The sequence below is a fragment of the Coregonus clupeaformis genome, chromosome 10 (genome assembly GCF_020615455.1).
Source record: "Coregonus clupeaformis isolate EN_2021a chromosome 10, ASM2061545v1, whole genome shotgun sequence".
Classification (NCBI taxonomy): domain Eukaryota; kingdom Metazoa; phylum Chordata; class Actinopteri; order Salmoniformes; family Salmonidae; genus Coregonus; species Coregonus clupeaformis.
Window position 1 is genome coordinate 287,968 of NC_059201.1, and position 70,786 is coordinate 358,753.

Below are 70,786 nucleotides of genomic sequence, written 5' to 3' on the forward strand. Positions count from 1 at the left end.
GGGACTGGTGGCCATTGCAAGTGTAGACATAGGAGCAAAGCAGGAAGTAAAAGCAGGAATTGTACCCACAAGGCGTATGTGGCAGGGGCTCCTAACGATCACAGATTACAAAAAGAAAGCCAGCCACGTTGCGGACATCAACACCTTTTTCTCACGCTTAGAGCACAACGACGACGCTGAGCTGCCGAGGAGAGCCCCAAAGGACAACGAGGGCTATGTACTTACGGTCTCCAGGGAGGACGTATGGAAGTAATTCAAACGTGTTAACCCTCGCAAGGCTGCCGGCCCAGACGTCATCCCTAGCCACGCCCTCAGAGCATGTGCAGACCAGCTGGCTGTTGTGTTTTCTGACATTTTCTCTCTAACTCAGGCCACTACCCCCACATGCTTCAAGATGTCCACTATCATCCCCGTGCCCGAGAAAGGGAAAGTAGCTGAACTGAATGACTGTCGTCCCGTAGCACTCACCGCCGTCATCATGAAGTGCTTCGATAGGCTAGTCAAAGACCATATCACCTCCTCCCTGCCCAACACACTCGACCCTCTCCAATTCGCCTACCACCCTGACAGATCCACAGATGATGCAATGGCCATTGCACTGTACACTGCCCTCACCACACCTGGACAAAAGGAATGCATATGTTAGGATGTGTTCATCGACTACAGCTCAACCTTCAATACCATAGTGCCCTCTAAGATCACCACAAAGCTCACGGCCCTGGGACTGAACTCCTCCCTTTGCAATTGGGTCCTGGACTTCCTGACGGACCGCCCCCAGGTGGTGAAGGTAGGCAACATTACCTCCTCGACACTGATTCTCAACATGGGGGCCACACAAGGGTGCGTCCTCAGTCCCCTCCTGTACTCCTTGTATACCGACGACTGCGTGGCCTCACACAGTTCCAACTCCATCCTCAAGTTCGCTGACGACACAACCGTAGTAGGCCTGATTACCAACAACGACGAGATTGCCTACACGGAGAAGGAAGGCACTCTGACGGCGTGGTGCCAGGTAAACAACCTCTACCTCAATGTCAGCAAAACAAAGGAGCTGATTGTGGACTTCAGGAGGAACCAGGCTAGGCACGCCCCCATCCTCATCAACAGGGCTGCCGTATAGATGGTCAAAAAGGATAAGTTCCTTGGCGTGCACATCCTCGAGAAGCTGAAATGGTCAAACCACACGGACACCGTGGTGAAGAAGGCACGTCAGCGACTCTTCAACCTCAGGATGCTGAAGAAATTTGGGCCTGTCCCAGAGGGCCCTCGCAGTGTTCTACAGAAGCACCATCGAGAGCATACTGCCGGGCTGCATTACAGCCTGGTACGGCAACTCCACCGCTGCGGACCACAAGGCATTACAGAGGGTGGTTCGCTCAGCCGAATGCACCATTGGGTGCACACTGCCTGCCCTCCAGGACATCTACAACACCAGGTGTCACAGGAAGGCCAAGAAGATAATCAGGGACCCCAGCCACCCGAGCCACGGCCTGTTCTCCCTGCTTCCTTCACTCAGACGCGGGCAGTACAGGAGCATCAGGGCAATAACTGGAGGACTGGCCAATAGTTTCTACCCCCAGACCATCAGGCTGCTGAACAGTCACTAGGCAGCTACCTGCCCCCTCCTGTCTCCCTCCTGTCCTCCTCCTGTCTCCCTCATGTCCCCCTCCTGCCTCCCTCCTGTACCCCTCCTGCCTCCCTCCTGTCTCCCTCCTGTCCCCCTCCTGTCCCCCTACTTAATTAATCAATCAAGTACAAGGGAGGAGCGAAAACCCGCAGACACTCGGCCCTCCGTGGAATGAGTTTGACACGTGATCGAAATCTAAATAATCTAAATCAATCTTTGCTGTGCTTTGTTTAAACTGACATTATAAAATAAATATAATTGAATGAACCACATCAGTTAGCATCATTTAAATGAACATTAACACGAAAATCATTGCAAGTGTACCCATGCGTTTACCAGTCAATTTGCTAAGTTTAGAGGTTCCAGACCTATTATATTTCTATGTTCCCAACTCATAGGAATCCCCACCCAGTTGACTACTTTAAAATGGGAGAAGCCCTCAATGGCAATGTCCATGCTAAAATGGGTTAGCTATCTCTATGACAACAGTCACAACTTCCGATAGTTGTTGTTTTTAACCCCAAAGTTTGCGAGATGCCTTGTGTGTCCACTTATCAGTGCATTCGTAACAACCTACCCATTACAACACGTATATTCGGGCAAATAAGCCTAGCAAATTAACAATAACATGTTTTGTTGACCAAATTCGACACTCATTTCCTCCATACAAAATTCCTCACTCGTGCGTGGGCTTACTTTCGTGGACAGATTTTGGGCTGAGTAAAACGTCTCGCTTCGCCTCTTTCTCTGGTATTTATTGCAATTCACACTCCGAGCTGTGAAAGGCAGCAGTACGTAATAACGTGTCTAGTCTGCCGAAAAACCACACGAAGAAGAAACGGTATCTCTGGAAACAGCCAACACTTTCAACCATTCCGCCAGTAGCCTTCTCTCGCAGTCAGTTTTTTTTATTTTGTATCAACCATGTCTTTCGAACTAGCCTTTCGTTCTCGTGTTGCGTCCATTATGGAAACTTTGACAGCAACAGCCTTGCAAGACATCTGTCAATTTATGGGAGAAACGTATGCTGCTCTTCGAGTGGAAATGTTGCATGAACAAAACCAAAGTTCGAGGACAGAATTGCAGGCGATGGAGAATAGCATCGGGAAGGAGAAGCCAGCGAACAGGATGGAGATCGTTCAAAAAGACGGTGAGATTAAATATCTACAGGTAGTTATGCCTATTGGCGATTTGTCTGTAGGAAGCTGGGATACAAATAGATACGTCGGCTAGCTAGCAGTTGCCTGTCTGTGCAGCCCCAGAGGGCGCTGTTATTACTGAGGGAACAATAGCGTCCTCTGCTGGACCTTGGGGCTGCAGTCTGTGGGGGGCGCCCTACACCCCTAGTTGTGAAAAGGTGCTTTGCAAATACAGTCGTGGTCAAAGGTTTTGAGAATGACACAAGTATTGGTCCTCACAAAGTTCGCTGCTTCAGTGTTATGAGATTTTTGTCAGATGTTACTATGGTATACTGAAGTATAATTACAAGCATTCCATAAGTGTCAAAGGCTTTTATTGACAATTACATTAAGTTTATGCAAAGAGTCAATATTTGCAGTGTTGACCCTTCTTTTTCAAGACCTCTGCAATCCGCCCTGGCATGCTGTCAATTAACTTCTGGGCCACATCCTGACTGATGGCAGCCCATTCTTGCATAATCAATGCTTGGAGTTAGTCAGAATTTGTGGGTTTTTGTTTGTCCACCCGCCTCTTGAGGATCGACCACAGGTTCTCAATGGGATTAAGGTCTGGGGAGTTTCCTGGCCATGGACCCAAAATGTTGATGTTTTATTCCCCGAGCCACTTAGTTATCGCTTTTGCCTTATGTCAAGGTGCTCCATCATGTTGGAAAAGGCATTGGTCGCCACCAAACTGTTCTTGGATGGTTGGGAGAAGTTGCTCTCGGAGGATGTGTTGGTACCATTCTTTATTCATGGCTGTGCTCTTAGGCAAAATTGTGAGTGAGCCCACTCCCTTGGCTGAGAAGCAACCCCACACATGAATGGTCTCAGGATGCTTTACTGTTGGCATGACACAGGACTGATGGTAGCGCTCACCTTGTCTTCTCCGGACAAGGTGTTTTCCGGATGCCCCAAACAATCGCAAAGGGGATTCATCAGAGAAAATGACTTTACCCCAGTCCTCAGCAGTCCAATCCCTGTACCTCAGAATATCAGTCTGTCCCTGATGTTTTTCCTGGAGAGAAGTGGCTTCTTTGCTGCCCTTCTTGACACCAGGCCATCCTCCAAAAGTCTTCGCCTCACTGTTCGTGCAGATGCACTCACACCTGCCTGCTGCCATTTCTGAGCAAGCTCTGCACTGGTGGTGCCCCGATCCCGCAGCTGAATCAACTTTAGGAGACGGTCCTGGCGCTTGCTGGACTTTCTTGGGCGCCCTGACGCCTTCTTCACAACAATTGAACCTCTCTCCTTGAAGTTCTTGATGATCCGATAAATGGTTGATTTAGGTGCAATCTTACTAGCAGCAATCTCCTTGCCTGTGAAGCCCTTTTTGTGCAAAGCAATGATGACGGCACGCGTTTCCTTGCAGGTAACCATGGTTAACAGAGGAAGAACAATAATTTCAAGCACCACCCTCCTTTTAAAGCTTCCATTCTGTTATTCTAACTCAATCAGCATGACAGAGTGAACTCCAGCCTTGTCCTCGTCAACACTCCCACCTGTGTTAACGAGAGAATCACTGACATGATGGCAGCTGGTCCTTTTGTGGCAGGGCTGAAATGCAGTGGAAATGTTTTTTTGGGATTAAGTTCATTTTCATGGCAAAGAGGGACTTTGCAATTAATTGCAATTAATCTGATCACTCTTCATGACATTCTGGAGTACATGCAAATTGCCATCATCAAAACTGAGGCAGCAGACTTTGAAAATTAGTATTTGTGTCATTCTCAAAACTTTTGACCACGACTGTACTATGGTAAATGTATGCCATCATGATGAGTGGTGGCATATTTCCACTACATGTTTTGGTGAAATCTGAGCCTCATTATCCCTGTATGAACAACATTTTCAGACATTTTTATCTGTATTTGTATGTTAGCCCCCTCACCAGGTTTCAGAAACTTCCCAGTTGTGGAGCAAATCCTCAATGAACAAGAGGCCAATGGTCTTTGGCTAGAAGGTGACCCTACTGTGGAACACGAAGGTCCACAGTCACTGGTACCAGAGGAAGAACAGCCATCACAGGCTCTTAGTCAGATGACTGAAAAGGTGAGCGGAGCTTGTGCTCTGTCTGCCGATTTTGTAAGGGTAGATATGTCTCACAGAGACTACGCTCAGCCATATTTAATTGAAAACCATGTGAGCTCACGGCCAGCAAAAATGTCATGTCCTGTGTAGCAGGCCTGTAACTGTAAATAGTATGTTAAGGCTTTGAATGACCCTTAGATAAACTCAATATACCATCTAGGCTACAGATAAACCTTTTTAAGGGCTGGTTTCACAAGGATTCTCATTTAAGCATAAAACATGCCCTTCCAAGTATATTTATTTGTGTTAAATATATTCCATGATTTGTCTTCAACATATTCCATTATTTTAGTGTCATTCCCCTGCTGTATTATGTTTTGTAATGGAAAACCCCTACAACAAGATGTTTGTAACTGTTGCTGTATGATCCTACTGGCCTAAAGGCTGATAAGAGTTCATAACAGCATTGGTTGTCTTTTGGAAGGGGGTGGAGACATGGTCAGCACCACTGGTCATTAAACAGGAGGAAACGGATGATGATGATGACATGGAGTCTCAAGGTCAGTTGATAGTTATTATTGTCTATGTTCAAGCTCTGCAGCGTGAGCTACAGCGCCTTCAGAAAGTATTCAAACCCCTTGACTTATTCCACATTTTGTTGTTACAGCCTGAATTCGAAAATGGATTCAATCAATTTTGTTCTCACCCATCTACACACAATACCCCATAATGACAAAGTGAAAACATGTTTTAAGAAATGTTTACAATGTTATTGAGCATGAAATACAAAAATCTCATTTACATACACTACATGACCAAAAGTATGTGGACACCTGCTTGTCGAACATCTCATTCCAAAATCATGGGCATTAATATGTAGTTGGTCCCCCCCTTTGCTGCTATAACAGCCTCCACTCTCCTGGGAAGGCTTTCCACTAGATGTTGGAACATTGCTGTGGGGACTTGCTTCCATTCAGCCACAAGAGCATTAGTGATGTCGGGCACTGATGTTGGGCAATTAGGCCTGGTTCGCAGTCGGCATTCCAATTAATCCCAAAGGTGTTCGATGGGGATTGAGGTCAGGGTTCTGTGCAGGCCAGTCAAGTTCTCCCACACCGAGCTCGACAAACCATATCTGTATGGACCTCGCTTTGTGCACGGGGGCGTTGTCATGCTGAAACAGGAAAGGGCCTTCCCCAAACCGTTGCCACAAATTTGGAAGCACAGAATCGTCTAGAATGTAATTGTATGCTGTAGCGTTAAGATTTCCCTTCAATGGAACTAAGGGGCCTAGCCCAAACCATGAAAAACAGACCCAGACCATTATTCCTCCTCCACCAAACTTTACAGTTGGCACTATGCATTGGGGCAGGTAGCATTCTCTTGGCGTACGCCAAACCCAGATTCGTCCGTCGGACTGCCAGATGGTGAAGCGTGATTCATCACTCCAGAGAACACGTTTCCACTACTCCAGAGTCCAATGGCGGCGAGCTTTACAACACTCCAGCCAATGCTTGGCATTGCACATGGTGATCTTAGGCTTGTGTGCGGCTGCTCGGCCATGGAAACCCATTTCATGAAGCTCCCGACAAACAGTTATTGTGCTGACGTTGCTTCCAGAGGCAGTTTGGAACTCGGTAGTGAGTGTTGCAACCGAGGACAGGCAACTTTTATGCGCTACGCGCTTCAGCACTTGGCGGTCCCGTTCTGTGAGCTTGCGTGGCCTACCACTTCACGGCTGAGCCGTTGTTGCTCCTAGACGTTTCCACTTCACAATAACAGCACCTACAGTTGACCGGCGCAGCTCTAGCAGGGCAGAAATTTGACAAACTGACTTGTTGGAAAGGTGGCATTCTATGACGGTGCCACGTTGAAAGTCACCGAGCTCTTCAGTAAGGCCATTCTACTGACAATGTTTGTCTATGGAGATTGCATGGCTGTGTGCTGGATTTTATACACCTGTCAGCAACGGGTGTGGCTGAAATAGCCGATTCCACTAATTTGAAGGGGTGTCCACATACTTTTCTATATATAGTGTACCTGACCGGCCGGACCTACCTACCTACAGTAAGTATTCACACCCCTGAGTCAATAATTTGTTGAAGCACCTTTGGCAGCGATTACAGCTTTGGGTCGTCTTGGGTATATCTACCAGCTTTGTGCATCTGGATTTCGGTATTTTCTCTCATTCTTTAATGCAGAGTTTCTCAAGCTCTGTTAAATTAGATGGGGAGCGGTGGTGAACAGCAATCTTTAAGTATTTCCACAGATTGTCAATGGGATTCCAGTCTGGGCTTTGGCTGGGCCACTTAAGGACTTTTACATTCTTGTTCTGAAGCCATTCCAGCATTGCTTTGGCTGTATACTTGGGGTCATTGTCCTGTTGGATCGTAAATCTTCGCCCCCTGTCTGTCGTTTGCACTCTGAAGCAGGTTCTCATCAAGGATTTGTCTGTTATCATTGTTCCCTCTATCCTTTCCAGTCTCCCAGTCCCTGCCGCTGAAAAGTGTGCCCATAGCATGATGCTGCCACCACCATGCTTCACGGCAGGGATGGTGTTAGACGGGTGATGAGCTGTGCCTGGTTTTCTACAGACATAGCGCTTTGCATTCAGGCCAAAGAGTAAAATGTTGGTCTCATTAGACCACAGAATCTTTTGCCTTATGCTCTGTCTTTCACGTGCCCTTTTGTAAACTCCAGTCTTGCTGTCATTTGCCTTTTTCTCAGGAGTGGCTTCAATCAGGTCACTCTCCCATAAAGCCCAGATTGGTGAAGTGCTGTAGAGACTGTTGTCCTTCTGGCAGGTTCTCCCATCTCTTTGGGTTCTTGGTCACCTCCCTGGCCAAGGTCCTTCTTGCCCGGTTGCTCAGTTTGGTCTGACGGACAGTTCTAGGCAGAGTCTGGGTAGTTCCATATTTTTTCCATTGCGGAATGCTGGAGACCACTTTGCTCTTGGAAACGTTCAATACTCTAGAAATTGTTTTATACCCTTACCCAGATATACACTGTGTGCACAATTATTAGGCAAGTCAGTATTTTGACCATATCATTATTATGCATATTTCCCAACTCCAAGCTGTATAAACTGGAATGCTTATTGGATTTAAGCATATCAGGTGATGTTTATTTGTGTAATGAGGGAGGGTGTGGCCTAAGGAGATCAACACCCTATATCAAAGTGTGTATAATTATTAGGCAGCTTATTTTCCTCAGGCAAAATGGGCCAAGAAAGAGATTTAACTGACTCTGAAAAGTCAAAAATTGTAAAAAGTATTTCAGAGGGATGCAGAACCATCAAACATTTAGTTGCAAATACTCAACAGGGTCGCAAGAACCGTGTTGAGAAAAAAAAGACGCAAATTAACTGCCAGAGATTTGAGAAGAATCAAACATGAAGCTACCAGGAACCCATTATCCTCCAGTGCTGTCATATTCCAGAACTGCAACCTACCTGGAGTGCCCAGAAGTACAAGGTGTTCGGTGTTCAGTGCTCAGAGACATGGCCAAGGTAAGGAAGGCTGAAACCCGACCACCACTGAACAAGACACATAAGTTGAAATGTCAAGACTGGGCCAAGAAATATCTGAAGACAGATTTTTCAAAGGTTTTATGGACTGATGAGATGAGTGACTCTTGACGGACCAGATGGATGGGCCCGTGGCTGGATCAGTAACGGGCACGGAGCTCCACTTCGACTCAGACGCCAGCAAGGTGGAGGTGGGGTACTGGTATGGGCTGGTATTATTAAAGATGAGCTAGTTGGACCTTTTCGGGTTGAAGATGGACTCAAACTCAACTCCCAAACCTACTGCCAGTTTTTAGAAGACACTTTCTTCAAGCAGTGGTACAGGAAAAAGTCTGCATCTATCAAGAAGACCATGATTTTTATGCAGGACAATGCTCCATCGCATGCATCGAAGTACTCCACTGCGTGGCTAGCCAGTAAAGGCCTTAAAGATTAAAGAATAATGACATGGCCCCCTTCCTCACCTGACCTAAACCCTATTGAGAACTTGTGGTCCCTTCTTAAACGGTCGATTTACAGTGAAGGAAAACAGTACCCCTCTCTGACCAGTGTCTGGGAGGCTATGGTTGCTGCTGCACAAAAAGTTGATTGTCAACAGATCAAGAAACTGATAGACTCCATGGATGGAAAGCTTATGACTGTTATTGAAAAGAAGGGTGGCTATATTGGTCACAGATTTTTTTTTTTTTTGTTGAAATGTCAAATGTTTATTTGTAAATTTTGAGTTGTTTGTTTATTATTCTCACTTTAACAGATGAAAATAAACACGTGAGATGGGGAACTTTTCGTTTTTCATTTAGTTGCATAATAATTCTGCACACTAATAGTTGCCCAATAATTGTGCACACATAGATATTCTCCAAAGAAAGCCAAAACCTCACTTTTACTTTCTTAAATATTCAGGTTTGAGGTTTATTAACATTTTGGATTGACCGAGAGCACTGTAGTTGTTCAATAATAAAAGTAATCCTCAAACATACAACTTGCCTAAATTGTGCACACAGTGTATGCCATATCATAATTCTATCAGATCTACGGACAGTTCCTTGGACTTCATGGTATAGTTTCTGCTCTGACATGCACTGTCCACTGTGGTACCTTTATATAGACAGAGGTGAGTTCAGTTCGCTTGAACCTTTGCTACGTTGCGGAATGGTTTATACTGAACGACACGTTTCCCCCAAAACGTTCTTGAACAGACTTTTGAGGTATGTTTGCTCCTGTTTGGTGGGTGTGGCGAGGGCAGTGGCAATGCTGACAGCGTTCCACAACCAATTACATATGCCCACAATCCAACACCTCCCCGTTTTTCAACTGGTCGTTCAGTACAGCACCGTTTCCGTTCAATTGAATGTTCCAGAACATAAAAACGTACTGAACGCAGCCCAGGTGTGTTTCTTTATAATTCATGTCCAAACAATTGAATTGGCCAGAAGTGGACTCAATTAAGTTGTAGCAACGTCTCAAGGATGATTAAATGAAATTGGATGCACCTGAGCTCAATTTGGAGTGTCATAGCAAAGGGGTGTGAATACTTATGTAAATTAGATTTCTGTATTTCATTTTCAATAAATGTGCAAAAATGTATAAACATTTTTTTCACTTTTTCATTATGGGGTATTGTATGTAGATGGGTAAATATATATATATATATATATATTTAATCATTTTGAATTCAGGCAACAAAATGTGGAGTAAGGCAAGGGGTATGAATACTTTCTGAAGGCACTTACAGTGGGGGAAAAAAGTATTTAGTCAGCCACCAATTGTGCAAGTTCTCCCACTTAAAAAGATGAGAGGCCTGTAATTTTCATTATAGGTACACGTCAACTATGACAGACAAAATGAGGACATTTTTTTAGGATTTTTAATGAATTTATTTGCAAATTATGGTGGAAAATAAGTATTTGGTCACCTACAAACAAGCTAGATTTCTGGCTCTCACAGACCTGTAACTTCTTCTTTAAGAGGCTCCTCTGTCCTCCACTCGTTACCTGTATTAATGGCACCTGTTTGAACTTGTTGTCAGTATAAAAGACACCTGTCCACAACCTCAAACAGTCACACTCCAAACTCCACTATGGCCAAGACCAAAGAGCTGACAAAGGACACCAGAAACAAAATTGTAGACCTGCACCAGGCTGGGAAGACTGAATCTGCAATAGGTAAGCAGCTTGGTTTGAAGAAATCAACTGTGGGAGCAATTATTAGGAAATGGAAGACATACAAGACCACTGATAATCTCCCTCGATCTGGGGCTCCACGCAAAATCTCACCCCGTGGGGTCAAAATGATCAAAAGAATGGTGAGCAAAAATCCCAGAACCACACGGGGGGACCTAGTGAATGACCTGCAGAGAGCTGGGACCAAAGTAACAAAGCCTACCATCAGTAACACACTACGCCGCCAGGGACTCAAATCTTGCAGTGCCAGACGTGTCCCCCTGCTTAAGCCAGTACATGTCCAGGCCCGTCTGAAGTTTGCTAGAGTGCATTTGGATGACTGTGAAGCATGGGGGTGGAAACATCATGCTTTGGGGCTGTTTTTCTGCAAAGGGACCAGGACGACTGATCCGTGTAAAGGAAAGAATGAATGGGGCCATGTATCGTGAGATTTTGAGTGAAAACCTCCTTCCATCAGCAAGGGCATTGAAGATGAAACGTGGCTGGGTCTTTCAGCATGACAATGATCCCAAACACACCGCCCGAGCAGCGAAGGAGTGGCCGTAGAAGCATTTCAAGGTCCTGGAGTGGCCTAGCCAGTCTCCAGATCTCAACCCCATAGAACATCTTTGGAGGGAGTTGAAAGTCTGTGTTGCCCAGCGACAGCCCCAAAACATCACTGCTCTAGAGGAGATCTGCATGGAGGAATGGGCCAAAATACCAGCAACAGTGTGTGAATACCTTGTGAAGACTTACAGAAAACGTTTGACCTGTGTCATTGCCAACAAAGGGTATACAGTGGGGAAAAAAAGTATTTAGTCAGCCACCAGTTGTGCAAGTTCTCCCACTTAAAAAGATGAGAGAGGCCTGTAATTTTCATCATAGGTACACGTCAACTATGACAGACAAAATGAGAAAAAATAATCCAGAAAATCACATTGTAGGATTTTTAATGAATTTATTGGCAAATGATGGTGGAAAATAAGTATTTGGTCAATAACAAAAGTTTCTCAATACTTTGTTATATACCCTTTGTTGGAAATGACACAGGTCAAACGTTTTCTGTAAGTCTTCACAAGGTTTTCACACACTGTTTCTGGTATTTTGGCCCATTCCTCCATGCAGATTTCCTCTAGAGCAGTGATGTTTTGAGGCTGTCGCTGGGCAACACGGACTTTCAACTCCCTCCAAAGATTTTCTATGGGGTTGAGATCTGGAGACTGGCTAGGCCACTCCAGGACCTTGAAATGCTTCTTACGAAGCCACTCCTTCGTTGCCCGGGCGGTGTGTTTGGGATCATTGTCATGCTGAAAGACTCAGCCACGTTTCATCTTCAATGCCCTTGCTGATGGAAGGAGGTTTTCACTCAAAATCTCACGATACATGGCCCCATTCATTCTTTCCTTTACACGGATCAGTCGTCCTGGTCCCTTTGCAGAAAAACAGCCCCAAAGCATGATGTTTCCACCCCCATGCTTCACAGTCATCCAAATGCACTCTAGCAAACTTCAGACGGGCCTGGACATGTACTGGCTTAAGCAGGGGGACACGTCTGGCACTGCAAGATTTGAGTCCCTGGCGGCGTAGTGTGTTACTGATGGTAGGCTTTGTTACTTTGGTCCCAGCTCTCTGCAGGTCATTCACTAGGTCCCCCCGTGTGGTTCTGGGATTTTTGCTCACCATTCTTTTGATCATTTTGACCCCACGGGGTGAGATTTTGCGTGGAGCCCCAGATCGAGGGAGATTATCAGTGGTCTTGTATGTCTTCCATTTCCTAATAATTGCTCCCACAGTTGATTTCTTCAAACCAAGCTGCTTACCTATTGCAGATTCAGTCTTCCCAGCCTGGTGCAGGTCTACAATTTTGTTTCTGGTGTCCTTTGTCAGCTCTTTGGTCTTGGCCATAGTGGAGTTTGGAGTGTGACTGTTTGAGGTTGTGGACAGGTGTATTTTATACTGATAACAAGTTCAAACAGGTGCCATTAATACAGGTAACGAGTGGAGGACAGAGGAGCCTCTTAAAGAAGAAGTTACAGGTCTGTGAGAGCCAGAAATCTTGCTTGTTTGTAGGTGACCAAATACTTATTTTCCACCATAATTTGCAAATAAATTCATTAAAAATCCTACGATGTGATTTTCTGGATTTTTTTTCCTCAATTTGTCTGTCATAGTTGACGTGTACCTATGATGAAAATTACAGGCATCTCTCATCTTTTTAAGTGGGAGAACTTGCACAATTGGTGGCTGACTAAATACTTTTTTCCCCCACTGTATAACAAAGTATTGAGAAACTTTTGTTATTGACCAAATACTTATTTTCCACAATAATTTGCAAATAAATTCATTAAAAATCCTACAATGTGATTTTCTGGAAAAAAATGTCCTCATTTTGTCTGTCATAGTTGACGTGTACCTATGATGAAAATTACAGGCCTCTCTCATCTTTTTAAGTGGGAGAACTTGCACAATTGGTGGCTGACTAAATACTTTTTTCTCCCACTGTAGCTTCTGTAATGGCCAATATGATGAGTCACTGTGAAACATCCCTGTGAAATGTATTGTTGGTGACTTCCTTTCCAGGTTACAGTGAGTGGATTCCAGAAACTCACAAGGCCAACCAGAATATCACAGGAGAAAGTGATGAGGAAGAGAGAAGTCAAGCCTCTGGGGGATCCAAAGAACTTGGAGTCGAGGTCTTCAAGAGAGAACAGAGTCAGTTGCTGGTGTCAACTGAGGATCCTCCGGCACCCGTAAAGAAGAAGAAATATAAGACAAGGTACACCTGTAAAATATGTGGGAAGACTGGGACCAAGAAATGCATGACAAGTCACATGATAACACACCCAGGGACTTTTAGTTGTGATATCTGTGGTGAGAAATTCAAGCATCAGATCGGCTTGAACAAGCACAAGCGACTCAAACACAGTGTGAAAACCTACAGTTGCTCTGTGTGCGGAAAGATGTTTTTATATTCTAAACAGCGCGACAACCATGAGCGCAAACACATTGGAGAAGACTACTGGTGCTCAGGCTGTGACAAGACGTTCAAGGAGCGCCAGGATCGTGACAATCACGAGTGCATTGTTTACAAGGGAGGACGGCCCTTCAGCTGCTCCGAGTGTAACGAAGACTTTCAAAGGCAGTACCATCTCAAAAAACACCAGCTGGAAAAACACCCTCTATTGGTGGAGCAGACTGTCAGCTGTAAACCCACTTGTTCTGTGTGTGGAAAAGTGTTCATGTACATCAAATGGTTAATCAGGCATGAGCGCATTCACAGGGAAAAAAATGAGCGCAGGGATCGTGACGCGCACAAGTCCATTGTTGAAGATCCTATCAACGAACAACTTGAGTCAAAGGACCGAGAGGGTCAGTTTGAGTCAGCTGAGAGTTCTGAGGCACCCATAAGGAGTGAACCGATACGATATACCTGTGAGATATGTGGAACAACTTGGGCGACTAAAAGTAACATGCGCTGTCACATGGTAATACACAGAAAGATGCACTATACCTGCGATGTCTGTGGCAAGGTATTTAGGCTCAAATCCCCTTTCACCATACATCAGCTCAGACACAAGGGATTTAAAAATCAGTACCAGCTTAAAAAACACCAGCTTGAAAAGCACCCTTTAAAGGTGGACCAGCCATGTTCTAATCATGATACTGCCGTGGTAGTTCAGGGAGCACAGCCTTCTATTGACAGTGACCTAAAGACAGATATGAGTGCCCTAGATGGTCAAGTTCAGGTCCCACAGCCTGAGTTGAACAATGATCACAGTAACAATGTCAAAATCTACATGAGTGTTCCTATAGAAGTCGAGGAAGCACAGCCTACGCATGAAAATGGCTGCTCCCTTTTGGTCCCCACTGTCGATGACAAGTTAAATGGCTTCAACTGAATGAAGTTGTTTTGTAAAGTACGAAAAGGATAGACCTGAATAAAGGGGTGACAGATAGTGGGGAAATAGTATGTAGAACAGTGATGGGACTGGAATTCGATGGGACTGGCTGGGGATTACATATGCACAGAGGGCGGTGGCCTTCACTGTCATTCTTTCTTCAGGCACCTAGATAATTTGTTTTTTAAGCAATTGTTTTATTCTAATCCTCATGCAAATTTATTTTAGGCTATATTTTGTTACTTGCAGTTTTCCTTTCATGACAATAAAACGTATTTGAATCTGGAGAGATGAGTGTAATTATGGCCTGCAATTCGGGGTCTTCCTGCATGTGGGTGTTCATGCATCTGCAGGAACCCCTCTTTATACTTCTATTGGTCCATTTTTAAGCTACGACTCCAGGTACACAGGCTGGTGGCAGGGTTCCTGTGAAGAAAGTTGACAAGGAAGTGAGTTTGTGTCAATGCGGAGCTATGTGGGGGAAATCCAGAATATTAAGGGTGTGTTTGTAAATTCAGAGCATTGAGCGAGCATTCTGACCTCTCAACGGCAGTCAAGCACCCAAGCCAACTGGCTAGCTACTTCCAGACACAAATGAGAGAACACCTCACACTGACCATTTAACTCGCAGTAGCAAAGCTGGTTAGGCTGTTTTCATGTTATCCAGAGGGTTGGTAACTGCTGCTGGCAACAATTTAATTACGCATTTTTTGCTGACGTTTACTGACACCGGACAGATTCAACAGGTGTTGAGCGTTTAGTAAATTCATCAGTTATTCTGCGCTCTGTAACACTCAGACAAGCGTGCTCTGAAATCGGAGTAGATGGCAAGAGTGAATTTACGAACGCACCCTAAGTGTCACTTAAAGAAGCCACATGCAGGAACGCCCGAATTGCGAGCCGCAATCACACACTATTGCATCTGGAGAGCAAGGGTTGGTTGTACAAGCAATGTAAATCAAAATGATGGAATTGATAGATCTTTCTTCAGACTTATCAGTTGATCCAGTAACAGCTTTCCTTTTTAAGGGTTTTTCAAATTGACATGTATTTTTATTTGATTGATATCTTGACATGATCATTTTACAACACAAATATTGATATCTGGTCAAAATTAAGGAGGCAGATAAACAAGTATGTATGGTATGTCACAGGCTCAACCTCTTCGGCAGTCCGGAACGAAACGACCAACCCCGACTCAACTGCGTCAGTAATTTCGTTCTCTCACTGTGAGAATCTCAAATGCTCCTCCTCGCGTCTGTTCTCCTCAAAATCAATTGGAGGATAAGGTCAGAATGGCGGGACCTCTGGCTTCTTCTTCTGTTGGTTTTATGACGGACTACAACACAAAAAGGTGTATTGCTGCCACCAACTGGACAGGTTGAAACCAAAACAAGGTAAAAAATAAAATACATACGTGATAGGGAAACTAACTTAATCCACCCAAATAAAAATAGGGCCTGAGAGGGTGGTACTGCTTGTGACAATATTCCATGTAACTCCTTTGCTGAGAAATATTTCAGCCCCAGGAACCGCTCCGACGCTTCCACAATGATTTCTACCTTCCTGGACCTTCTCTCCACCTTGGCAGTGCCATTTATCACCATAGCAATAAAGGCCACAAAGTCCACCCACTTAACCTTTAAAATGTCAGGATCCTGCTGGTGAAAGGCAACACCTGCAGCCTGCAGTGAAGGCCTATCCTCCACTATGGACTCTTCAAGTGCACCATTCAAACCCTCAACCTTTTTAACAGCTGCTGCATATGATATGCTCTGGATAGCCCTGACTTTGGCCACCTCATTCTCTTTCACCCTTGTGGGGCATTCGAAAGACGTGGCTTCATGGTTCCCACCACAATTGCAACATGTCACATTTTCATCACTTTTATAACACATAATATGATATTTTCCTCAACTTGGACATCTCTGCTTCTCCCTTCTGCAAACACTTGAAACATGACCAAAAGCTGTACAATGATCACACTGCATTGGTCTTGGGATAAATGCTCTGACTGTAGTTAAGATACCCTAACTGCACTTAAGTAGGGAGAGACTCCATATCAAAATAACAGATAGAATCTTCACTTTTTCTTCATTCACCACACAATTCATCTGACGTGCATCAATCACTCCAGGAATATTTTTCATCTCTTCAACATCTACTTCCCACGAGACTCCATATATAACCCCTTTGAGGGGTGCCCTGTTCCTACGAGACACGACACGTCAAACTTATCAAATTGGTTGAGACTCAACACACGTTTATTCTGATCCTCAGAAGCACAAAAAATCAAAACCAGCACGCCTCTCATGATCCTCACAGCCTTCACTCTACCCAGCACTCTCTCCACCTGTTTTTTTTTATATTTTTTTTACCTTGTTTTGGTTTCAACCCGTCCAGTTTGTGGCGGCAATACACCTTTTTGGGTTGTAGTTCGCCATAAACCCACAGAAGAAGGGAGGCAGGATCAGTGGAGTAGAATAGATCCCTTGCACACGACACCTAAATGAATTGGGTCGATAAATCAGTATTTACGGTAGACTACCGTCATAACCTCTGCCACCCGGAAGTAAACAATGAAACGCTAACGGCTAGCGAGCTGCACACATAAGATAAACAATATCGCCAATTTTACTCTACAAACCACTCATCCAATACATTTAATGTGTAAGCTTTGAGTGAAGTAACGTTAAGAGATAATGTCGAATTCTGTACATTTTCACTCTCAGCTCGCCTCCATCATGGAGGTATTGGCTAACGCGGCAGTGGCAGAAATCTGCCAGCTTGTAGACGATGGCTATTCCGTGTTGCGCCTTGAAATATCGAGAACTCAGAGCGAAAACCAGGCTTTGAAGAGCAAACTACGCCTGGTTGAGGTTCGTTCTAGAGAACGGTCTGTCAAAAGAAGCCTCGTGCCCCCTTTGACGAGCTGTTCTGGTGCGAAAGGAACAGGTGAGTTTATTTTGTTTCCCAATGCAATGATAAACAATGCTGTCTGAGTTTTGGTGCAGGAAATACTATTTGTGCACTGCAGGTTCTCAGTGCCGTGCATCTCGTGAATGTATTGTTTTTCCCACTCCGATATAGATCATGTTGGAGAGAAGCAGTCCACCAGTGGAAGGAGAAATGGAGGATCCGTGGTGTTTGGGGACAGGAGTATTAGGACTGTCAGTGAGGAGGTTAGTAGATTCTAAGCTACATATCTGATATAGTTGCAGCTAAATACACTGCTCAAAAAAATAAAGGGAACACTTAAACAACACATCCTACATCTGAATGAAAGAAATTATCTTATTAAATACTTTTTTCTTTACATAGTTGAATGTGCTGACAACAAAATCACACAAAAATTATCAATGGAAATCAAATTTATCAACCCCATGGAGGTCTGGATTTGGAGTCACCCTCAAAATTAAAGTGGAAAACCACACTACAGGCTGATCCAACTTTGATGTAATGTCCTTAAAACAAGTCAAAATGAGGCTCAGTAGTGTGTGTGGCCTCCACTACAACGCCTGGGCATGCTCCTGATGAGGTGGCGGATGGTCTCCTGAGGGATCTCCTCCCAGACCTGGACTAAAGCATCCGCCAACTCCTGGACAGTCTGTGGTGCAACGTGGCGTTGGTGGATGGAGCGAGACATGATGTCCCAGATGTGCTCAATTGGATTCAGGTCTGGGGAACAGGCGGGCCAGTCCATAGCATCAATGCCTTCCTCTTGCAGGAACTGCTGACACAGTCCAGCCACATGAGGTCTAGCATTGTCTTGCATTAGGAGGAACCCAGGGCCAACCGCACCAGCATATGGTCTCACAAGGGGTCTGAGGATCTCATCTCGGTACCTAATGGCAGTCAGGCTACCTCTGGCGAGCACATGGAGGGCTGTGCGGCCCCCCAAAGAAATGCCACCCCACACCATGACTGACCCACCACCAAACCGGTCATGCTGGAGGATGTTGCAGGCAGCAGAACGTTCTCCACAGCGTCTCCAGACTCTGTCACGTCTGTCACATGTGCTCAGTGTGAACCTGCTTTCATCTGTGAAGAGCACAGGGCGCCAGTGGCGAATTTGCCAATCTTGGTGTTCTCTGGCAAATGCCAAACGTCCTGCACGGTGTTGGGCTGTAAGCCCAACCCCACCTGTGTACGTCGGGCCCTCATACCACCCTCATGGAGTCTGTTTCTGACCGTTTGAGCAGACACATGCACATTTGTGGCCTGCTGGATGTCATTTTGCAGGGCTCTGGCAGTGCTCCTCCTGCTCCTCCTTGCACAAAGGCGGAGGTAGCGGTCCTGCTGCTGGGTTGTTGCCCTCCTACGGCCTCCTCCACGTCTCCTGATGTATTGGCCTGTCTCCTGGTAGCGCCTCCATGCTCTGGACACTACGCTGACAGACACAGCAAACCTTCTTGCCACAGCTCGCATTGATGTGCCATCCTGGATGAGCTGCACTACCTGAGCTCAACCTACTTGTGTGGGTTGTAGACTCCGTCTCATGCTACCACTAGAGTGAAAGCACCGCCAGCATTCAAAAGTGACCAAAACATCAGCCAGGAAGCATAGGAACTGAGAAGTGGTCTGTGGTCACCACCTGCAGAACCACTTCTTTATTGGGGGTGTCTTGCTAATTGCCTATAATTTCCACCTGTTGTCTATTCTATTTGCACAACAGCATGTGAAATTTATTGTCAATCAGTGTTGCTTCCTAAGTGGACAGTTTGATTTCACAGAAGTGTGATTGACTTGGAGTTACATTGTGTTGTTTAAGTGTTCCCTTTATTTTTTTGAGCAGTGTATATTGCCACCCTTGCACTTCTTTTAATAATTCCCAATTTCTTAAAAAATAAGTACAAATAAAAACGTTGGTCACCACACCTTTTTGGATTTTCAACATTGCTTATTTTTGTAAATTTCAACATTGCTTATTTTTGTAAATTGAAGTGGACAATGGCATGGACAAAATTATTGGTACCCCGGAGCTCGTACTTGGTTGCACAGCCTTTGGCCAAGATAACTGCAGACAAACGCTTCTTGTAGCTATCAATGAGCTTGCTGCACCTTTCTACAGTTTTCAGCCGTAAACTGCTATAATTGTTCAATATTGGAGGGATGCCCTCCACCAACTGCTGTTTTTAGATCTCGCCATAGGTTTTTGATGTGATTCAGATCTGGACTCTTTGCTGGCCACTCCAGAACATTCCAGCCGCTCTTCTTAACCATTCCTGGTTGCTTGTGTGTGTGTTTGTTTGGGGTTGTTGTCCTGCTGTAAGACCCATAACTTTCAACAGAGACCCAGTTTTTGGACACTGGGTTTAACATTGGACTACAAAACACCTGAATCTGCTGATGTCATGATGCCTTGCACACTACCAGAGGTAGCAAGGCAACCCGCCAGCATTATCAAACCTCCACCATACTTTGATTGTAGGGAGGGTGTTCTTTTCATTGAATGTTTAATTTGGTCGTCAGTAAACACAGCGCTGATCTGTATTGCCAAAGAGTTCAAATGTTTTTTTTTATTGGTCCACAGAACGTTTAGGTGGGTTTTTGTGAAGTTAAATCAGGCTTTCTTGTGTCTCCTTCAGCAGTGGGATCTTCAGAAAATAACACCCTCCCTACAATCAATTATGGGGGAGGTTTGACAATGCTGTGGGGTTACTTTGCTGCCTTGAATGTGTGCAAGACATCAAGAAATCAGCAGATTATCAAGGTGTTTAGGAACGCAATATTCAACCCAGTGTCTCTGTTGAAGGTCATTGGTCTTCCAGTAGCCAAAAACACCCTGGAATGGTTCAAGAAGAAACGCTGGACTGTTCTGGAGTGGCCAGTGAAACTGAAGTTTACAAAAATGACATTGATTCTGCAATGTTGAAAGTCCAATAAGGTGTGGTGACCAAAAGTTATTAAAAAAATATATAATAATTTCAACTTATTTTAGAATAAATAGGGAATTATTTAAGAAGAGCGCACTCCAACTTTACTTATAGACTGTGTGGTTATTACAGCAGGACCGTTAAGAGTTGAGTCCGATTCCTCCTTTTGTTTTGCAGACCCTTGACACGACTGAGCATCCTGAGGTAGTGGTTGTGAAGGAGGAGGAACTGGAAGTGGAGCTGAGAGACTGTGGCTCAAAGCATAACCATCAGCCCAGGACACTGAGTAGGTACAACACTTAACCAATATGATGGGGCCATAATGGTCTGGTTGCAAAAAGTGGTCCTCTGTAGCTCAGCTGGTAGAGCACGGCGCTTGTAACGCCAAGGTAGTGGGTTCGATCCCGGGACCACCCATACACAAAAATGTATGCACGCATGGCTGTAAGTCGCTTTGGATAAAAGCGTCTGCTAAATGGCATGTTATTATTATTATTATTATTATTACACAATCGCATGAAAGTCATGTTTTATCGTCTCTCTCATTCTTGTCCTCAGTTAGTGTGTCTCAGTCTCACGTTGCTGTGAACGACCAAATCCTGAATGTAGAAACTTCACCTGTGGAGGTCGGTGAGGAGAAACGGGACGCCGACAACCAGAGGCTCCAACAGACCGCAAATGGACACAGCACGGCACTCCAGCACACACACAGCTCGGACTGTGTGACATATCAGAGAGACCTTCATACAGCAGCTGGCCTCTCTCGTATAGAGGATGGCAGAGACATGCTTGATCCGTCTTGTTCTTATTCGGTGGAAACTGACTCTACTAAGTCACTTGATGCCCAGCCGCCCCTGAATCAGAGTGGGGTTGCGACCTTGTGTGACAGCATGGCTTCCTCTGCCTCACTGGGCTGGAAGCAGGAGGCCGGAGGAGTTGACACTCTTAAAATGGAGGCGGGAATGCCCTCCTGGACCAAAGGGAGGGCTATGGGAATGGGCCAGGCTGCTCAGTGTGGAGTTGACATACCTGGGAAGGACAGGGAGGGTGTTCAGCTGGGGAACGGCACAAACGTCTGTTCTCAGAATAACATTAACTTGAGGGAGAGCGAGTCATCAGAAGGGCGCAAGTCCAGCGAACCGGACACAAAAGGATTCGATACCTCCCTAGACTATTTTTTCTCTCCGTCGGAAATGGACGGGATACAGACTCACCACCAAGGTGACGGCGCCGGAGGCGAGGAGCTGGCCTCTTGTCCGTATCCTGGCAACAACGGTTTCGTCAGCCCTACAAACTCGACACAAGGAGGCCTCCTCTTCTCAAACAGACTATTAAACTGCCAGGAATGTGGGCGGCTGTTCTCCAACTCGCTAGACCTCGCACTGCACCAAAGAATTCACATGGGGGAGAAACTCTTCAGCTGCGCCCAGTGTGACAAGCAGTTCCTGCACCTGCACCAGCTCAAGACCCACCAGAGAATACACACCAGGGAGAAACCCTTTAGCTGCACCCAATGCGGGAAGCGCTTCTCCCAATCCAGCCACATCAAGAGACACATGAGCGTTCACACGGGAGAAAAGCGGTTCGGCTGCAGCGTATGTGGGAAGAGGTTTTCGCAATCCTGTAGCCTCAAAGTGCACCAGATCGTCCACACAGGAGAGAGACCGTTCAGCTGCACTCAGTGCGGGAAGAGTTTCTCAGTGCTCGGGAACCTAATGAGGCACCAGAGTGTTCACAGTAGAAAGCAGGATTAAGTCTTGAATAATAATGGACAATGCATTCTGTTTATATCGTGTTGGTAAAATATTATGGATATAATGAGTTTTTTTGTACATCATGCATGGTAAACATTGTTGTTTTGTGATAATAGTGTGAAGTGAACTGATGTCTCTTGGTGTGATGTGAACATATTAAAACATTCCCCCTGAAAATGAATGTGGAGTTAGCGTGCTTGTTCAGTGCATTGAATAAAAAAACTGCTCCAAGTCACTAAATGATGAGAGTATTGCTGACAAACCTACTACATCATCGAAAGGCTGCTCTGCAAATGTGGGTTGTCAATAATTATTCCCATTCTGTTGGGTAAGGCTTATGATTAATCATTTTAAATTCTATGAAAAATATTGGCTTTGTGTGTAAGCTCTCGTGCAGTGTTTTTTTTGTTTGAATAATTCTGTTTCTGTCCTGTCTCCACTTTCAAACTCGGAAGGTGGCAGTAATGTCCTAAAACATTGAATTCTACAGTCAAACAAGAAGAGAGCTACGTCATCAACCGGCGACCCGATAGCATCCTTCCAGACCCGAAGCAGGATCGTTATTCAACAATAACAAGCTAGGGCTTTACATAAGTATTCTAACTAGTATAATCAGCAGACATTTTAAAGAAACGTTAGGCAATTTGACTTAAGTATTTCGGTTGTAGACTAAACGGTGCATGAAGAGCAGAAATGGCAACAATGGCGGACTGTGTTGGTTATCAATTGCAGATAGCTTCGATAATGGAGGTGCTAGCCAATTCGGCGGTGGTCGAAATCTGCAAAATTGTTGATGATGGTTATAACTCTCTGCGTTCCCAAATGGAGCAGGAAAGAGTGCAAATTGAGAGGGAGAGAGAGCAAACCGAGAAAGAGAAATATGTGCTCCGACGAAAATTACGCGAAATGGACGTGAAGATGCGGAGCTATGAGCGAAGACTCAGAAGACGCGACATACGGAATGAAATGCATGCAATTAATTTTAGACCACATGAAGGTACCGACAGTTTATTATATTTTAAAACAAAAATGGTTATAAACAGGGCTGGGTAGGTTACTTTCTAAATGTAATCCGTTACTAGTTACCTGTCAAATTGTAATCTGATTACTTTCCCCTTAAAATGCATTAGAATTTAAAAAGGAGTATTACCAATTGAACCACGTCTATTGCAGGATAAATCAATGTTAGTGTTCATAGCTGGCCATAAATGGATGTTGCATTTTACAGTATGGGTTGGTTATGTAGGCTGCTTCTAACCAATTGCTTTCTACTAGATAATAATACAATTAGGTTATATCTTTACATTAAAAAACAAAGTCTGTCAGAATAGGACTTGAAATATGGAAATATAGATTAGCCAAATTGTTTAACCTGAGCATAACCCCAAAACGAAGGATGTATTAGCCTACTCTGTTGTTTATCTTGTCATGGAGGACTGATTGGGCCCATTGCTTCGAGTTGAAAAAGAAATGCTGCTCTTATGGAATGGCACGAAAAGTGCTATTTGCATGTGGAAAATGAAGCCATCTGCTGCGTAGGCCTATTGTTTATGTTTTTGTTGCTGACACTTTGTTATTTCCATAATGTGCAACTGTTTACATCTATTAAAAGTTATACTGCACTGTAACTGCAGTTATACTGCAAAATTACTGCAGTAAAGAACTTATTTTCAACACAGTATTTACAACATACTGCACTCTGACTGCAATCTTTTTTTGTAAGGGCATTTTCGGGGAATCAGCACAAATTAGATTGAGCAATAAAAGCCCCACTCGTGGTCTTCTTAAATTAAACTTGTTTTTGACAGTATGGAGCACAATACCACAGAGAAGTTTAGAAGGGAGGAACTTTTATTCCATAGAACTGGAATCAGCACTATGCAGCTTTTGCAAGAGTTCATATTTCACTGGCTGTCCACTGGTTGCAAAAACAATTATTGATAGGCAGCTTAAATTTCAATTAAACTATTATTGGGGTAAAATACACATACAGTGCCTTCAGAAAGTATTCATACCCCTTGACTTATTCCACATGTTGTTGTGTTACAGCCTGAATTCAGAAAGGATATATATTTTTTTCTCACCCATCTACACACACCCCATAATGACAAAGTGAAAACATGTTTTTAGAAATGTTTGCACATTATTGAAAATTAAATACAGATATATAATGTACATAAGTATTCACACCTCTGAGTCAATATTTTGTAGAAGCACCTTTGGCAGTGATTACAGCTGTGAGTCTTTCTGGGTAATTCTCTAAGAGCTTCCCACACCTGCCACTTATTCTTTTCTAAATTCTTCAAGCGCTGTCAAATCGGTTGTTGATCATTGCTAGACAACCATTTTAAGGTCTTTCCATATATTTTCAAGTAAATTTAAGTCAAAACTGTAACTCGGCCACTCAGGAACATTCACTGTCTTCTTTGTAAGCAATTCCAGTGTAGATTTGGCCATGTGTTTTAGGTTATTGTCCTGCTGAAAGGGGAATTAATTTCCCAGTGTCTGGTGGAAAGCAGACTGAACCATGTTTTCCTCTAGGATTTTGCTTGTACTTAGCTTCATTCACTTTCTTTTTTTATCCTAAAAAACTCCCCAATCCTTACTGATTACAAGCATACCCATAACATGATTCAGCCATCACTATGCTTGAAAATATGGAGAGTGGTACTCAGTAATGTATTGGATTTGCCCCAAACATAACACTTTGTATTCAGGACATTTACTTTAGTGCCTTGTTGCAAACAGGATGCATGTTTTTGAATATTTTTTATTCTGTACAGGCTTCCTTCTTTTCACTGACAATTAGGCAAGTAGTTGTTGATCCGTCCTCAGTTTTCTCTTATCACAGCCATTAAACTCTAACGGTTTTAAATTCACCATTGGCCTCTGAGCGGTTTCCTTCCTCTCTGGCAACTGAGTTAGGAAGGACACCTGCATCTTTGTAGTGACTGGGTTTATTCATACAACATCCAAAGTGTAATTAATAACATCACTATGCTCAAAGGGAAATAGTCTTCATTTTTTATTAATTTGTAAAAATAAAAATAAATCCACTTTGACATTATGGGGTATTGTGTGTAGGCCAGTGACAAAAAAATCTTTTTTTTTAATCCATTTTAAATTCAGGCTGTAGCACAACAAAATGTGGAAAAAGTCAAGGGGTGTGAATACTTTCTGGATATGGGCCCAGATCTTCATACAATGATTTCAATTATCCTAATAATGACAATGTTTTGTAGTTTCAGTGTCTTCTATTGCTATGCCAGTGAGTAATGACCAGTCCCGAGGGCCCCTGGCTACAATCGAGGACCATTCACAATACCACCACATGCCTCAGGTGCGTTTTTACTGTCTCTTAAACATTGAATGTAAATGACATGGAATAGGCTGAAATGTCATCTGTATTATTATTTTACAGGAAGACAGAACTGCATTGTCCCTAATCAAGCAGGAAAGAGTGGACAGCTGCGGCGTGGACCTGAAGGTAGAACAAAACATCAGCGCAGAGAGTAGACCCACTGGTAAGTTTCAGTGCAGATACTGATCACACTTATTCACTCACTGTTGAAATACCCAACACGTAGGCTACTACTACCCTTACCTTTAGCTGAAGACAAACCTTAGGATTTATCTGAAAAATGTGCCGTGTTAAAAGGCATTAGTTATGTCTGATCATTGTGTTGATCACTCCTTTTTCATCCTTGATGGTAGTTCCAGAACCCAACGACGATGACAGCGAGAGACGTCACATGGCTGACACTCACAGCTCGCCCACTGCAGCCACAGAGGACCCTACTGAGCCACCTAGGACCAGTGGATCCGACGCCATCCTCAAGTCAGAGATGGGGACAGAGGGTGTGAACCAGAGACCCCAGCAGCCAACGGGACCAGATCTCAGCACAGAGATACTGAACAGCCCCGGTTTGGATCTGGCTCTGATGCAGGAGAGGGTCCTGGGGCATCTGGGGCTTTCCTTAGCCCAGGCAGCAGCCGCAAACGCAGAGGCCGCCGGGCATCCATCTTGCTCCTACCAAACCCAGGCTGACGTGGAGAGCCAGTCCAGACAGTTCCCCGGCAGCGATATGGGCGTCTTCGCCCCCTTTGACATGACAGCTCCTCCTCCTCCTGCACCGCCAGCGAATCAGAGGCAGCCGCACGGAGCCGCGACGGCGAACGAGCCAATGGGGTGTAACTTCTGTGGCCGCATCTTCCACAGCCAGGCGTCCCTGGAGGTGCACCAGCGGGTCCACACGGGACAGCGGCCATTCAGCTGCCCACACTGCGGCAAGTCGTTCGCGCAGCCCAACAACCTCCGGGTGCACCTGCTAATCCACAGCGGCGAAAGGCGGTACCGGTGCTCGATCTGCGGGAAGAGTTTCATTTCGTCAAGTCACCTTAAGAGACACAGGACCGTTCACACCCAGGAGAAACCCTACATCTGCTCTCGGTGCGGCCAGTCCTTCACTCAACTCTGCAGCGTCCGGAGACACAGACAGCAGTCACGGTGCGGAGAGCCGCCTCACGCTCAAAACGAACTCTCTGCTTGACTGTAGAAAAGGTGTTGTACAGTATGTGTGTTAGCTGTATCTGAAGTGATTTACACTAGCTATAGGTTTCCTGCTCAAAACATTTAGCCTTTTAGTCTCTTGGATGATAGGTCCACAGATAGAAGTTGAGAAATGTATGGTGTTAACTCTAAATTAATATTTACCTAAAGATGACAATGTGACTTATGTGACTGTTTAGTACAATGCATCCCATCTTACCTTGGTCATAAGGCAAGATGGGGTTGTTGCTGGGAGAGGCTTGTTTTTAGAGTAGAGTAGTACTTTATTAATCCCAACTTGGGAAATGGGTTTTATCACTCAGCAGCATCATCATCGTCTAATCATTGTACCACTAGAAGAAGTCCAGGAGGACCAAGCAGGACATTACAAAGACCAGTAGATTGGACTGAGCCCTCATCTGACATGGCTGACTTCATTTTTTTCCACACCTCAAAATTGGTCTTCCGATGTGATTTGAGGATTGTTCGTTGTTTCTCTATGAATAATTCTAATATTGAGTAAAAACCAAACAAAGAAATACTTGGTATATTGACAGAAAACGTATATCTTGTACACCAAGGACCTGGGGAAGAGTTGCAGGGTAGAGGAGAACAAAATAATGTGCTAAGTATCTATTAAGGATCTATCATGCTAGAAAAGGTTGGAGGCCCCTGCCCTAGACTGCGGATTATACCATGTGTTTACGGTAAATTAAAACGTATGTAATCACGTCATTATTCAGCGACACTGGCTATTATTGTAATTCATGAAAATAATAATTAGCTTTTTGGTCTGAATTTAAGGATAGCAGTGTGGTTAATGTTAGGGTAAAGGTTAGGTTTAAAATCAGATTTTAAGAAGATAAATTGTAGAAATAGGCGGGGTTTAGCCATAACGTGTCATCCAAGTGGGGTGCTTCATTTTGGTAGTAGTGAAGGAGTAGCTAGCTACCTACTACGGATTCATAAAGTGTCATCCAAGTGGGGTGCTTCATTTTGGTAGTAGTGAAGGAGTAGCTAGCTACCTACTACGGATTCCATGGACTGCAGTGGTTTAGCTCAAACGTAATCTGATTTGAGTTCTACTACGGAAAAGACAGACAGCGAGACACCTTGATGAGACCGCGCTTCCTGCCTGCCTACGGACTTTCTCTCCCCGCTTGACCACCTCCCTCAGATGACCACTTAAACCATGAACTTTCTAATAACTCTAAATTACAGTATTTGTCTTTTTTTGTGTGTTTTGAAGCGCTTTGAGATTCTTTCAAAAAGCGCCATATAAGTAGAATACATTATTTATTATTATGACTGTGGTAACTAACTTTAGTGACGACCCATGTAAACAATCAACAGTCTACTTTTGTAAGGTTTTTCAGCCAAACAAGACAGGTTTCATTCATATTCATAAGCTGATTGTTTGGTAACGTTATTTCGAAGTTCAGATGGAATCACGTTCTGGCTATATCGGGTTCAGACAGCATTTTGCAACACAGGTAGTGTCGATCATGGAGATGTTGAGCGAAACGGCCGCAGCAGAAATCTGCAAGCTCTTTGAGGATGGCTACTCCACTTTATATTTGGAAATAACGCAACAAATGGCTCAAGAAATACAATACAGCAAGAGAGAATACAATGCTATGAAAGAAGAATTAAACATGAATGGAATGACTACTTGCCACACAGCCAGAGTGACAACACCAACAGGTAGGTTAGCAGACTAAATTAAATTATTCTTCGATGAGTTTTAACGGCAGTTAAAGGTGGCGGTAATGTTGCATTACCGCCACCTACTAGACTGGAGTACAACTCCCTTATACTTTACTTGAAAAAAAATTAATAAAAATACCCTACCATCTAACGCTACACTCACAAAAAAATAAATAAATAATATTATAATAAAATAACACCACCCTACTCCACTATTTAAATCTATTTAGTCCTACCTCAGGTCAACAACCTGAAAGGATGGGACACCACCACTTAACACACCCTGTAACTCTTTACATTTACGTCATTAGGCAGACGCTCTTATCCAGAGCGACTTACAAATTGGTGCATTCACCTTATAGCCAGTGGGATAACCACTTCACAATTTTTTTCTTATTTTTTTCTTTCTTTGGGGTGGGGTAAGGGGGGGGTAGAAGGATTACTTTATCCTATCCCAGGTATTCCTTAAAGAGGTGGGGTTTCAAGTGTCTCCGGAAGGTGGTGAGTGACTCCGCTGTCCTGGCGTTGTGAGGGAGCTTGTTCCACCATTGGGGTGCCAGAGCAGCGAACAGTTTTGACTGGGCTGAGCGGGAACTGTGCTTCCGCAGAGGAAGGGGAGCCAGCAGGCCAGAGGTGGATGAACGCAATGCCCTCGTTTGGGTGTAGGGACTGATCAGAGCCTGAAGGTACGGAGGTGCCGTTCCCCTCACAGCTCCGTAGGCAAGCACCATGGTCTTGTAGCAGATGCAAGCTTCAACTGGAAGCCAGTGGAGTGTGCGGAGGAGTGGGGTGACGTGAGAGAACTTGGGAAGGTTGAACACCAGACGGGCTGTGGCATTCTGGATGAGTTGTAGGGGTTTAATGGCACAGTCAGGGAGCCCAGCCAACAGCGAGTTGCAGTAATCCAGACGGGAGATGACAAGTGCCTGGATTAGGACCTGTGCCGCTTCCTGTGTAAGGCAGGGTCGTACTCTCTGAATGTTGTAGAGCATGAACCTACAGGATCGGGTCACAGCCTTGATGTTAGCGGAGAACGACAGGGTGTTGTCCAGGGTCACGCCAAGGCTCTTCGCACTCTGGGAGGAGGACACAACGGAGTTGTCAACCGTGATGGCGAGATCATGGAACGGGCAGTCCTTCCCCGGGAGGAAGAGCAGCTCCGTCTTGCCGAGGTTTAGCTTGAGGTGGTGATCCGTCATCCACACTGATATGTCTGCCAGACATGTAGAGATGCGATTCGCCACCTGGTTATCAGAAGGGGGAAAGGAAAATATTAGTTGTGTGTCGTCTGCGTAGCAATGATAGGAGAGGCCATGTGAGGATATAACAGCCAAGTGACTTGGTGTATAGCGAGAATGGGAGAGGGCCTAGAACTGAGCCCTGGGGGACACCAGCGGTGAGAGCACATGGTGCGGAGACAGATTCTCGCCACGCCACTTGGTAGGAGCGACCGGTCAGGTAGGACGCAATCCAAGAGTGAGCTGCGCCGGAGATGCCCAACTCTGAGAGGGTGGAGAGGAGGATCTGATGGTTCACAGTATCAAAGGCAGCAGACAGGTCTAAAAGGACAAGAGCAGAGGAGAGAGAGTTAGCTTTAGCAGTGCGGAGAGCCTCCGTGACACAGAGAAGAGCAGTCTCAGTTGAATGACCAGTCTTGAAACCTGACTGGTTTGGATCAAGAAGGTCATTCTGAGAGAGATAGCAAGAGAGTTGGCTAAAGACGGCACGCTCAAGAGTTTTGGAGAGAAAAGAAAGAAGGGATACTGGTCTGTAGTTGTTGACATCGGAGGGATCGAGTGTAGGTTTTTTGAGAAGGGGTGCAACTCTCGCTCTCTTGAAGACGGAAGGGACATAGCCAGCGGTCAAGGATGAGTTGATGAGCGAGGTGAGGTAAGGGAGAAGGTCACCGGAGATGGTCTGGAGAAGAGAGGAGGGGATAGGGTCAAGCGGGCAGGTTGTGGGGTGGCCGGCCGTCATAAGTCGCAAGATTTCACCTGGAGAGAGAGGGGAGAAAGAAGTCAAAGAGCTTCCTAGGGTTAGAGGCAGATGCTTGGAATTTAGAGTGGTAGAAAGTGGCTTTAGCAGCAGAAACAACTCTTCTGATGTCAAGTCTCGCACACGCAAATACCTCTCTGCAGTTGCCACCACAACCTCAATTTTCTGTGACTTACGTTCCATCCCTGCAGTAAAGATGATAACCATTGCTATAAAAGCTAAAAATCCCATCTTACTGAAACATATCACTTGTTGGCCTATCCCTCTGTACTGGTACAGATCTACTACTCACACCACTCCTCTCAGGATCCCTCCCCCTTGACACATATTCCTCTACTTTCTTCACTGCCTCAGCATATGACAACTTCTGCACTACTCTAACCCTGGAAGCCTCCACCTGCCTCTCTTGCACGAGACATTTCTGGTCCCCAGCCCCATGGGCACCCCTACAATTAACACATACCACTATTTTCCCCAATGCTACACATTCCTTTGTCTCATGCCCTTCTGCACACTTTCTCACACCTAGGAACCTCCCTCCTACACACTGCTGCCACATGCCCATAAGCTTGACACCTGTAACATCGTAATGTATTCGGCACAAAAGCTCTTACAGGATAACTTACATATCCTAACATCCCTTTGTCGGGCAAAGACTCAAAATAACAGACAATGACGCTTCTGTTTCACCACTCACACCACCCTGTCTGCGTCGCACCAAACGAGGAGCATCACAAACACCGGGAATCTTCCCTTTCAGTTGGTCAACTTTTACATTTACTGCTACGCCAGTAATCACTCCTTTCAATGGCGCCCTTTTCTTGAGCGCAAAACAATTCACATCTCTTGGCCCCATTCGTTTAACGCAGAGCGCCTGCTCCCTCTGACGAGCAGACCAAACTAAATTCCCAGATTTACAATGGAGTTGAGCCGCGACGTCACATAAAATACGTTTTTATCAAAAACAACGATTTCCGAGTCCGTAAGGGAGTTGCAGCGATGGGACAAGACTGTAACTACCAATTGGATATCACCAAATTGGGGAGAAAAAGGGGTAAAAAAAACAAAACGATTTCAGCATACAAAGTAAATGCGGGCTATTCTTTGGGTGATAAAATGCGCAGACTGGTCTCATAGACTAGACGTAACAAAGTAAACTTAAATCCGGGTCACTCAAATTTGTATGATATGTTACATTTGGTATGGTTGCATAAGATAGATTACTTAAGGCAAAAACGACAAGGTTGCTTGTTCAAATCCCTGAGCCGGTGGAAAAATCTGCCGTTTTGCCCTTGAGCAAGGCAGTTAGTTCCCCCCACAACAACTGCTCCCCGGGCGCAGATGATGTGGACGCCGATTAAAGCAGCTCCCCGCACCTCTCTGATTCAGAGGGGTTGGGTTAAATGCGGAAGACACATTTCGGTTGAATGCATTCAGTTGTGCAACTGACTAGGTATCGCCTTTCCCAAAGGTAGCATGTTCGAATTTCATCACAGGCAACTTTAGCTACTTTGCAACTACTTAGCATGTTAGCTAACCCTTCCCCTATAACCTAACTCCTAACCTTAACCCCTAGAGCTAGCTAAAGTTAACCACAACGAATTGGAATTCATAACATATACGTTTTTCACATTCGTAACATATTGTACAAATTGCAATTCGTTGTGCTGAGTGATTATTGCTTTTTGAGGTCGTTTTGGTTATTAGAAAATAGTCACGGTTCAATTTCGGTTTTGCATATTTTTTTAAACATTAAATGCATTATGAAATAATGACACCCACAAATCTGATCATTTCCATTGGTCAGGTGGTTTGAAGTTGTAGTGCCGCAAGTGGTTCCCGGATATAGACAGCTGCCAAAAGCACCAGGCGGTGCGGCACTGTGTGACCAACACCAATGCTAACCACCTTAGCTGTGAGCTGTGTGGAAAGTTGTTGCTCTAGCCTGTCATCTGAACAGACACAGACAGAAACAATGCCAGTCACAATGAACAACAGAATCAATGGTTGTCTGTCTCTCGATCTTTCTGTGTCTGTCCGTCCGTCCGTCCGTCTGTCTGTCACAGTCATGACCAGTCAGGAGTTTCTTCAAAGCAGAAAAATCCAAAATGCTGCCTTTTTTATATTAGGCTTCATTTACAAACAACAACAAGTGTTCTTACGTGTACTGTCTGATATATGGATAAAAAGAGGCATTTCTTCCAGCTCTATTCCAAAATGTTAATTTAATTAAAAAAACATTACTTACCTAATTTGTGCCTCACACTTTCAGAATGTCCCCTCCTGAATAAAGATATTAGGCCAGGATTCAATTCGAAACCGCGCTTTAGCGCGTTTGACATTTAAAGGTAATTTCCAATTGAGCCGACATCTGCAGCTCGATCGGATGAATGAATCCCGGCCTAAGGAGCAATGGTTAAAGCAACTGTCTCAGAGGTTGTGGGTTCTCATCTAGATGTATGTGCTTTTGTTTGTGCTTCTAATTTCAAAATGTCACTATGTCAAATACACAGGCAGATATGAAGAGGGCTGTGGCTCTGGGTTTAAATCCCTGCGGCTCTTCTAAGAGGTTCTAGGTTCATACCCCATCTCTTCTGCGTTAATGGACATTTCCGCCAACATTTCGAAGAGAAGGCTGATGAACGTGATAGACTTGGTGGCTCAGGGCCAGAGTCCTTGCCTTCCATTCATGGGTTCAAATCCCATTTCTTGTGCTTTAGTGGACACAAATGTCAACGTCAAAATTACAAAGAAAACTATTGAATATGAAAAAGATGGTGGCTCTAGGGTTGAGTTCATGCCTTTCATCCATGAGCTTATGGGTTCGAAAACCCATCGCTTCTGCTTTAGTCACTGAATGTCGATGTCAAAATTACGAAGAGAGGTGTAATGTGTGTGAAGGAGTCTGTGGCGCTGGGGTAAGGATCTCACCCCATAAGTACAGGGCTGTAGGTTTGAACCCAGTGCTGGCTCTGGATTAGGGTTGCCTCACCACTGAGGACTCTGCCGCAGAGTGAGTCAAATCCACTGGGGGTGACTGAAACACATAGAAGGGCACAATAAGTGGGAGTGGTTAAATCCTGCGGTTTCAGAACAGTAACCAGCAGTGGTTATGGAGTGAAACCGCTGGAAAAAGTAGACAGTGTTTTAATCGGCAAAAGCACTATTTAAAAACGAGGTGTTTACTTTTTCCAGATGTTTCCCTCCATAATCACTGCTGTTCACAGGAGTGGGAACCTCAAGTATTAACCCCCATCAGTTGACACACTCCACCAACACACCCATAGACTCTACCCGGGATTGAACCCACAACTCCATGCTTACAAGACGAAAGCCTTATGACTGAGCCACCAGCTCCTTCACGCACGCCGCTTCGCTTCCTAAGGTTGAGATTCAAGGAAACGTTCAAGAGTACACTAATAAGCCAACGTTGGAGTTGAAAATAGTGGTCTGTTAGCTTTGTGGTACCCACATTGGGTTTCCCTGTGACTCTCTACTGGTCAGGGCCATGCTTATCAATAATTCGGGCATCAACAGGCTTTCTGTCTGTCACCCAGCATAAGTTGGAGGTAGCTGGAGTTGGTTAGATGGCATCTCTACGCCAGACAGCTCTCCCTCAGACACTTGCCTGGAGGTCAGATCAGACAAATACCTCTGGGCAGAAACACATCAGAATGCAAACACAGCTAACCTCTGGAGAGATCAACTAGACCATTCAGGCCACACCTCTGAACTCACCTTACTACAACTCACCTTAGCTATCATGTTAACCAGGGGTTTTCAAATCTTACCCTACAAGGTCCAGAGACTGCTTGTTTTCTGTTCTACCTGATAATTAATTGTGCCCACCTGGTGTCCCGGGTCTAAATCAGTCCCTGATTGGAGGGGAAGATTGAAAAAAACAACAACAGTGGAACTGGCTTCGGGGTCCTGGGTCCGTATCCACAAAGCCTCTCAAAGTAGGAGTGCCGATCTAGGATCAGTATTGTCTTTTAGTTCATAATAAATAAGACTATATGGACATATACATGTATTCAAAACACATTCAACAAAATATTAATACATTATTTTATCAAAATAATTTATACAGTAATCTAAATATTAATACATTATTTTATCTAAATAATGTATACAGTAATATAAATATTAATACATTATTTTATCTAAATAATTTACAGTAATCTAAATATTAATACATTATTTTATCAAAATAATTTATACAGTAATCTTTGTTTAGTTTGTTTTGATATGAGGAAGAAAAGCCTTATACATGTACAGTGGGTTCCAAAATTATTGACACCCTTGATAAAGATGAGCAAAAATGTCTGTCTAAAAAATAAATATATATATATATTATTTTATACTAAAACAATTGCTCAGGGAAAGATTTCATTTAACAAGTAATATTTACTTTTCTCAAAAGAAGGTAGGGGTCAAAATGATTGACACAGCGGTTTTCCATACTTCACCTTGCAAGGATAACAGCGCTGAGCCTTTTTCTAAAATGTTTTATGAGTTGGAGAACACATTGGGAGGGATCTTAGACCATTCCTCCATACAGAATCCTTCCAGATCGTTGATATCCTTTGTCTGCGCTTATGGACTGCCTTCTTCAATTCAAACCACAGGTGTTCAATGGGTTGGCCATTGCAACAGTCCAGAGACAGATGGCCATTGCAAAATATTGATTTTGTCGCCATTTAACATGGATTTTTATGAGTGCTTGGGGTTATTGTCTAGCTGGAAGATGCACTTACTGTCAAGTTTCAGCCTCCTGACAGAGGAAACCAGGTTTTTGACAAAAATATCCAGGTGCTGGTTAAAGTTCATGATGCCGTTGACCTTAACAAGGGCCCTAGCAACCAGTGATTGTGCATACACAATCCCTCTCATAACATTATTTCTATAGAGTTACTCATAGCTCTCTGTGGTTCATTACAGCTGGAAGGTCCTCTGTTCTGAGACCAGTGTTCTGAGACCATGGCAGATGTTGTCCACATATGTTTCGTATGGTTTTCCTGGAGGTCTTCGCCCATGAGAGGGAACCCACAGTCTGAGACTGCTGGCAGCCAGCCTGGGATGTCTGACACACTGACCAGAAAATCTCAGCCTCTCAGCCCTGACCTTCTCACTGATCAATCAATCAATCAAATTGTATGTATAAAGCCCTTTTTACATCAGCAGATGTCACAAAGTGCTATACAGAAACCCAGCCTAAAACCCCAAACAGCAAGTAATGCAGATGGGGGCGGCAGGTAGCCTAGTGGTTAAGAGCGTTGGGCCAGTAACCGAAAGGAAGCTGGTTCGAATCCCCAAGCTGACTAGGTGAAAAATCTGTTGATGTGCCCTTGAGCAAAGCACTTAGCCCTAATTGCTATTGTAAGTCGCTCTGGATAAGAGTCTGCGAAATGTAGAAGCACAGTGGCTAGGAAAAACTCCCTAGAAAGGCAGAAACTTAGAGAGGAACCAGGCTCTGAGGGGTAGCCAGTCCCCTTCTGGCTGTGCCGGGTGGAGATTGGGTAGATCTCCATACAGGTGTTGAGACCAGGGGATCCTTTTTACCGCTCTTAGCATCCTGGTGTAGCGACCATTTAGATGCTGGTCAAGGGCAAAGATACACACAATAATTATTCTGCCAACAAACAAAACAGTTTCAGTTAAACGTTGTACTTCCCTTAAAAGCCACAACACTATAGATGGATGGGCTTTCAGATTGTTCGACAATAGAATCATTACTGTATTGGTCCTTTATCAAAGAGACATTCAGGAGGATTCCAATGAAGTAAAAATAACACTGACAGAAACTATAGAAAAGCACACTTCATAGATACAAACCACAGTAGGTCCTGCTGTGTACAAACAACCCCTTCCCTGCATACAACTCATACCTGGGGCTAACCACAAGACAGCACCTCTACTTGGTAATATTCTAGACAGGTTCCTAGTGTACAAACTAGTGTGAACATTTAAACATGAAAACTTTAAACGAAATTGGGATCTTTAACTTTAAGAAAAAATACCTAACTTAAAAACAATGGTATTTTTTTCCATTTTACAACATTTTAATCACATCACAAAACAACCACTAAGAGGTCCTGATCATCATTATAAAGGGACACGTTTAAATTAAACAAACCTAACGCAACAATGTTGTAACATTAGTAGCATCATTCACTGACAACAAATTCAACATTGTTTGTGAAGATAGATCACTGTAGTCTGAAATAACACCGGTAAATGTGAGATTCCAACCTACTGTTTTGTCACAGTTTAGGGCAGACAGTCAGGAACGTGTAGACTTTCTAATCTGTAGGACATCAGAGGGTTGTTTTAACGTCACTCAGCTTGCAGAGATAGCTACAAACACTTCCACCACCTGCGTTTGCGATTGTGTGATTACAATAGGCTGAGTGGTGACTGCCCTCTAGTGGAGGAACAACATAACACACTCTTTGGCTCAGTTTAAGCCCCGTTCTGATTTCCCCCCACTAATTGGCCTTTTGACTAATATCAGCTCTTTTGCAATTAATTGGGCAAAAGATCAGATTAGGGCTGCCTGTGTAAACGCAGCTTTCCATCTTGACATGAATAGTCAAATTTACTAAAGTTTGTACCATTTTCTTCAATAGGGAATATATGCTCAAAAACAAAGCTAAAACATGAAATGGTCATCGTTATACTTTACCTAAATTGATTTTTTACTTACTATCACTTTTATTTGACCTTTTCATTCAATCTTCTATGTTGAATTCCCTCTGAAAAATCTTCCGGGGCTAACTTAGTAAATCTGCTTTTACACAGGCAGCCCAATTCAGATCTTTTGCCAATTATTTGCATATCAAATTTTATTGGTCACATACATGTGTTTAGCAGATGTTATTGCGGGTGTAGCGAAATGCTTGTAAAGAAATGCTTGTAAAATAAAGTGGGTACAGTGATAACTAACTGATATTTTCCCTAATGTGTAAACAGCACAAAACCACATGGAATCTGATCTTTTAACTTCTGATTTATACCACATCCATATGTGGATCTCAATGCTGATACAAACCAGATCCTCCATAAGTGACCTGTCTGGACAATCAGATCGGATGTTTTCTTTTACACGTCGTCGCCTGCCGTTACCATGACAACCACTCCAAACTGTTAAGGAAGAGTGACAGGAAATGAGCATACATGCAGTAAAAAGGTCAACATGACGCAAAACGTGGGAGAAAGCCAGGGAAGAAAAACTGCCCACTCTTGTTGACGCCACGGAAAAATCAAGGCCGACTGCAATACTGCAGGCATTGTTAGCAGAACACTGGATCCCCATTATGGCGAATGAAAAATGGCAATCTTTGTGGTCAATCTTCGTGTAATAAAACAATGTTTTGAAAACAAAAATGGTACCAATAATTTCTTCTAATACACCAGATGTATGTCCTTGGACCGATTATTTTAAAATCCCACGCAAAAGAAGTTAAGGATAATTGAGTTGCTAATGGAAGCCTGCAGTACCCCGGTCGGCCTTAATTTGAGTTACTCAATGAGAGGGGGCAGCACTGAGCTTGCCTGCAATGTCACTTCCTGGAGTAGCTCAAACTGCTCATGTTATGTCTTCATGTGACGCCATCTTAACCGACTTCATTTGGCTTCAATGGCTATTAAGTCTTCACAAAAGGAATGAATGTTTTGTCCATTCATATATACACTAATTGGGGAATGTGCAAGGACGCCATCATTGGCAAATCTGATCTAACAAAGTGGATATTCGTCCAATTCTAACAGGCTCACAATGTGGTTACTAACACCATATTTGGATATATTTGGCTGGCTGTTTTCACGGCATAATATTTAGAAGTTGTTATTTTTAGGGTTTAGAAAAAAGTTATTCTAAATGCAAACTCTTGTTTGTATAAGCTGGTAGCATAGCTAGACATATAGAAATCGGTGGTTGTGGTTGTAGTCCTTTTTTAAGTGTGATGCAGTTGATTGTTGATGATGACATGAACATGTGTTGTGGTTGACATCCATACAAGCATTATACTCAAGATTTATACCCCAACGTGTGAAATACACATACAGACAATAACCTAAAGGTAGGCTAAATTTGATGGGCGGCAATGAGGAGATTCTGAATCTTCCCCCCAGGAGGAGGTCATGTGCATGGCGTTTCCATGGCGTTTCCATTGTTTTGGTCGAGTTCCATTGATCTCTTTATCGCATCTATGCATCTGTCTGGTACTTCAGAGGCTACATCAGTGTGAATGTGGAAAGCTGATATGGGTCACATGTAAAACTGAGTGTGGACAGTCAGAAAAAAGATATTGGATATAGAAAGAAAATCAGATTTGGGTTTTTAGGGTGGCTGTGTAAACATAGCCTAAGTGCCTTACCTATCCATCATAAACTGGATTGGTAAGATCTGAATCAAGCCTGTTGAATTAATAGAAGTAAATCAAAACTAGAGTTGAAACATGAAACAAGGGGAATGTTGACTTTAGGCAGGGGAAAGTTACAAGTCGTTGAACTCAAATAAGAGTCGGAAGGACCATGTTTAAGATAATGTCAGTAAAAAGTGGTATTGTATCACCAGTTTGGTTATGAGAAGGGAGGATAGACAGAAGGAAGACGCAACAAAAGGCAACCCTCTGTTACGCGATAGATCGCTAGACACAACTAGGTTTAATAAGAAGGTCAATGGCCAGATTATGGTGGGAAGGTACTAGCCATTTTTCAAAGTACAGTAGAACACTTGTGGGTGCGTCCTAAATGGCACCCTATTCCCTATATAGTGTACTACTTTTGACCAGGTGCCATTTGGGATGCAACCGGTGTCTTCCATGGTGGGTTGTCGGAGGGTAGGGTGAACAGAGCTGCAGTAACACTGGTGGTTGAACATAGCTCACGCCATGGCAGGAGCATCCACCATAGTAGTTTTGGGGCTTTTGTTCCTCACGGAATGCCACTCGGTAAGCGTTATTTAGATTTTGATTGGCTTTGGTTCATATTGTGCATAATTGTACTTCCGTAACACCCACACAAGTTGTGATGATGACATCTTATGTGCCATTTTAGTGTATTTTACGTGCACGTGTGTGTGTTTTTGTGTGCATGCATCATCTGTCTCTGAATCCAAATATAATTTAGTTAATATCAGATTATATCATAACAGGTTTCTTTATTCATTTTTTTGTTTTAATGTACTGAGATTGACATTTGTAGGGTATCACATAAAATTAACAAACTGTTCCTTTATCTTATCTTGAAAACTGTGATAGAACGGATAATTTTGACTTTAAAAAACGGTTTTGTTAAATGAGTTGTACAGCCTGAGAGAGTGAACAGGGTCCCCCTCTCCCCCTGTCCGTCCTGTCCACTAGGCCCCAATGCCGTGTGGGGAGATGGTGGGGCGTCTGCAGGCTGAGATGGAGGACCTGGTGAGGGTGATCAATGACCAGCACCGCTACATCCAGGGGCTTCACCACAGCCAGGCCCAGAAGCTGCCTCAGATCCCCCAGACACACCTCCAGACCGGGGACCAGTACAAAGGTCAGGCAGTGGATAGAACCACAGAGGTCCTGTTATTATGTATGTGTAATTCTATGCGTAGAACATAGAATGGGTAGGATTAATGGGCATTCCACACAGAGAAAAGTTGGTTTTTATTTGATTTTTTACTGAATTTATCATCCGTTTTTTTGTGTGATTCATGTTTGATTAGCTGTTAATTGTGATCTATTCAATTTAGTTTTTAAAACAGACTAAAATAGTCCAAAATAATGCACTGTATAAGGAATGGATCGGGTGCCATTTGGTGTGCATACCCTGTAACCATGTCCTCTGTGTGTGTAGACTGCACTGAGATCTTTAAGGATGGGAACTCAGTTAGTGGCCTGTATATGATCAGACCGGACCGGTCTCCCTCCTCCTTCATGGTGTTCTGTGACATGAGTGACGGAGGAGGCTGGACTGTCTTCCAGAGGAGAAAGGACGGAACCGAGTCCTTCGACAGGTAGGTGAAAATAAAACACCACTATCTACTTAGAGGGTGATTGATAACTTTTTCAAATGAATACATTCTATTTTAGTTACAGTGCACTGCAGTTATACTGCAATATAAGTACTGTTAATTTTTGTAAGGGCAATTGTAGGAATAAACAAATACTAATACTTTTTGATGTATTTTACATTAGATAGCCTAATTAACACCTTTAGGTTTGCAACAAATTTTCATGGTATGCTTTCTCAGAGCTCCAGCACAGATCATGTATTGGGCGATTCCACGCCAGCGGGAGCAGAAAATATTTTTGGAATCTCAGTTTGTTCTGGCAATTCTCACATAGAAACTTCATTGGGAGGAATGATGTTTAACATGCTTTTTACATTTGTATCACAAAACATTTCTTAGAAAATGGTGATGAAAGTGGCCACTTTAGGCCCTTTTTAGACCTATACAAGCCTCCTGTTAGACCATATGATCTGTGAACCGTACATGACAGACAACATCTTGATGTCTTTATACTCCATAGTGTTCTCTAGCTTATGGAATATGTCTCCACTCTGAAATACAAATGTTCACATTCATTTATTCAACATAAAAATATATATATATATGAATATCTCAAAAACAACCCTTTTTGATTTTGTTAATTTTAAGACATTGTTTGGAACACTATACTTTACAAGTACATCATATTTCCAGAGTGGGCTCTCTGGTACTTTTAATGATATAACTCAAACATCCTTCCTCCCGATGCCATTTTTGTGAGATTTGCCAAAACAATCAGCGATACCAAAACTATTTTCTGCTCCTGCTGGCGTGGAATCACCCTATCGTCAGTGTGTTTGTCTCCCTCCCTCTACAGAGCGTGGGTGGAGTATAAGCATGGCTTTGGAGACAGCCAGTCAGACGGAGAGTTCTGGCTAGGGAACGACCCCCTACACTACCTCACCTCTCAAGGTATAGAGGAAAACCTACAGCTAGGGCCAAGAGCTTTTCCCAACCACTTGATCTGACCACGAAAAACTCCCGGCCCCTAGAAACAGGCTATAATAGTAATATGACCCAGAGTTCTTCCTGATCTTAGTCAGGTTATAACTAGGGCCCAGAGTTTTCCTAATCAGGTAACAACACTTGGCCAGGAAAAACAGGCATCTGGCCAAATTCACACGAAATGTACCTAATAATGATAATGAATTGCTTTTACATTACATAGAGCTTTTAACTACAGTAGATCTCAAAAAGCCCTATTCAGACTTGAGATAAGTTGACTTAAAATGGACTCAAGTCCAGAAATGTTCACTTAAGTCCATCTTTTACTGCCTTAAATCCATGTTACGTTTACTTATCTCAAGTCTGATTAGGGCCCCGAGTGCTTTACATTGTACGAGGCCAAAGCAACTCAACTCATCCACCACCACTACTGTCTCACCCACCTTGGTGACAAACGGTGGCCATTTTGTATCTTTATTACCTGCAATTGACTCTGTTTTCTAGGCGACTACGACCTAAAGATCAACATGGAGGACTTTGATGGAAAACAGCGCTTCGCCAAGTACAAAAACATGAAAGTGGATGATGAAAAGGTACATGTGAACACAACACCACGGTCTTTACTGCAGACATTCCTTACATGAAACAGACACGGTTTCCCATAACATTGGGTGTCAGTATTTTGTCTACTGGTGTTCAGATTATACAAAAGGCAGTGGAAATATTGATAGAATTGAAAGAACAAGGACGTCTGTAGTATCTTTCCTTTCTTTCTTTCTTTCTTTCTTTCTTTTTAACCCACCACCAACCCTTCCCTTTCTTTGTTGACATTAGTCCTTGTTCGCAAAAACCGAACCAATCTACCGTTTATACTCTATAAACTGGGGATTACCAAGACCCATACTCAGAGTATGTTCTGACCAGCTGGCAAGTGTCTTCACTGACATTTTCAACCTCTCCCTGACCCAGTCTGTAATACCTTTTATGTGTCAAGTTGACCACCATAGTCCCTGTGCCCAGGAACGTCAAGGTCACCTGTCTAAATGACTAGCGCCCCGTAGCACTCACATCTGTAGCCATGAAATGCTTTGAAAGGTTGGCCATGGCTCACATCAACGCTATCATACCGGACACCCTGGACCCACTCCAATTCGCATACCGCCCCAACAGATCCACAGATGACTCAATCTCTATTGCACTCCACACTGCACTCTCCCACCTGGAAAAGAGGAAAGTTGTTCATTGACTACAGCTCAGTGTTCAACACCATAGTGCCCTCATTACTAAACTCAGGACCCTGGGACTGAACACCTCCCTCTGCAACTGGATCATGGACTTCCTGATGGGCCGCCCTCAGGTGTTGAGGGTAGGCAACAACACATCCACCACACTGACCCTCAACATGGGAGCCCCTCAGGGGTGCGTGCTTAGTCCCCTCCTGTACTCCCTGTTCACCCACGACTGCGTGGCCGCGCACGACTCCAATACCATCATTAAGTTCGCTGACGGCACGACGGTGGTAGGCCTGATCACCAACGACGATGAGACAGCCCATAGCAGGGCTCTCCCACCCTGTTCCTGGAGAAGTAACTTCCTGAATGTTTTCACTCCAACCCCAGTTGTAACTCACCTGGTTCAGCTTATCGTCCAGCTGATTATTAGAATCAGGTGTGCTAGATTAGGGTTGGAGTGAAAACCTATAGGTAGCTCTCCAGGAACAAGGTTGGAGAGCTCTGGCCTATAGGGAGGGAGGTCAGTGACCTGGCTGTGTGGTGCCAGGACAACAACCTTTCCCTCAATGTCAGCAAGACAAGAAGCTGATGGCGGACTACAGGAAACGGCGGGCCGAGCACGCCCCCATCCACATTGACAGGGCTGTAGTGGAGCGGGTCAAGAGCTTCCAGTTCCTCTGTGTCCACATCACTAAGGAATTAACATGTTCCATACACACCAACACAGTCGTGAAGAGGGCATGTCAATGCCTCTTCTACCTCAGGAGGCTGAAAAGATGTGTCATGGGCCGAGCTCCCTGCCATCCGTGACCTCTATACTGCTAAATAGTTCACCAAATAGCTACCCAGACTATCTGCATTGACCCTTTTTGCACTAACTCTTTTGACTCATCACATACGCTGCTGCTACTGCTTATTATCTATCCTGTTGCCTAGTTACTTTACCCCTACCCATATGTACATATCTACCTCAATTACCTCATACCCTTACACAGACTCGGTACTGGTTCCCCGTGTATATAGCCAAGCTATCGTTACTCAGTGTGGATTTATTACTGGTTATTATCTTTCTATTATTTTTCGAGTTTTCTCTCTGCGTTGTTGAAAAGGACCCGTGAGGAAGCATTTCACTGTTAGTCTCCACCTGTTGTTTACGAAGCATGTGACAAATACAATTTGATTTGAATGTCCTTGAGCAAAGGTACTGGGGCAAACCAGCAATCCTCTTCATCCACGTTCTCATATTAGCCCATCGTGGAACAAGATCAATATTTGTAGTCCGCAGTATTCAGAATGATACATCTCAGCAGTGCTCTGTTTAGGAGAACATTGAGCGTGTTACAGTATAAGCATATTACATACCTAGGTCTGTCACTCCTGGTCTTCAGCCTGTTACCTAAAGTTGTGGTACTTTTTACAGTAGGCGTGGGGGAAGTCTGGCCCATGACTTCTGCAGAGTGTGCACACCAATGTAGCAGGCATTTGTTTGCGGTCTAAACTGAAGACCACAATTAGTTGATTATTTGAAATCAGGTGTTAGGTTAAAGGAGATCGTTCAGTGATTTTACGTAGTTAAATATTCAAAATCGCTGAATTATTTCGTCCTAAAATACTAAAGAAATTACTCCCTAAAATACTCCCTAAATTACTCCTCTTCCCCCTCCAGGACCAGTATCAGCTTCATCTGGGTGATTACACTGGCAATGCGGGGGACGCCCTCCCCGAAGCCCACCCCCCTCGCAGTGGACAGTGGAACAGTCTAGGGGCCGGTCAGCTGGGAGTCAAGTTTAGTACCTACGACCATCCCAACAAGGAGGACGATGAGAAGTGTATCCGCCATGACAAGTCAGGCTGGTGGTTCAGCAAGTATGGCCTTCTGCATTACTGTGGAGATTCAGTAACCTCTCAACAACATTAGAGTATTGGCCTTCTGCATTACTGTGGAGAGTCAGTAACCTCTCAACAACATTAGAGTATTGGCCTTCTGCATTACTGTGGAGAGTCAGTAACCTCTCAACAACATTAGAGTATTGGCCTTCTGCATTACTGTGGAGAGTCAGTAACCTCTCAACAACATTAGAGTATTGGCCTTCTGCATTACTGTGGAGATTCAGTAACCTCTCAACAACATTAGAGTATTGGCCTTCTGCATTACTGTGGAGATTCAGTAACCTCTCAACAACATTAGAGTATTGGCCTTCTGCATTACTGTGGAGATTCAGTAACCTCTCAACAACATTAGAGTATTGGCCTTCTGCATTACTGTGGAGAGTCAGTAACCTCTCAACAACATTAGAGTATTGGCCTTCTGCATTACTGTGGAGATTCAGTAACCTCTCAACAGAATATTGGCACAAACATTTATTTTCTACATACACTCCCGACTCCTCTACGTATTTATTTGGACAGAGAAGCTAAAACTTTTAATTTGACTCTATACTCCAGCATTTTGAGATAAAATGTTTTGTATGAGACATGCCACCTTTTATTTGATGGTATTTTCATACGTATCCGTTTTACCATTTAGAAATGAATGTACCCCCATTTGAAGGTGTCATAAGTATTTATTCAATTTAGTCAAGTTTAGTATTTGGTCCCATATTCCTAGCATGTAATGACTACATCAAGCTTGTGATGCTCCACATTTGCAGTTTGTTTTGGTTGTGTTTCGCATTATGTTGTGCCCAATAGAAATTCATGGTTTTACGGATAATCGTGAATAATGACGAGTGAGAAAGTTACAGATGCACAAAGATCATGCCCCCAAAACATGCTAGTCTCTCACCATTCCAATAACAGGGGAAGTTAGCAATTTTTTGGGGGGTATGCTATTTATGCCTCTAACTTTCTTACTCATCCTTATTCACAATTCATTCAGGACTATCCGTAGTCATGGTAGCATCCACATGAATGTAGAAGTGTTCAGAAACATATTCTATTCTTATTTATAATAAAAGTGACTCCAAAATGACACAATACATTATTTACCATTCATTTCTATTGGGCACAACATAATCTGAAACACAACCAAAACAAATCAACCAATGGTTGGTGCCACTTCATCGATTGTGTTATCGACTGATAGATTGCTATAACATATGATATGGTTAGCTGATAGGCAAAATACCTATCCAGGAGTTTTAAGATCTGGCAACGTCCAAGCAGTGGAACGCGACCTATTACTATGAATCTCAGATGTTGGCGTCATTCTGCATCTCTCCACCAGGTGTGAGTCTGGCAACTTGAACGGTCACTACTACAACAGGCCGTACCAAGCGGTGATGGACGACGGGGTTGTCTGGTACACCTGGCACGGCTGGTGGTATTCAATCAAATCCGTAGTCATGATGATCCGGGCCTCCGACGTCCATCCAACTGGATCTGATGTCCAACTGACCAGAACGCCAGATGACGTCGATCCTTTTAGAGTTTTGCCTCAATTAGGATAGGCTGAAGGTGGTGTTACATCATAGAGAACATCCAATCATAACCATCTTGATGCTCATTCTCATTTGTCAAGCCAGTGAGATTTAAAGAGATTTTCTGGTAATTTTATATTTTTTTAGCCAGTAGTTCTGAAAGTAGCACTCACGAGCCAAAAGTGGTCCCCGAACATTGCGTACTACGTCACATATGTAAAGATATGTGTACCACGTCATTGCTCTCTCTCTCTCTGCGGTGTCCACTAAGCTGTTGGGCCTGCCCTACAACCTCATTGGATAATGCTGGGCAGGCTTCTTGCTAGCTGTCACTCAAATGCGAGGGGCTGAAGCTCATTGGCTAGAACTCAAATTGCTAGGGGGCTTGCACATTTGGGTGGGAAATGTAGGGAAAATGACACACCACAGCTTGAAAAGAACAGTCGCTTTCAAACTAGGGATTTCAAGGCTAATTGAGGTAAAACAGTAATTCTGCTCATAGGTTATTAAGGGATTACATTTATTTTCATCGTCAATTGCACACCAAAAATGTATTTCAGCTTTTAACCCAACCCCTTTGAATCGGAGAGGTGTGGGGAGCTGTTGTTGTGGGGGGGTTCACTGCCTTGCTCAACAACAGATTTTTCACCTTGTCAGCTCAGGGATTCGAACTGGCAACCTTTTGGTAACTGGCCCAACGCTCTAACTCGCTAGGTCACCTGCCGCTAGGCCATATACATGTATGAACTACACATCCAGCCCAAAGCAGGAGGTTTAAAACATACTTTCTTAGATGCCAACGTACCGTCTTTAACTTCTGTTAAAAATAACATAGTGAATGTGACTGTTGGGTGATTTTACCATGTTTTTATTTTATAAATAATGGTACAATGTGTGTGCAATTTTGTCCTTTCAACTCGAATAATCAGAATGTGACTAAATTTGAATAAAATTTTAACTATGATCAACTCTCACTTTAACAGAAATATTGTCTATATTTTCCTCCCCAGAGTTTTCTCTGGCACCCAGAATGGGCACGTTCCAGGTCATTCCCTCTGCCACCCAGACTGGGCACGTTCCAGGTCATTCCCTCTGGCACCCAGACTGGGCACGTTCCAGGTCATTCCCTCTGGCACCCAGAATGGGCACTTTCAAGGTCGTTCTTTCTGGCACCCAGACTGGGCACTTTCAAGGTCGTTCTTTCTGGCACCCAGAATGGGCACTTTCAAGGTCGTTCTTTCTGGCACCCAGACTGGGCACTTTCAGGTCGTTCTTTCTGGCACCCAGACTGGGCACGTTCCAGGTCCTTCTTTCTGCCACCCAGACTGGGCACGTTCCAGGTCATTCCCTCTGGCACCCAGAATGGGCACGTTCCAGGTCGTTCTTTCTGGCACCCAGAATGGGCACGTTCCAGGTCGTTCTCTCTGGCCACATTACAATCCAACGTTCCCATCTCAAAAAGAGACTGCTCTATCATATAAAGGGCTTCCTCAGACAAACACTTCTCCAGACATTGTGAGATCTGATCTACTACACAGATTGACTGTACTAAAGACAACCTAGAATGCGCCCACATTTCTTAGTGTTTTAAGCCAACCCTTAAAACATTCACTAGTTTCTACCTGTTACTACTGCAGCCAGAGATGATAACATACACTAGAAGTGATTGAACAGTGTGTCAAACAAAGCAGTATTACATTACAGAGAGACAGACAGAGCACCAAAACCTCACCAGTGAAAAGATCATTGAGAGTGTATTATTTCCATGTTTAAGCACAGTAGAGTAGTCGTAGAGGAGATTTGAGGCCAATGTTAAAATGATCTGTGCCCTCCAGGGTGGAGTCCTTTCTCTGGGTACTACTGCACAACAACAAGAGCGAGCGCACACACACACACACACACACACACACACACACACACACACACACACACACTATGAGGAGACACAGCTTCGGCATAGCGGACAATCATTTTAACAGGTAAAATACTTTAGTGTGTATAACCAATCTCTTCCCATGTATCACATCATACAACAGCTATATGACTAATAATATCCACTATTTATCGACGGATAACAAAGATAACATTGAGCTTGATTTTTATCATTTGTTTATTTACGTTTTAAAATGAAACAAAAGGATGGTAGGTTTGAGGCATTCTTGGAGAAGTGGAGAGGTTTGAGATAACATTGGCTCAACACAAAGTTATGGAGTTTTGGATTGGGAACATTCTGAGCGATAAAGCACAGATGGGCAAATACATTCCACAGTTTTATTAAGGTAGAGAGATGAAGGGTTGGGATTAAAGTCAACTATCCGTGTCCAGATATGGACTGTTTATACAAGGGGTCAAAAGCAAGTGCTCGTTGGATAAAGCTCTGCTCTTCAATAAGTCACCCTCAAAGTCCTCAAAAACGCTCTATACCAAAGATGGCGGATAAATGAAGATGTCCCACTCAGGCCGTTTACCATAGATTTTATTTTTTATTGACTGTATATGAACCAGAAAAAAGGGAATGTGATGTCTCGCTTCCACTTCCGTCTCTGGCCTATACCATTTTAACATTTTCAAAACTACATCCAAGGTTTTTCGCACAAACTTTATTAGGGGAGCGGGGAACACGATGCACAAAAAAAAGGACAATCAATACGAGGTGAGACGCTATGTACAAACCCTGAGGTTTAAGTTGCCTGTTCCTTCTCTCCGCTGAGGGGGGAAAAAGAGTGAGAGAAATCAGGCGAAAAAGAACGAGGGCAGAATTGTCCCGCGCTTTAAGTGCATCTGTGCAACACTGTCTTCTCTTTTTGGGAGCAAAGAAAACGTCTGTACAAGTCATTGTCGGCAGAAGCCAAAACTGCAGCGTCATCATATGAAGTAGTCCATCCGTATTCGGAATAGCTTTGTCTCCTTGAGAGGCTGGGGTTGGTGATCTGGGGGGTAGGAGGTAAGGGAGTGTAGAGGGGTGTTGTCTTTAGACACAAACACTCTCTCCCCACACACACACACACACACTCTCTCCGCACACATACACACACTTTCCCACCCTCCCTCCCAACACACACACACTGTCTCTCTCTCCCGGGTTTGGGTTATCTGGTGGGCGAGAGTGGGGCTGCGGTGGTGGGGAAGGAGGCGGAGTTACGGGGCGAGTGGAAGGGCGAGGAGGGCGAGAGGCGGCGGGGGCTGGCCAGGTCACCGTTGTGCAGCTTCCACAGCAGCTCCTCATTCTCCATGGAGAGACGCTTGTTGACCTTGGACTCCTTCTGCAGGGTCTGCTGCAGCATGGCCTGCTCACTGGACAACTGCCTGCAGGAGACCCAGAGAGGAGAGAGGGGTCAGAGAGAGGAAGAACACACACACACACACACACACAGAGTGAAGGTGGTTCACCAAACATCCTCTATTAGACCAACACAGATAAACACACACAGAGGAACACACACATTCTTAGAACCACATTCTGTATGATAGAAACCCTGCTGGAAGGACAGATTGTGAAGATGAGGATTCTGGAGAAAGATGAGTCACACTCACTCTCTCTCACACACACACACACACACACACACACACACACACACTCCTCTGTGCAGTACGTACCTGGAGAGTGCGGTGTGTTTGTCCATGCGGGCCCTGTAATCTTCATTCTCCTGCTGGACTTTGTTCAGACGCTCCTCCAGCTTCACGTTGCTCTCCATCTGGCGCCAGACAGACAACACAAAGACAACGTCACATCCTGTACTGCATATTCATATCTACTACTGAAATATGTGTATTTATAAACGGTAATAAGGTATTGAAAAGCAAAAGGAAAACTTTATAACCACAAATCCACAAATGGGTGCTAAGTGGCATAAATAAATCCAGGTACTCGTGTGGGTTTGAAAGTTTAAAAAGCCTTTGATGTGTGGGATAAGGCATTATTGAAATACACCAACGCGTATTGGCTCATGCCTTCATTAGGGTGTCTATAATAATGTATATTGGAATATCCTTTACAATCCTGTGTTTTTATTCTTATGACATTTTCACATGGTATATGTAAAAAGTAAAAATGTAGATTTTTCTCTCTCCGCTCCTGTACTTTAATCATGCCATGGTCCTATGTACTTGTTTGCATGTATAGATTTGCTCGCAGCGTCACATTAGTGGAAACCAAGCCTGTTCTCAGGGCAGGCCTGGTTGTAGCTAGATATATTTTAGCTAACCCTAACCCTTTTCCTAACCTTAACCTAATTCTCCTAACCTGCTGCGTAAGTTCCACTAACCTGTTACGAAATGTAACTTCTGCTAGTCAAAACCGGCAGACCTGCACTGAGAACAGTCTTGGTTTCCACTAATGCGATACAGCGATTTACTCACTAGATCATGTGACATTATGCAATTAACCTCAAATAGAAGCCTGGTGTGCGTGCTCACCATTCACACTGATGATGGCTTGATGCAGAAACGTTTGTGTTTTCAACTTTTATTCATGCACTTTTCTGCACAATTAACTTTTGGGTACCATAATGTCATAATACAACATCTTCATTTTTGCATTTAAGCCTCAGTTTTGGATTATTTCCTCCTTTGCGACAGTGTGCGGCTCTCCATCTCTTCCAGTATTCTCATTGTGATACCTATGCACCTGGAACAGACACTATTTGATATAAAGGACCTTTAAAGAGCGCAGACAGCCTCCTATCTTTTTATATTGGAATATCAACCATATTCATTTAAAAGCTAATGGAATGTTATTCCTATATGCTATTTATCAATCGTACTGGAATATATTTATTGCCACGGTCACCTCGGCTTCTGATAAACACTTTGAGACAAAGGTATTTGTTTTACTAGGTTGCTCTTCGGCGAGGCAGACTCAACCTTTGCAATCATGACTCATTATTTGTGGTGTATTTATGCAGTTTTGTTTTGCAGCCAAATGACTGTATGTGGTGACTCCCAAGACTGAAGGCAATCTATCATAAGCTTTAACGGCAAAAACAAGCCCTTAGTAAAACACTCAGCCTTTACAGGTGTGTGTGTGTGTGTGTGTGTGTGTGTGCACGTCTTATAAGGGATTATATAAGATGACACACCCTTTCAGTGATGTACAGAAAGAGCTAGCAAAAACAACAGGGAACATACACAGGGGCAAGCTCAGGGCATGTGTGTGTGTGTGTGTGTGTGTGTGTGTGTGTGTGTGTGTGTGTGTGTGTGTGTGTGTGTGTGTGTGTGTGTGCGTGCGTGCGTGCATTCTCACCAGCTTGTCCATCTGCATGAGTTTCTTGTCCTGTTGGTGAAGCTGCTTGGTCTTCATCTCCAGAACCACCTTAAGACTCTCCAGCTCCTGTCCCAGATACAACACATGGGAGTCCTTCTATATGGAGAGAGGGAGAGGGAGATAGAGAGAGGGGGTGAAGAGGGAGAGAGGGGGTGAAGAGGGAGAGAGAGAGAGAGAGAGAGAGAGAGAGAGAGAGAGAAAGAGAGAGAGAGAGAGAGAGAGAGAGAGAGAGAGAGAGAATTTCATTCACAAACCATTGTCCTATCCCTGACCTCTTCTATTCCCCCACAAACTGTTGTTCCAGACAAACAACAGTCGTTCAAAAACCCAATTTTAGTTGGACGATTGCAGTACCAGAGTTGTGGGTTTGATTCCCAAATGAAACAAAATATGCATGAGTCACAGTGGATAAATCCCCAAACACTGCCATCTCAGAAACGGACACAATGACCAGTGCTGCATTTCCATTCCCAACCAGCAGGGGACAGTATTACACCAGTATAAAGACCATATGGCCCAATAACAAGAAGAAGAGAAGCAGTAAACATGTCCCTGGGACATCTGTCTCACAGCAGTAGTATTGTAGACTGAGGTACACAGTGTACCAGAATAATAGCATTATTCAGCACCTGTCTGTGTCCCAGAGGGCTCTGGTCAAAATTAGGGCACTACATAGGATGACATCATACTCCATTTACCAGGTTCTTCTCTGCCAGAATCCTCCTCCTCTCCTCCTCCGCTCTCAGCTTCTCGCTCAGCGCCTCGTTCTCCAACGTGAGGTCCTGTATTTTCTCCTGTTGTGGGTGTGAGAGAGAGAGAAAGTGGGTGAGAGCGTCAACAGTGTTAATCCCTGATACTGAGTTTATATAAGACAGACAGAAGATAGTAGTGTTGGTAAGGCTGTGATCAGGGAGGTACAGGGAACATGGATCTTACAGTGAGAGTGGCCTCCGTTTCCTTTAGTGTTTTGTCCAGGTTCTCCAGGTCCTGTTCCAGAGTTTTCCTGAGCTCTGCAAAACAACAACACACACACTGAGTCAATTATAGGGGAAATCTAGTTATTTATTCACTAATTAAACAATTTTGGATTAATAATTTCCCATGTGAAAACCAACCAAGTGTGTGGATGCCTGAGATGGATGGATTGTTGGATGGATTGATGGGTGGATGGATGGATGGATGGATGGATGGATGGATGGGTTGATGAATGGATGGATGGATTGATGGATGGATTGATGAATGGATGGATTGATGGATGGATGAATTGATGGGTGGATGGATGGATGGATTGATGAGTGGATGGATGATTGATGGTTGGATGGATTGATGGGTGGATGGTTGGATGGGTGGATGGATGGATTGATGGGACAGAAGAATGGAGGGATGAATTCCAAATGAAAAGACCAATGAGTTCTGTGATATGAGGGTGTGTGGTTGTGTGTCCTCACCTTGGACTGCGGTGTCGTGGGTCAGTTTGAGCGTGTCCATCTGCTGAGCGTGACTGGCCTCAGAGTTTTTCCTCAGAGTCTCCTGTCTGCTCCTCATCTCCTCCAGCTGACAGAGAGAAGAAGAAGAAAAGAAAAGAGAAGAAGAAGAAAATGAAAGAGAAGAAGAAAAGAGAAGAAGAAGAAAAGAAAAGAGAAGAAGAAAAGGTTTCATCAATTGATTGATTCCTTGGGGTCCTCTCACCAGTCAGTAACACAAGTTGGTTATTTCAGTATGCCATTACATTTATAGGGTGTATCTCAATAGTCTAATATGGTTTCCTCTTTATACTTCCAATTCATACTACTAAGATTCCCCCATTATTATTACACATTTCAAATCAAATCAAAGTTTATTGGTCACATACACAGTTTACCAGATGTTATAGCGGGTGCAGAGAAATGCTTGTGTTACTAGCTCCTAACAGGGCAGTTAAAATGAGAAATAATAGAATGAGCTATGTGGAGAATCCAGTATTTAAATAATAGAATGAGCTATGTGGAGAATCCAGTATTTAAATTATAGAATGAGCTATGTGGAGAATCCAGTATTTAAATAATAGAATGAGCTATGTGGAGAATCCAGTATTTAAATACACAGTGTGAAAGCAGAATAAAAGAAATGGGAAGTGTCCAGTATTTAATGTCTCTATATACATGGGGTAGCAGCATTGGCTATGTGTGTGTGTGTGTATGTGCAGGAGTCTGTGTGTGTATGAGGTGTGTGTTTTGTGTGTGGGAGTGTGTGCAAAAAGTATCTGATTTGGAACATGCTCATGTCGATGATTTATCGCTGATTGAATTAGCATTTTAGCTCTACAGTTAGATGTAGGTCATAGATGACTTAGGAAATATTCCTACGTGCCAATTCATATTCATCCATGCCGCCCCGTTGTACCGCTGATGACATCAGGGTGTAATAACCATGGCAACGGTCGTAAATCCCGGGCAGTGTTTACGAGTTGGGCTCTGTGTGTGGTGTGTGTAAGAGCCAACGGAGTGTTTCAGAAGTGTACTAATGCCGCGTTTACGTGCTAGTAGGAACTAGGAAACTCTGAAATGTCCAACTTTCTAATAGGTTGTAGTTAAACACGTGCCGCGTTCAACCAGTTAGCAAGTTGGACATTTCAGAGTTCCGACTATCACGTGAACACGGCATAAATCACAGGACGCGAGTCATAGCGATGACATCACACCAACCCTATCCCCTCAGCCCCCAGCAGCCTTAGAGGCGGCGTATCGATCGCTAATAGCTAAAAACTCAATACTGTGTTTATAGTGCACTGACATTGATCAACGTTGGCTCTATGCCTTTTGTTCATGTTCTGCTCTGACCGCCTGTGTTCCAGTCCCAGCTGGTTACACAAGTGTGACTTACTGGGTTCAAAACCCGGACTTCTCCGCACTGTAAGACCTGTGTTAGCCCTCTGAGCTAAAGCCTAGGCATTAACTCAGAGAGCCAACACGAGTCTTTACGTCTTAAGGCAAGGTTACTCATCATCATCATCATCATCACCATCATCATCATCATCATCAGCTATCTCAAGGCCATCAGACTGTTAAATAGACATCACTAGCCGGCTACCACCCGGTTCCACAACCCTGCACATTAGAAGCTGCTGCCCTATATACATAGAATCACTGGCCACTTTAATAATGGAACACTAGTCACTTTAATAATGTTTACATACTGCTTTACTCATCTCATATGTATATACTGTATTCTATTCTACTATATTTAGTCAATGCCACTCCAACATTGCTCGTCTTAATATTTATATATTTCTTAATTCCATTTGTTAACTTTTAGATTTGTGTGTATTGTTGTGAATTGTTAGATACTACTGCACTGTTGGAGCTAGGAACACAAGCATTTCGCTACACCCGCAATAACATCTGCTAAATATGTGTACAGTGCCTTGCAAAAGTATTCATCCCCCTTGGCGTTTTTTCCTATTTTGTTGCATTACAACCTGTAATTTAAATGGATTTTTATTTGGATTTCATGTAATGGACATACACAAAATAGTCCAAATTGGTGAAGTGAAATGAAAAAAATAACTTGTTTCAAAGAATTCTAAAAAATTAATAACGGAAAAGTGGTGCGTGCATATGTATTCACCCCCTTTGCTATGAAGCCCCTAAATAAGATCTGGTGCAACCAATTACCTTCAGAAGTCACATAATTAGTTAAATAAAGTCCAACTGTGTGCAATCTAAGTGTCACATGATCTCAGTATATATACACCTGTTCTGAAAGGCCCCAGAGTCTGCAACACCACTAAGCAAGGGGCACCACCAAGCAAGCGGCGCCATGAAGACCAAGGAGTTCTCCAAACAGGTCAGGGACAAAGCTGTGGATAAGTACAGATCAGGGTTGGGTTATAAAAAAATATCCGAAACTTTGAACATCCCACGGAGCACCATTAAATCCATTATAAAAAAATTGAAAGAATATGGCACCACAATAAACCTGCCAAGAGAGGGCCGCCCACCAAAACTCACGGACCAGGCAAGGAGGGCATTAATCAGAGAAGCAACAAAGAGACCAAAGATAACCCTGAAGAAGCTGCAAAGCTCCACAGCGGAGATTGGAGTATATGTCCATAGGACCACTTTAAGTCGTACACTCCACAGAGATGGGCTTTACGGAAGAGTGGCCAGAAAAAAGCCATTGCTTAAAGAAAAAAATAAGCAAACACATTTGGTGTTCGCCAAAAGGCATGTGGGAGACTCCCCAAACATACGGAAGAAGGTACTCTGGTCAGATGAGACTAAAATTGAGCTTTTTGGCCATCAAGGAAAATGTCTGGCGCAAACCCAACACCTCTCATCACCCCGAGAACATGGTGGTGGCAGCATCATGCTGTGGGGATGTTTTTCATCGGCAGGGACTGGGAAACTGGTCAGAATTGAAGGAATGATAGATGGCGCTAAATACAGGGAAATTCGTGAGGGAAACCTGTTTCAATCTTCCAGAGATTTGAGACTGGAACGGAGGTTCACCTTCCAGCAGGACAATGGTTCTAAGCATACTGCTAAAGCAACACTTGAGTGGTTTAAGGGGAAACATTTAAATATCTTGGAATGGCCTAGTCAAAGCCCAGACCTCAATAAAACTGTGGTATGACTTAAAGAGTGCTGTACACCAGCGGAACCCATCCAACTTGAAGGAGCTGGAGCAGTTTTGCCTTGAAGAATGGGCAAAATTCCCAGTGGCTAGATGCCAAGCTTATAGAGACATACCCCAAGAAACTTGCAGCTGTAATTGCTGCAAAAGGTTAGTTATGCACGCTCAAGTTTTCAGTTTTTTTGTCTTATTTCTTGTTTGTTTCACAAGAAAAAATATTTTGTATCTTCAAAGTGGTAGGCATGTTGTGTAAATCAAATGATACAACCCCCACCCCAAAATAATTTTTATTCCAGGTTGTAAGGCAACAAAATAGGAAAAATACCAAGGGGGGTGAATACTTTCGCAAGCCACTGTATGTGACCAATAACATTTGATTTGATCAGGGAGCAAGACTTGCGTTGGCTCCCCCCCAAGGTAAAACCCCCAGACTTCAGCTCGGCGGGCTAACACACTTGTTCAGTAACACAAGCCCAGTCACCACCTCACCACTGACCTGTTGCTCCATGAGGGCTCGACATTTATCCGCCTCCTCCTGGTAGGCCTGGTGCACCTTGTCCCACTCCGCCTGGTAGAAGGCCTTGAGCCTCTCCTCCAGCCCGGTCAGCTCAGCCTGGTGATCCCTCTGGAGCCTCCTCACCGCCTCCTCCAGAGACACCTGCACCTCCTCCTTCTCCTTATGCAGCCGCTCACAGCACTGGGACGAGGAGACTGGAGAGGGAGGGAGGGAGGGAGGGATGGGGAAGAGGGGGAGAAGGAAAGGGAGAGATGGAGAAAGAGAGAGACTGTCATCATCACTTTGTATTTTAGAATTCACTTTCAAAACACAATTACCCAGAATGAGGCTCTATGATAAATAATGACTTCACTGTAATAAGAGGGGAAAGTGTTGGAATAACATCTCCTAACGGCCGATTGGTGTTTTTGGAACAGCGTTACAAAAACACAAATTAGATGTGAACATCTGACAAAGCACTGGAAAAATGCAGGACTATTCGAACATTGTGCAATCCAACCCTAAGCTCTATCTTGATCAGAATCATATGCATCCTTTCACACAACACTTTACGACAACTCTCCCCATGTTCGGGTCTCCATTGAACATCATTTTCTTACCCAACCAGGAGTAGGCTTAATTTGGGTCTAGTAGGCTATAACCTACTTAATCGACATCTAATGATAGGACTATGTTTTAATACATATGTAATGATAGACCATATATGTAATGATAATACCAGATTCCCATAGCACGGCACGGCACGGCGCAGCGCAGCCTGGACAGTTGATATTTCCTCATTACTCAGTGGGATTAACTCTGAGGCCTGTTGCCACGGCAATGATGTCATAAAGGCCGGCAGCTGTGAGCCCGTTAACAGACAGGTCCTGTCTTTATTATGGGGTAACTAACAGAAAGGGTGTGTGTGTGTGTGTGTGGATTGGGGGCAGGTGTGACTGGCATGTGGCCCCGTATTATGACATCAGCACTGCTGCCCCTCCCCCACAAGTTGTTTCATAACATGACATCATGGTTCAAGAAGGAACAACGAAGGGGGCTGGAAAGAACGTGTATATAAGGGCAGATCTAGGATCAGGATTTACTCAAGCCTGTTACTGTAGCCATTATCAGCTCAAGATACACATTTATCCAGGATCAGATTAAAAGGGATAGTTCGGGATTTTGGCAATGAAGCCCCTTTATCTACTTCCCCAGATTCACATGGACCATACCATTTTTATGTCTCTGTGTCCAGTATGTTAGAGGTCATTTCGCGAGCCAGTGCTAACCAGCAGAGACATACAAAATGGCATCCATGAGTTCATCAGACTCTGGGGAAGTCGATAAAGGGCTTCATTACCAAACCTGAACTATCCCTTTAACTCAATCAGCAATCTTAACTGTGACTATTATCCACTCAATATAAAGATCCTACAACTGTTAACAGTAAAACTGTTGGAAAGACAAATCAAATCCCTGGAAGTCAGACTGACAATGTCCTTTCACTAGCTTGAAGAGAAACATATTGACACAGGTTCTGCTGGTCAAACATACAGTAGACATAGCAAAGAGACTTGTTAGCGCTTCTCAAAGTCTGCCGTTAACAGACAGAGTTTTGAAGGAGGTGGTGAGAGTGAGATCCATACATTCCACAGCCATGTGTAAAAACAGGGGTCAAGGTTCAACAAGCACACCAAAGCCCCCACTCATCAAACAGATGGTAGTTGATGTATTTTCTGCTGAGGTTTGGTGGGGAAAAAAAGTCAATTTAAGCATGTGTGTGCTTTTAGGGGGAAGGGGGAGGGGCTTGGTATGGCAGTTAAAGGGTGTGTCCAGGCTTGCATGAGTGTGTATGTTGAGACTGAATGGTTTTCAATAGAACTGTGTAGTAAAAGTATGTTTGTATAAGATATAATATAATATCTTTGTGTGAGAGAGAAGTGTGAGGGAATTGTACAGAATTATAGTCGGAGTGTGTGTGTGTGTGTGTTTAAAAGAGAAGGGGGCTTTCTAGCTCTCTATATCCCTGACAGCAGACGGCCGTTGGTATTTCTCATCAGAACCACATTGTACAGCCGTTCCAACCAGATGCCTCTAAGGCATCTTGCACAGGTGGCGAGGGTTGACGAGTTTTTGGCAGGACGTCTGGGCCTGTCATGGGGCACGTGGGTAAAATGAAACGGCACACGTTTCCTCTCCATTTCGTAACTCATTACAACGTCTGGGGTCTGGGCCAAGTCTAAGGAACAGAACTGAACAAGCCCACTCTTCTGGAACGCAACTCTGACTCTGACATCATTGGTGGAACAGAACAGAATGGAATGCCTTGGAATGTATGAAACACATTCAGAACAATGAGTGTTTGAACATGTTCACAAACACCTTCCCGCCTTCCTTGAAATGATCACCACTAACAAAAATGGATAGGTGTAAGAGAGGATTCTATCACATATCATTCACCTATCCAGTCGTGTCAGATCAGGGATTATCTTGAAGGAAGGGAGGAAGGAAGGATGCATGTTTTTAAAATTGGAAGTATTTGAACATTCTAAACATCGAAATTCTGGGGAAAGTTGGATCGAAATGTCAGATTGTTAAAATGTCTGATTGTGCTACAACAGGGTTACCCAAATGGCGGCCCGCGGTCCGAATTTGGCCCGCAGATGATTTTATTTGGCCCCCCATGTAAAAATATTGTAAAGACTAAAAACACCAGCAAATCAGCTCCAAGTGATTTTAATTCTGTTCATAAGTATTCCCACGCATAATAGATATATGTGATCGTATACAAATGTAAGCAAGGTTTGAAATGTTTGTGTTTTAGTCAAATATTATATATTTATGGGCTTCTTGCGGTCAATTTGCAGTCTACAAAGTTTTTGTAATTGTGTTCTGGCCCACTGACCATCCACTCCAGAAAATAATTTGCCCGCGGCGTAATCTACTTACTGATCCCTGCTCTACAACAACCAGACGTTACCAACCATGTTTCTCTAGAATTAGAGTCTGAACGCTTCCTCCTAAAGAGAACAACCCCCTTCCTTGACAAGCAGATCCACAGCACTCAAACCCATTATGTTAAAACTATTGTCCTATTCTGGCAGTGATGTAGCATGTCTCCATGAGGATAAACAAAGATGATGCTGCAGAGAGACTACCACTAACTACTGTTGGTGAATGTTTCAGGGAAGACGCCGAGTCATGCTTGAAGGAAGACCGTGGACAAAGGAGACTGTCTGCCTGTATCTGTAATTATTAAGGCGTTATGACTGCTTCACAGGCTACCAATAACATCAGTTCAATGCATGTCCCTGACACACACACGCACAAACAGGTGTACACACAGGCACACACATTACTGTAAAACATGCCAAGGCTTGCATTCACGCTTCCTTAATACAGCCTAGGGGATGAGGGCTCATAATAATGGCTACATGGAGGCTGAAAGTTACCCAGCACAAAGTGTTTTGGATGGCAGTTGACGACCTGATAAGGCGTTAATGATAAGCCAACAGGTCAGGGGAATGAGAGTGAAACAGAGGGAAGGTTCATTCCCATTCAAATTGAGTGTAAATAAACCTTATTGTCTTCAGTCATAATGAGACCCAATTGGCAGCAGTTTGATTAATTGTTTTCCTTGATAATTTCCTTCTTTATGTTTTGATTTTCTGCTTTGCCAACACTTGCTCTTCCTTGAGCAACCGACGTGTTGATAAAAGTGAATATGTAAGAGGTAGAGGGGTAGACGGAGCACCGGGTTACGTGAAGACATGCTTTATGTGTTTTTTCTTACTGAGTTCATCGCGCAGGTTAGAAAGCTCCAAGGACAGTCCTTTCTTCAGCTTCAATGCCTCTTCACGCTGTCGTAGAGAGAGAGAGAGAGAGAGAGAGAGAGAGAGAGAGAGAGAGAGAGAGAGAGAGAGAGAGAGAGAGAGAGAGAGAGAGAAAGAGAGAGAAAGAGAGAGAGAGAGAGAAGAAAGAGAGAGAGAGAGAGAGAGAGAGAGAGAGAGAGAGAGAGAGAAATATGATTAGTAATTAAGTCAATGGAAAAACTATTCCTAAACTATGTGAGACTTTAGTTTCGAGTCGAACCAGACAATCGTTTTACGTCAGACATTATGACTCAACGGACAGCTTTCCACAACATCATTCCTTGGCACCATTAGCTTCTTAGACTTCAAACAATTAAAGACTTCAGTATGGTGACCTAATAACAGTACAACATATTCCTATAGGCGTGTCGCTTAATGCTCTAACTTCTAATAACAACCTACAGTAACCTGCATTGGCCAGCTGGGTAGGCTACAGAGACTGTGAAACAATACAGTAATGAGAGCAGCATTTTCATAGCCTGGTCCCAGATCTGTTTGTGCCATCTTGCCAACTTCTATGGTCCATAGGAGTTGGCGAGACAGCACAAACGGATGTGGGAACCAGGCTAGCGTTTTCAGCAGCTGTCTCGACATCAGGCACTGTTTTCTTTATGACACTGTATCACTCTGTTATCAAACTGTGGAGAGACGACTTTTAGGGTGACTTAGAAGTGACTTAGAAGTGACATAGGGTATCTTAGAAACTGGGAACACGTGACAACTCTCACATTTGTGTGGTTTCATCTCACATAGGCATATGCATAAATAAATAGATCGACTAAAACTAAGATACACATGCTTCCTCTCAGACGTAGCTTACATTCTGTCACATACACAAATTCTCTCATAAACTCGTGAATTCTTACACACACTCACACTCCCATACATATCAACACTGTCTCAATGTCCCGAAATGATCGCAGGCTAGACCCTGTACTAATCCAAACCAGGGCTACACACACATGCACACACAGAGAGACGATTCTCAAAATGGTCAAACATAGACGGTGCAGTAATCATGTCCAAAGTACATTACCACACTCTTTAAAACAAAGACACAATGATCACTTCATAACCATCTCTATTTTGCACATGCACATGCCATGCACACACACATACTTTATAGTCATACATCCAATCTGTCAGCTGTAAGTGAACCAGCAGACAGAGAAAGGAGGAAAGAGAGAGGGAAAGAGAGAAAGAAAGAAAGAAAGAAAGAAAGAAAGAAAGAAAGAAAGAAAGAAAGAAAGAAAGAAAGAAAGAAAGAAAGAAAGAAAGAAAGAAAGAAAGAAAGAAAGAAAGAAAGAAAGAAAGAAAGAAAGAAAGAAAGAAAGAAAGAAAGAAAGAAAGAAAGAAAGAAAGAAAGAAAGAAAGAAAGAAAGAAAGAAAGAAAGAAAGAAAGAAAGAAAGAAAGAAAGAAAGAAAGAAAGAAAGAAAGAAAGAAAGAAAGAAAGAAAGAAAGAAAGAAAGAAAGAAAGAAAGAAAGAAAGAAAGAAAGAAAGAAAGAAAGAAAGAAAGAGAGAAAGAAAGAAAGAAAGAAAGAAAGAGAGAGAGAGAGAGAGAGAAAGAGAGAGAGAGAGAGAGAGAGAGAGAGAGAGAGAGAGAGAGAGAGAGAGAGAGAGAGAGAGAGAGAGAGAGAGAGAGAGAGAGAGAGAGAGAGAGAGAGAGAGAGAGAGAGAAAGAAAGAAAAGAAACACACCTTGCCTTTCTTTCTGGTCAGTGAAGGAGTCTTTAGGCAGGTTTTGCTGCCAGAGGAGCCCATGTTATTCCTCCTGGGCTGCCAAAGGGCTGAATGCTAAAGCTATGAGCACCGCTACAATGTGCCCTGTCGGAACCTCCTCCTCCTCTCCTCTCCTCCCCCTCTCCAACTCCAACCAACCACCTCCACCTCCAGCACTCGCTCGCTCAGGGAACTGGTCTGTCTACATCAAAGAAGCTTTTCTCTCTCTCTCTCTCTCTCTCTCTCTCCAAGAAGTACTCAGCACATCAGGCCCTGCCTAGTAGTACCTCCCCACCTCCAACCCAGCCGCCTCTGGCCCAGCTCCAGCACACGGTCTGGGGGAGGTGGAGGGAGAGGGCTAGATGAGAGTGAGATCAGGCTGGGCTAAGGCCCTCTACTCTGGGCCTCGGGGTCTGCATGGTCAAGCCTCTCTGGTTCTCTGGTTACTAGACAGTGGTTGTACAGTGTCTGTGGGGCTAATCCATTAATAAACATTAGCAGCACTAGCAACACTCACTAGGTTCTACTTTTCAAAAGACCACATATGACCTATATGGAATCAAAGCTCCCGAGTGGCGCAGTGGTCTAAGGCACTGCATCTCAGTGCTTGAGGCGTCACTACAGACCCCCTGGTTCGATTCCAGGCTGTATCACAACCGGCCGTGATTGGGAGTCCCATAGGGCGGCGCACAATTGGCCCAGTGTCGTCTGGGTTTGGCCAGTGTAAATAAGAATTTGTTCTTAACTGACTTGCCTAGTTAAATAAAGGTAAAAAAAAAACTTTTTTAAAAGCGCCCATTGCCTATTAGCTAGACTGTTACAGTGGAGATGCTCAAACTGGAGTCGTATAGCTGAGTCCAAAGGCCTAATAAACTGTTTTTTACGCCATCAGCGTGGCAATTGCTGTTTGACTCGTGTTCCTCATGTCAAAGCTGGCTAATCCATTCCATTTCTGGCTTGGTTTGTGCTGTAGAATCTTCTACGTGGCGCTTTCAAGTGCTCTCGGCAGCCAAGATAGCACTGGCATTCTCCCTTTAGATAAGACTCACACAAATAGAGTCTGGCACTGTAGAGTCAATAGAAGGCTTATAATGCTATCAGTGAAGAGATATTCCACTGCCACGACTCTCTAAATAACCTCCTAGCTAGCCAGACGCTATCCAGGAAATGTTCCCTACAACGAAAATATACTTGGATGGAGTGATGAGAAAGGAGGGCTATTCTCCACTAGTTTACAGCCTGAGCGGGAGAAAGAAGAGAATTCATCCACACTATTATACTACAAGTCAACACTGTATGTATACACCAGGAGATATCCATGTAGTCTAATCTAAAGTAACTGATGGCACCATATCATGGGTGTATTCATTAGGCACCAAACGGGAGAAAACTGTCTGAAACAGGTAGGGACTAGCTGAACTTGTCCAATAACAACGCTTTCGTTTTTTTGCTAAACGTTTCATTACTTTGTGCCATTATGAATGCACCCGGGTTTATCTAGGGGGGGAATTTTAAATATAATTGTATGAAAGTATGATAATTACATTTACATTTTAGTCATTCATTAGTATTACTACTTTGTTAGTGAGTTTTAAGTTCTCTCGTGATTAGTTGGCTTGACCTGCGATTCCTCTACTACATTCAGAGAGCTCATTGCTGTTCCTCAGATAGGAACCTCTCTATCAGGAGGATTACGGTAGGGCCCGAGGCTAGGGGGCGGGGTTATTGACACCCCTACACCCTTCTCCCCGCCTTCTCTCCCTGCCTGCAGGCTTGAAACTGCAGCTGGTGCATTACTCCCCCCTCTCCCCCCTCTCCCCCTCCTCCCTTTCTCTCCCTCACCCGTCTCCCCTTCTATCCATCTCTCTAATCAATAGAAAGCCAGCAAAGCATTCCAGAGCTGTCTATCTGTCTTCTCCACAGATGGGTGTTCGGTTAGAAAGTGGAAAAGGAAAACAACCAGGCCGAAGCAGGAATCCCTTGACTTGGTACAGGGCTTGACGCAACAAATGATTTCCTCAAGTTGATAAAGCAACCAAAGTTGTCTGATTCAGAACAGCATATTGGAGATTCCATCAACCGCAGTGTTGCGCTGTCCCTTTTCTACCGTCTATCTGATCGCTCAGTTGACAGTCTGTTACACAACAGCAGCTGTTGAGGAGTGAATGTTGTGGAAGGTGAAACCACATGGTTGTTCTTATGTCTAGGAGATGAAAAACAGGTTTACAGGAGATAGACTACTTTCTCTCCCATCACTATCACACCCCTCAGACAGAGAGATAGACCGTGTTCTTCTGCGTTTTGAATCTTTTTTAATGTGAAGCTCAGTGTGTGTGTGTGTGTGTGTGTGTGTGTAACGTCTCTGGCCAGGTAGGGTCAGCAGATGGTAGGCGTGGTCAACATCACAAGACTGGATGTAGACATTGGAACAGCCATAAACAACCCTAACCACCCCTCCCTCCTTCCCGCTCTATTCCCTCCCTCCGTCTCCATTTATCCATCTTTCCCTCCCTTATTCCCTCCCTACCCCCTCCTTTAAACACATAACCATGCTGTTACTGTTCTTCATTGATACCAGATGTGGGGTAACATAGCAGATACACTTACAACATGACAGCAAGTCCCATTTGGGAGGAGAAACTAAGGAATAAATCAGCTTTAGGACATGGTAGAGAGAATGAGAGAGAGAGAGGGAGGGAGAGAGAGAGAGAGAGAATGAAAGAGAGAGAGAGAGAGAGAGAGAGAATGAATGGAAGAGAGAGAGAGAGAATGAGAGAGAGAGGGAGAAAGAATGAAAGAGAGAGAGAGAATGAAAGAGAGAGAGAGAAAGCCATACAAATGAAGAATTCAAAAAGTTCACTTTGCCCTCATAAAACTGTTAAAACAAGGTGAGCCAGTATACTTTATAAACGCCCAGGGATTCAGGCCTACAAACGAAGCACCTTGAGCAGATTATCACTGCTATTCCAAACATGTTCCTGCCCTACCACTCAAACAGAATAATTCAAAGTATGACACAAAGAATTCCTGTCATAAAAGGATTTACAGAGTAGTGAAACCTCATTCTATCTATTCCTCTTAATCCTAAATATACAAAGCCTATAATTTAAAATCTCCTACAGTGTTTAATACGTGCTGTCAAGAAATGTCACTCGATCCCAATGAGCGTTTTCAAATGTTCATCCTGAAGACAGAGGAGGGGTACAGATCTCTGCAAATATTTACACAGTAGCCTATCCAAGTCCGGGATTCTGTGAGTGACAGGTGGATTATCCACACAAGCCACGCCCAATCGCTTGGCTGGACCAATCGCTGGCTTAAAACACTGATAGAACACACCCTCAAAGACAAGAACCAGGAACTCAGTTTGGTTCAACAGGATCTTGGTCTCACAAAGCCACGTATAGATGTACAGTATATAAAGATATGGATGGGATTTTGTAGGATATTGATAGGGGAGAGCAGTGTTAGCAGTGTTATGGTTGAGAGGCTGCCTTTGACTGGCGGCAGATGAAAGCCCAAAAATGTGGAACACACACACAACTAAACTAATAAGGGCTCTGATGGACCTAACTAAACAACCCTCAGCTCTCTATTTCCAACAGGGTTGTTTTATCAGTGGACAACAGACACCAGAAGACAGCAGAGACAACAGATACTTCTGTCATGCAGCCAACCACATTCAGCCAACCACATTCAGACAACCACAGCACACCGTTCACACCCACTCATCAATAGTCATACATAGTTATGGATGGAAAAGGCGCTGTGTATTTGTTGACAGCCATGTACGCTAAATGGTGAGATTCCGATCCTTCCTGCCACCTGTAATGTCTGCCTCCTCATCAGTCATGTAAACATAAGCTCTGCAAGTCAACCAACCAACACCCACTATATCTATATTTCTACATGAATAACATCCATGGTTCTACTAAGAAAGAAAGAAAGAAAGAGAAAAGAGAGAAAGAAAGAAAGAAAGAAAGAAAGAAAGAAAGAAAGAAAGAAAGAAAGAAAGAAAGAAAGAAAGAAAGAAAGAAAGAAAGAAAGAAAGAAGAAAGAAAGAGAGAAAGAAAGAGAGAAAGAGAGAAAGAAAAGAACACAAGAGAGTAAGAAAGATAACTAGAGAGAGAGTAACAAGGGAAGGAGTGAAAATGAAGGAGAGCAAATCAAATCACATTTTATTTGACACATGCGCCCACTATATCTATATTGCTACATGAATAACATCCATGGTACTACTCAAACACACACAGAGGATATGGTTATTTGACCTCTATAACAACAAAGCCAGTTACTAAAAACAGACCGAGGACATTCCTCTTACCTCACCAAGCACCTAACTACAACAAACAAAACGAATCAAATCAAATCAAATGCTATTTGTCACATGCACCGAATACAACAGGTGTAGACCTTACAGTGAAATGCTTACTTAGAAGCCCTTAACCAACAATGCAGTTTTAAGAAAATAAGAGTTAAGAACATATTTACAAAATAAACTAAAGTAAAAAATAACACAATAAAATAACAATAATGAGGCTATATACAAGGGGTACCGGTACCGAGTCAATGTGCGGGGGTACAGGTTAGTCGAGGTAATGTGTACATGTAGGTAGGGGTAAAGTGACAGAACAGCACACCAAGGTGCATTAAACCCCAGCCATATTGCAGTGTTACCTCGGTGAACAGGTGCTGCACCACGGTAGCCAGGGCCTCTATCCGGCGGTTGCCCTGCTCCAGGAGCCTCCGGAGCTGCTGAATGCACCGGTTCTTCTTCTCACCCTGGTCTTGGTACTGGGCCACGGTGGCCGGCTTAGCCTCCACTGGAGCCCTGGCTGGGCGGGATGCCGAGACCACTGGTACCTGGACTAGGAGAGGGACGACAGGGACTGGGACCAGGTCTGGTTGGGGCGGCTGGGGTTGGTTGGGTCCTCCTGCCTGAGTAGTGGTGCTGGTCTGGGAGGGGGTCCTCCCCACTGCTGCCCCCCGCGCCTTGTTCTTGTCCACTGAAAGAGAGCAAGGTCGGTTGAGTGTGCTGGCCACGACGTTTAGCATGGTCTCTTGCATTCGACTCTCCACAACCCCCTCACACACATAAAACATATAAACACAACACAAACACACTAGCATGCAGGAGGATACGCCTAAAGGTCTCTGAGCAGACACAGACTGAAACCCCAGTAGAGCTACGAAGCAGTGCATGCTGGGATAGCTCTGTAATGATGGGCCCGAGGTAGAATCCCAGGATGCATTAGGAGTGCATTAGCATCAAGAATCATCCTCTCTCTCTCTCCCCCCTCCCACATATATTTTGCTGTCTCAGAGCAAAGTGGACCATGGAGATTTCATCCCTGACTGAAACTGCATGCAGTGTTCAAAATGGGAGACTGACTGTGTGTGTTTGCGGTCTAATTTTACTCCAACTTCCCTCTCAGTGTGTCCTCAGAGGAAGTTGAAAAGCCTCTCTCTCTCTCTCTCTCTCTCTCTCTCTCTCTCTCTCTCTCTCTCTCTCTCTCTCTCTCTCTCTCTCTCTCTCTCTCTCTCTCTCTCTCTCTCTCTCTCTCTCTCTCTCTCTCTCTCTCTCTCTCTCTCTCTCTCTCTCTCTCTCTCTCTCTCTCTCTCTCTCTCTCTCTCTCTCTCTCTCTCTCTCTCTCTCTCTCTCTCTCTCTCTCTCTCTCTCTCTCTCTCCCCTTCTCCTCCTCCCCCCACTCCCTCCATCTCTCTCCCTCATCCCTCATTTTGCTGTCTCCTCTCCTCTCCCTCCATCCCTCTCTCATACATTTTGCTGTCTCAGAGCAAAGTGGACCATGGAGATTTCATCCCTGACTGAAACTGCAATAGAGTTATCCCTGATATTGATATTGTTACTTCATGTTGATCATCATAATCATCAGTGATATAATCTCACTGATGTAATCATCATTCATATTTTTTTTATAAATAATGCCATATCAACCATCTCTATCTTTCCCTAAAGCTATCAAATAGAAATGGTGTTAGTAAAGCTTTCTTTAATAGTGTTTACATTTAAAGTTGTCCACCTGACACAGTCAACTCAATGAGAGGGAGAGGGAGAGTGCTATAACACCATGAGGGTGACATCACCACACCAACTGAGCTCTGACCTTTTCCCTAAGGGGGTTACATACTGTAATACTGCCCCCTTATGGCCACCACACTGTCAACAACCCCATAATGACTTCACAGTCATACAAACAGGCTTCATGTGTCACCTCGATGGGCAGTCCTGTCACTAGAGGGATACAGTGAACGCAGGTTTTTGTTCCAGCCCAGCACTAACACATTTGATTCTAATAATCAACTAATCATGGTCTTCAATCTCAGACAGTTGAGTTATAAAAAACAGGGCTGGAATAAAAACATGCACACACACACACCCACACGCGCACACAGTATCCACTGTACTGTATGAGGCTTTGATCTACTGTATCAGCCTACGCCTACACAATCTCTCTAGCTTTACAATACCCAGCATGCAGCTCAATCTCTCTAGCTTTACAATACCCAGCATGCAGCTCAATCTCTCTAGCTTTACAATACCCAGCATGGAGCTCAATCTCTCTAGCTTTACAATAACCAGCATGGAGCTCAATCTCTCTAGCTTTACAATAACCAGCATGGAGCTCAATCTCTCTAGCCCTACAATAACCAGCATGGAGCTCAATCTCTCTAGCTTTACAATAACCAGCATGGAGCTCATTCTCTCTAGCTTTACAATAACCAGCATGGAGCTCAATCTCTCTAGCCCTACAATAACCAGCATGGAGCTCAATCTCTCTAGCTTTACAATAACCAGCATGGAGCTCATTCTCTCTAGCTTTACAATAACCAGCATGGAGCTCAATCTCTCTAGCTTTACAATAACCAGCATGGGCTCAACAGAACCACTCATATCAACATTTGACTAATCCACTCTCCAATTACATTGCATTATCCTATTAGTCAACAGTCATATAATTTATTAACAGTTTGGCACTAATCCGCCATTTGGGTTATATATATATAATCCGTATTCAGTCTTCCTGTCATTCTCATACAAAATGGTGTATTTTCTTGTCATGCATTTTATGTTTCTAGATTCAATGCATCAGTGTTGTGTGGCAGTGTGTGTATGCATGGGGTCATCCGGACAGACAGTGGTGGGACATGCTTGAGTAGGTGTTGAAACGTGTGTGTGTCCCCCCCCCCACACAAACACACACACACACAGACAGACAGACAAATGAATAGAGACTTTCTGTGACACACACACATAGAGTTTCAACGCTTCCTCGAGCATGTCGCACCACTGCCAGTCCGGATGTCCCCATGCATGGATTGAGCTAACAGGGGGACGGTGCCTTCTTTCATCCTGTGTTTTCATATCCTACCACAGCACCCAAAAGACAACACCACACCCACACACACAGGGGCATCCTGTGGGTGACCGCTAATCACTAAATCTCTTTTAAACACACCAGGGAGGGGAAACCAAAACATCCTCCCAGGAGGCACGCACAAACACACACACACACACACACACACACACACACACACACACACACACACACACACACACACACACACACACACACACACCACCCACATGAATACTCTTCATTCAGAAGCATAAACAACTGTAATTTATGACAATCATCTTGGTTTACTTCAGTTAGGGCGGAAACTCCTAAAGACAACCAAAACAAAGGACATGGAGGTTTAGCCTGATTTTATCTACCTAAGAGGCTGATGTTGAGATATCTATTTCATAAAAAGGCGTGCACCATGGAGGTTTAGCCTGATTTTATAGGCTGATGTTGAGATATCTATTCCATAAAAAGTCACTGGACCAATATATAGACCGGTATTGTATGACATTTTTGCCAGTAGTATTTCTGTTTACTTTCAAATATTTGTGTGTGGGGGGCTTCAGATATGGCTATTTCCATCATATTCAGCAACATATCACCACGTTTTACAAAATGTCTCCTGCATCTTTTTTCTCCGTTCTCCTTTTTGGAGGGAAAAAGAGTCAAGCGGACATTTTGCAGAGTGTGTACCTGGGATCTGCCATGCAGGCTGATAGAGGTTCAGGGCCCAGTCTGTGAGAGAGATGTCAGTCAGTTAGCCACTTAGCATGCAGTGGGATATTACGTCCGCATCCCAAATGGCACCCTATTGCTTATATAGCGCACTGGTTAAAAGTAGTGCTCTAAATAGGGAAGATGGTGCCATTTGGAACGCATCTTACAAGAAAAAAAGGCTCTGGATCGAAATTAGGCTTAGGCACAGATCTAGGATCAGCTTTTTGTCCACAAGTCATTACCGTAACCATTAGGGGGAGAAGCACTAAACTGATCTTGGATCAGTGTCTAGAGGAGACTTTAAGAGGCGCTACTAAAAGGGATATCGGGGAGGGATGAGAGGCTGGATGAGAGGAGGAAGAGGACGAGCGGAGCGGAGAGGGTGTCTTTTAGTTGAGGATGGTGTGGCTGTGTGTGTGTGTGTGTTAGATCTGTCATCTGTGTAGCTCAAACCCTTTTGAAACGTATTCCCAACCGAACTGAAACCATGTTGGTGTTTGAGTCTACTGCAGTTTGCCAGAATTTAGAGAGTGAGAGTTGGATAGAGAGCCAATCCCTCATCAACTGTACAGTATTAATAAGACTCTCCTGACTGCTGCTCAGCGCTGTGAAAGGCTGATCTGGGTGGAAAAGCTACTGCCAAAACGATGCTCATTAACCCCCCCCCCCACACACACACACACACACACACGCACACGCACACACTAATCCAGTCTTAATCCCTCCTATGAAGTGGGTTTTGTTTTAATTTGCCAGCCGGCCCATTGGAGCAGCAGTCAGGAGAGTCTTTCCTTATTAATACTG

General features: G+C 43.9%; 5 protein-coding genes across 11 annotated transcripts in view; 4 read left to right on the plus strand and 1 right to left on the minus strand.

The window, feature by feature from the left end:
- Positions 1-2,243: 2,243 nt before the first annotated feature.
- LOC121558622 (zinc finger protein 69 homolog B-like) lies at positions 2,244-14,714 on the plus strand. 2 transcript variants are annotated; one of them, XM_045222786.1, is made up of 4 exons: positions 2,244-2,777; positions 4,688-4,857; positions 5,321-5,396; positions 13,105-14,714. In XM_045222786.1, the coding sequence occupies exons 1-4, from the start codon at positions 2,552-2,554 to the stop codon at positions 14,421-14,423; spliced, it is 1,791 nt and encodes a 596-aa protein (XP_045078721.1). In that variant the 5' UTR covers positions 2,244-2,551; the 3' UTR covers positions 14,424-14,714. The 2 variants fall into 2 exon arrangements, with proteins under 2 accessions (XP_045078721.1, XP_045078722.1); XM_045222787.1 differs by lacking the exon at positions 4,688-4,857.
- A 2,106-nt stretch (positions 14,715-16,820) lies between these two features.
- Positions 16,821-22,231, plus strand: LOC121558623 (zinc finger protein 696). Its single transcript, XM_041872017.2, has 4 exons — positions 16,821-17,378; positions 17,514-17,605; positions 20,477-20,585; positions 20,858-22,231. The coding sequence occupies exons 1-4, from the start codon at positions 17,126-17,128 to the stop codon at positions 22,051-22,053; spliced, it is 1,650 nt and encodes a 549-aa protein (XP_041727951.2). The 5' UTR covers positions 16,821-17,125; the 3' UTR covers positions 22,054-22,231.
- A 336-nt stretch (positions 22,232-22,567) lies between these two features.
- On the plus strand, positions 22,568-27,141 carry LOC121558624 (oocyte zinc finger protein XlCOF8.4). 2 transcript variants are annotated; one of them, XM_041872018.2, is made up of 4 exons: positions 22,568-23,050; positions 25,296-25,393; positions 25,475-25,577; positions 25,768-27,141. In XM_041872018.2, exons 1-4 carry the CDS (start codon positions 22,747-22,749, stop codon positions 26,601-26,603), a joined length of 1,341 nt encoding a protein of 446 aa, XP_041727952.2. In that variant the 5' UTR covers positions 22,568-22,746; the 3' UTR covers positions 26,604-27,141. The 2 variants fall into 2 exon arrangements, with proteins under 2 accessions (XP_041727952.2, XP_041727953.1); XM_041872019.2 differs by lacking the exon at positions 22,568-23,050 and having other exon boundaries at positions 25,185-25,393.
- Positions 27,142-39,002: 11,861 nt separating this feature from the next.
- Positions 39,003-46,562, plus strand: LOC121558625 (fibrinogen-like protein 1). Its single transcript, XM_041872020.2, has 7 exons — positions 39,003-39,258; positions 39,670-39,838; positions 40,142-40,301; positions 41,155-41,249; positions 41,787-41,875; positions 44,181-44,380; positions 45,741-46,562. The coding sequence occupies exons 1-7, from the start codon at positions 39,199-39,201 to the stop codon at positions 45,961-45,963; spliced, it is 996 nt and encodes a 331-aa protein (XP_041727954.2). The 5' UTR covers positions 39,003-39,198; the 3' UTR covers positions 45,964-46,562.
- A 1,463-nt stretch (positions 46,563-48,025) lies between these two features.
- LOC121558649 (microtubule-associated tumor suppressor 1) overlaps positions 48,026-70,786 on the minus strand; it is a 78,845-nt gene continuing 56,084 nt past the window's right edge. For 4 of the 5 annotated variants that reach the window (XM_045222788.1, XM_041872062.2, XM_041872064.2 and 1 more), the window contains 10 exons: positions 66,576-66,904; positions 60,100-60,166; positions 56,307-56,521; positions 52,645-52,750; positions 52,312-52,326; positions 52,133-52,206; positions 51,895-51,990; positions 51,176-51,292; positions 49,531-49,628; positions 48,026-49,239 (listed from right to left, as the gene is read on the minus strand). In XM_045222788.1, the coding sequence (XP_045078723.1) occupies positions 49,023-49,239; positions 49,531-49,628; positions 51,176-51,292; positions 51,895-51,990; positions 52,133-52,206; positions 52,312-52,326; positions 52,645-52,750; positions 56,307-56,521; positions 60,100-60,166; positions 66,576-66,904 (1,334 nt within the window). In that variant the 3' untranslated portion in view covers positions 48,026-49,022. The remainder of the gene's footprint in view (positions 49,240-49,530; positions 49,629-51,175; positions 51,293-51,894; positions 51,991-52,132; positions 52,207-52,311; positions 52,327-52,644; positions 52,751-56,306; positions 56,522-60,099; positions 60,167-66,575; positions 66,905-70,786) is intronic. The other variant, XM_041872063.2, reaches the window with a different exon arrangement.

Excerpts from the sequence above, each read along its gene's own strand:
- LOC121558622 (XM_045222786.1), top strand. The coding sequence starts at position 2,552 with ATGTCTTTCGAACTAGCCTTTCGTTCTCGTGTTGCGTCCATTATGGAA. Across the intron at positions 4,858-5,320 it reads TTAGTCAGATGACTGAAAAG|GGGGTGGAGACATGGTCAGC; the intron begins GTGAGCGGAGCT and ends GTCTTTTGGAAG. Across the intron at positions 5,397-13,104 it reads TGATGACATGGAGTCTCAAG|GTTACAGTGAGTGGATTCCA; the intron begins GTCAGTTGATAG and ends CTTCCTTTCCAG.
- LOC121558623 (XM_041872017.2), top strand. The coding sequence starts at position 17,126 with ATGTCGAATTCTGTACATTTTCACTCTCAGCTCGCCTCCATCATGGAG. Across the intron at positions 17,606-20,476 it reads TTAGGACTGTCAGTGAGGAG|ACCCTTGACACGACTGAGCA; the intron begins GTTAGTAGATTC and ends TTTGTTTTGCAG. Across the intron at positions 20,586-20,857 it reads CCATCAGCCCAGGACACTGA|TTAGTGTGTCTCAGTCTCAC; the intron begins GTAGGTACAACA and ends TCTTGTCCTCAG.
- LOC121558624 (XM_041872018.2), top strand. The coding sequence starts at position 22,747 with ATGGCAACAATGGCGGACTGTGTTGGTTATCAATTGCAGATAGCTTCG. Across the intron at positions 23,051-25,295 it reads TAATTTTAGACCACATGAAG|TTTCAGTGTCTTCTATTGCT; the intron begins GTACCGACAGTT and ends AATGTTTTGTAG. Across the intron at positions 25,394-25,474 it reads AATACCACCACATGCCTCAG|GAAGACAGAACTGCATTGTC; the intron begins GTGCGTTTTTAC and ends ATTATTTTACAG.
- LOC121558625 (XM_041872020.2), top strand. The coding sequence starts at position 39,199 with ATGGCAGGAGCATCCACCATAGTAGTTTTGGGGCTTTTGTTCCTCACG. Across the intron at positions 40,302-41,154 it reads GGAACCGAGTCCTTCGACAG|AGCGTGGGTGGAGTATAAGC; the intron begins GTAGGTGAAAAT and ends CTCCCTCTACAG. Across the intron at positions 41,250-41,786 it reads ACACTACCTCACCTCTCAAG|GCGACTACGACCTAAAGATC; the intron begins GTATAGAGGAAA and ends TCTGTTTTCTAG.